Below are 72,089 nucleotides of genomic sequence, written 5' to 3' on the forward strand. Positions count from 1 at the left end.
GTTATTCTACTTTAAAACACAACGACGTCGACAACTTATTTAATAACATAAAATGGCGGCAACTGTAGTACTTCGTTAACACTTCATAAACACACTCAAATCATGTCAAAATGATGAATTAAGACTATGGAATATTAGTCCACATATTAAGAAATATATACATACAAGATAAGCCTAAATTCATGACTTTAGCATGGTGAAAACAACATGAAAACGGAGCAGCCCCTAATCAGAATTTCAGCAACATATTGCACAACAATTTCACCCAAAACCAATCTTAAATCCATAATTAACCTTATCCATTAACATACATACTCTAAAAACATAATAGGTCATGATAGGAACAAGATTAGGCATAAAAATTAGGCATAAAAATTTGGCAATACGTCTCTTAAATTTAATCAATTCACAGGGTTCACAAACTGACATGATGGCAGCAGTACCTTTGCTTGGTTTTAGGCATATAAACAAATCAAAATTTACCCAAAAACATAATAATTTAATTTAGGAGTAAACCTAACATGGTGCTACACCATTTTAGGCACAAAAATAAACCAAATAAAGGGAAGTAAAGGCTGGAAACAAACTGCACAATGACAGGAATTACATCTGCAGTTTTGTGAGCATTAGTGTTCATATCATTCTTAAAAACCACCCAAAAAAATAACAATCTATGGAACCAAACCGTAGTATATTTACAACTTCTAGGCAAGATTATCTAGCATAGAAACCAGAAATAAACATGAATAAGAGACCCTTATTTCTCACGCACAAAGCAGCAAACAAACATGAAATTCTAGCACCCTAAATTACTACAAATTCTAATATAACCAACTCTAATTTGCACCTAGCCTTAACCTATCCTATCCATGATTACTAAAGCTTGGAATAGTGCTAGTTACCTCTTAAATGAAGGCCATAAAATTCAGATTAAATTGCAGAAAGGGTTGCCCACCAAAACGCCCCAAACGAAGCTTCATTCACCCCTTTGTCTTGATGTTCTTGAGTACAATTGAGTGATCGAATTTGAGAGGAAAAGCAGCAGCAAATTAACCAAAAAAATCCCCATGTTTGAGCCTTGAGATCACACCAAAATTTTGAGGGAAAGAAGGAGAGAAACAGATGAGATGCAGGCAGCGAAAAGAACGCTCAATCATCTTCTTTTGTACGTTCAAAAGAGAGGAAGAAGAAGGGTCTTGGACAGCCACTTAAAGAGGAGTAAAGGGGGTTTAATTACATGAGTAATTAGGGAGTTTAGGCTTTTAAAAACTGATCAATAATCAGCCTTAAGGCTGCCGTGAGAGAGAGGAGAGAAATTGGGCTTCAAATGAGCATCATATAAACCCTAACTTAGGCTACACTTATGGGCTTGATTAAATGATTAATTTCGGCTTAAGAATGAGGTTAGGGAATCTAATAAACAAGTCTATCTTAATCTATTTAGTCATGAGAGCTTTGAGGAAAAACCCCACTATAGATAAATGCTAGTTGGCCCAAAACTAGACTAGGAAAGGAATATAACAGGAGGCGTTTTAAAACGCGTTCAAAAATAATAATATAGATTGTATTATTGATATCTCAATAATAATATCAATAATAATAATGAAAATAATAATTTAAATTACAATACAAAATTATACATAAAGTTCATATGTACCGAAAAGCGATATAAAAGACGAAAAGCGAAACCAGTAATATTATTCATTTATAATGACCTAATTAATAAAAGGACATTACAATGAGTTTTATAAATAAAAGAATTAAAGAAAACATCATAGACAATACCAATTTGATAAACGAGTTGACGGAATCACCCAATACAACTTTATTTATCGATATTGATACGATAGCACGAAAAACGTTTTTAAAACTCCAAAAATCATTTTTATACCTATTAGATTGGTATTTCAGTCAAGGAATCACCCATGATGACCTGTATCAATCGCAATAGGTTAAATATCAAAATTATATATAATTTAGTAACACTTACTGAATTAATGTTTAAGCTTAAGGATTCACCCTTTAAGGCTAATATCAATTCAGACAAGTCAAAATACAGTTGAAATGGTTAAAACTTAAACATAAAACCTTTTAAATAACTTTCTATCGTTTTGTTAAAACATTTTAATAAGGATTTCAAAATCTTGGGATGACCCTTAAATCAAATAACGATTTTAATAATTAAATTAACATTTCAATTTAGAAATTGATATTTAAATTAGAAATTAGGCTTTATAGGTTGAAACACACATAAAATAATGGTTTGAATATACGGGGTGTTACAATTGATCCATGACCAAGGTAATAAATTGTTTTCATTTTGCTAGATACGAGCTAATTTTGTTCATGACATTGATATAAGTAGATCACAAAATCAAAATTAGATGATTTAAAGATAAACTTACTTACAAAAAAGTAAGGTTAGGTCACATAACCAATTTGCACATCCAAAGTAAAAATTGGATGGACTCTTATTCTAATTTGATTATGAATCATTTGAGAATTAAAAATCATGCTTGATAAGGTTAGATGACCAAGTTGCCTTTTAGTTGAAAGGGTAAAAGAGCTAATGACCTTTTGGAACTCATACATATGATGTGTGTGGACCATAAGTTCAATAATTGGCAAAGAGATTTAACTATTTCATTGCTTTTACTAACGATTTAAGTAACTATATTGATAATTACATAATTAAGTAAAGCTTGGAATCATTGTAATGTTCGAGAATTCCAAAATGAAATGTAAAATCAGTTTGACTTAAACAATTTAACACCACAATATGATTGTTGTGATAAATATTTAACTCAAAATCAATGGTCATCTAAAGGGAATTGTTGAATTAATTCACAATCCAGAAATATTACAATTAAAATGTATGTTTATAAAGAAGGAATCATACTTTGCTTGCCATTGTTCGATCCAAGATTTAATGATTTACAAATATCGTTTTGAGGATATGCATTTACAACAAACAATTGCGAATATACTAAACAGGAAACTTAACCAAAGTAGAAGAAAAGATGTCATAAGAGTTATAATTTGGAAATGTTCCAACTTTTCTAAAACAGTATTAAGGGTCATGAAATCAATGTAAAAAGTTTACAAAGATGACATAATGCACCCTAAATCAGACTAATAGTTCTTCATGGGTTACTCATGGAAACTAAGAGGCATTATTCCTATAATCGCATAAAAACAAAGTGTTTTTTGCTCGTGGATATGTCTTTATAGAAAGAAATCTCTTCCTGCAAAGCCAAGTGGGAGTAAAGTTAGATCTCGATGAGATTCGAGACAAGCAACAAATGGATGTGGATAACACTATATCAGAGACGAAGGCATAAGAAATTAGTTAAGCCATAAGTCGAAACATGCTAATTCCACTAGCGAGGCTTCTATCGTCCCACTTGAATGAAAGGCTTCAAAGAGTTGAAGAGAATAATTATATTGTTTCTCATACCTATTGTAGGTTACTTGGGATCAAAACAAACAGTTTGTTGAAATTCTAAGAAAAGGTGGATTCTAAAATTTTCCTATTGGAATGGTTGGAATCCATGCCCTACAAGCAAGCTTTAGATAAGTGCCAACTCAGGAAATGGCTTAAAGCCAAGAAATCCAGTATGGACTCCATGTCTGTAAAGATGTGTTAGTCCATGATAGTCTTACAAATAGGGTCAAACTTATTAGATGCGTAAGCCTATTCGGATTCTTCTAGTGATTTCCAAATTTCGATTATGAATTTTAGCATTGGATATCAAAATCACCTTCATGAAATGTTCTTGATGGAGGATATGTATATGATACAACCTAAGAATTTAGAAATCCAAAAATCCTAGAAAGTTTTGCAAACTTCAGAAATTCATTTAATGGATTGAAGCAAGCATCAAGGAGTTGGAACATTTGTTTTGACTAGGTAATCAAACAGTTTGATTTCCTAAAAGAGAAAAAAGGAATCTTGTAGAGACAAGGAGTTTAGTGGGAGAAATTGGTCTTCTTGGTCATGTATGTAGATGACATACAGTTCATATGAAATAACATATCAATGCATGCATAAGTCAAGCAGTGGTTAAGGAGTTGTTTCTATATGAGAGACTTAGGAGATGTTAAGTACATATTGGGAATTAAGATCCATGAAGTGAATCTTGAAGAATGATTGGAATGAATCGAGAGACTTATGTTGATAAGGATCTTGACTAGTTCATGAAGAAAGACTCTAAGAGAGAATTTTTTCCCCATGTTTCATGGTAGTACGCTCAGTAAAACTCAGTGCTTTCAAAAGCTAATAGAGTTGATTTGTATGGATAGTGTACCTCATTCTTTTGTAAAAGGGTCCATGATATGTGCCATGATATGTACATAGTAAGATGTTACATATGACGTGTGCATGTGTAACAAGTTTCAAGTAAATTCAGAACAAGCATATTGAAAGTTGCAAAGTACAAATTCTTGAGTACTTGAGAAGGACTAAAGGAATATTTCTAGCTAATGGTGTTAAAAGTAAATAAGTTGTCAAAGGTGCAAGTTTACCAAACAGGCAAGATGACTCTAGATGCATATTCATGTCTATATGAAGAAGGACAGTAAGCTTGAAGAGTTTAAAGCAGAATGTTGTCGCACACTCAATGTCTAAATATATGCATGTAACTACAATAAGAGTAGTTAAGGAGGAAGTTTGGATCAAATAATTGTCTTATGACTAAGGATACCTTTGCCAAAATAAAGGAGTCAGGGTCGCATCACAAATCCAAACAAATAGATATGAGATATCACCTCATTTATGAGATCAATGACAAGCGGGATGTCGTGATCTGCAAAGTTTTATTATGAGTGAGAAATCACTAAACCCCTTCCATAGACTAAGATATGATAGTCATATTAAAGACTTGGATTGAAGCAAGTTATGTAATTCAAGTTGTATATGTTTTGAGAAAACATGTTACATAAGGAATGCATCAATTTGCAGGATTATGTTTAAAATAGAAATTTCATTTCTCTTATTTAATTGTGGTTTTGGAAATTAAATAAAATGTCCAAAATAATTATGAATTGATGGGCTCATCAGGTTGATGACCTAGTGAATGAAACCCCACAGGTGAACAAAATTCATATATTATTTAAGTTCCTGGTTCAAAATCATTAAAGTGGACAAAAATGATTTTAATAAATGGACTAACATGTAAGATTGATTGGATATCGCAGTTTCATGGGCTATAGGGGCATAGTGATGCTCGGTTAATCACTTGGATATGCATGAATGATGCATGATCGAACTTATGACCTACTTCATTCAATGGTATATTAGTAGATTCCTTTGACATGAGTGGAACATTGATTTCATTCAATGGATGTTGTGACTGTGGTACACTCAAACGTCTTCCCGTAAATGGAAATTATATAGTGTGTTTCCCGTTTATTTCAAAAATTGAGTGGGAGCCTTGTTGCCACAAGATTGGATTGAGTCTACCTATTAAATTAGGAAATGTGTCATGGCCGCTTAAAGAGGGAGAACTAAGAAAATATGTGGTCGTGTTCAAATGCATTACTCAGTAATCATTTGGTTTTGTAATTCTAACTCAGATTTCAAGAAACGATTTGTAGATTAATATGATCTCGACATGTGATGCAATCATATTATCAAATTGACACATATTGATTTAAGGAATTAGAATATTGCACACTTGTCTCAGACAAGTGGGAGATTGAAGGATTTATGTCTTCGTCGTGTGCAATTACTAGATATATCAATGGATTAAATTATAGAGATAATTAAGTTCGGACATTTGGGTCGTCGTTTTATCATAGCTAGAGGTAATAACGATCTTTGGGCTAGTAAAATAGCCCAAAACCCAATTGGACAGATCCTATAAGGTCACACAAAGGGTCTAGATCGGGCACGAGAGGATAAGGCCCATGATGGGCCTCATCCTCTAGTATGGCCGGCCATATGGAGTGAATTTGAGGGTTTTGGGCTTCCTAACCCTAGTCTAGTTATAATGTGATTGTATATAGACTAGGTGCCTAGGGTTGAATGTAAGTTGATTTCAGTGATCAGTTTTATCGAACCCGAATTAGCAACCACGAGACCAACCCCTCTCATGCATACTCATCTCTCTCACAGCTCTCTCTTCTCCCTCGGCGCCATTATGTTGGTTTGTGGTGGTGGTGGTTCGTGGTGGCCGGCTTATTCCATTAAAGGTGGTGATCGCGGTTTTCCTCAATCATTCGACCAATATAGTATTGGTGGACGGCTCGTTCGAAACTCGTGGAATAAGTAGAGGGGCAACGCTTGGGGCTCTATTCTCTCCCTGATTTGTCAATTAAATTGCTACGTGGAATTCAAGCTTCAAAGGTATGATTATGTGTCTTGTGTGTTTTGCATGTGATCTTGGGATTAGGTACTTGATTGAATATGATTCATGATTTTTCGCTACGTAGTACCTATAAACTCCTACACCCCTATGTGCACCCCGATCATCCACTAGCTCTCGCTTTACCTGAGCAATATTTCCCTTGGCCCCTTGGCAACAAGATAAATTTAGGGGCCACTATGGTTGGCCACCCGGTTACACCAGGGGATGGGATCCATGTGGTCCCCCATCCGGGTTTTCCAATGATAGGGATGACAATGATAATGTCGGGCGGAGTGGTAGTTAGTTCCCCTACTTTGTGCATTTTTCCTCCATCCCTTATTTTATATGTTGTTTTCTTTGTATTGATGGGATGTTGAGATGTATTCATGATTAGCTTAGGGGAACTTTATATTCTTAGGGGTTTGTTTCGGTGGCCAATATTGTTGTTGGAAATTGCCTTGTCTACTTCTTGCCTCGAAGATTGATTGTTACATGCCTTGGTCTCTTCTTGATGGTGTTTGGTAGTTGTTTCTATGAGCTTTCCATGTCTATTATTTCTCTCTTGATGATGTTGTTGTTGTGTTGATTTCTTTGATGATGATGAATATTGTTTGCTACCATGAATCCAAAGCCCTAAAATCCATAACTCTTGAATCCAAATCCCTTCAATCCAAATCATGTAGTCTAGATGTTTAGTTTCTAGTTTAGTGTATAGTTCCTTTAGCATTCTTTGCTTATTCTTACTTTCTTTTTGGTAGTTTCATTTGATTTTTGCTTTGTAGTTTCTTTTTGTTAAGTTTTGCTTTCTTTTACTTTGTTTTAAAGTTACTAACCATTTTCTTTGTTTATAGCTCTATTTTCTATTTTTCTTCTCACTTGGATTTGATGATGATGCTATTGATTCTTGGAGCTTAATGAAAGTGGTAGATTTTTTGCCTTATTTCTATTAGCATTGCTTGGAAGCCCGGTGAGATCCTTCTTCTTTTATTTCTTTACTTTTCTTGATGCATAAATTTGGATTAGTATAAGGAGAAGTTGAATTGTTCGAGGATGTATGATTGTAACACCTTATAGTGTTTGGAGTCATTGACGTTGTTGTCAAATGACCACTTGTTTGACGATTGGAATTTATGTGTTATACTTGCATCATTGTTTATTTCTTTATTTTCCTACTATTCCTTTATCTTTGCTTTCCTATTTTCTTTATTTTTTACTTTATTTTTCATTACTTTTCCTTTCTTTTCTTTTCTTTTTGCTCTTGATTTGAATAAAGTTTTTGAGGCTTTACTTTTCTTTTTGTTATCTTTCTTGTAAATTGGACTATATACCAACGGACTTTTGCTTTTGAATGAACATCTTCCTAATTAGTAGTGGTATGCACGGTTTGAAAATATGTTTGGTTGATTTTGGGATGGCGTATTGTAGACACCCAAATATGTCTCCCCAAAACCAAACCCAGTGATGAATACCTTTCATGTCATTTGTTATCGAACAAAGCGAAAGTGTGAAAAGTTTAATGTTGCGGTTAGTTTTTATTAAAAATCTTTCTTTCTGTTTTCGAATTTTGCTCTATTTTATGAAAATAGCCAGTTCAGTTTGGTCCATGACAAGGGTCCAATAATGGTGTAGTTGGATGGGGCTCAAAAAGACCTTTCCAACGATATATTATAAGCCCAATTTCGATGAATAATGATGAAATTATGGCCAAAATACTAAACTGGGCCTGATTTAGTTCTTATATGCGGCCCAATGATCTAGAGGAGGGCTTATTATTAATTATCATTCCTAAAGCTATTAGGATTGATTATTGTCTTCTAGAATCTTCTAGAAGGTTCTCTTAAATCCTAATATGATTAGGATTGATAATTATGTTTTATGAGTTTTACTTGGAATAAAAGAAGTGTTTTATATGAAAATACAATTTTACCCTTAACACGGATTTTACGATTCAATTTTATCAAAAAGTAGATTCCGCGTTGAAAACCTTCTACATCGCCAAACGACAGGTTCGTCGCCTGGCGACGAGTCCTGTCGTTAGGGCTGAGCAAAACTTCCCAAATAACCAAAACCCGAAAAATCGATCTGTAACCGTTTCGAAAATTAGGGTACCCGATCCGATAACCATAATGGTTCGAGTACCAGTTCCGATAATATGTTATCGGGTATGGTTATGGGTATCCTTTTAAAATTACCTGTTACCCGATCCGATTCAATAAGCATTTTTTTTGCTTTTTTTCCCTACTTAAATCTATTAATATAAATCTAAACTTTTACTTTACTTCATAATCACTTTATAATATCAATGATTAGTAATATTATTAATTATTTGGTCAAGATCATATGGTATTGTTGTTAATTAGTTGTAAATTATATCATAATAACTACATAATTAAGTTTAATTATCATTATTGGATATTTTATTGGGTACCCGATAACCGATCAGAAAATTCGGGTACCCGAAGTCCGGGTACCCAAACTTATCGGTTCCGGTTATGGGTATCACTTTTAGTGATTTTGGTTATCGGGTACTCGAACCGTTAGTGCTAACGGTACGGGTACCCGTCCCATGCTCAACCCCTACCTGTCGTTGGTGACTGAGGGTAGTTTTATTTGTTTTCGAGCTCTGATTCTTTTCTATCGTTTTCGGACTATTTTCTTATAAATAGGGTCCTTGGACCTCCGTTTTTCAATAACCAGAATTCTCTAATTCTTTTCTCTCTTTAAGCTAAAGCTTATTCTCTCTTCCTCTTTCTAGCCTAACCTTTTACAAACACAATTCCTCATACATTAGCACTAGAAGCCAAGTTCAAAGTCGCCTTTGCCCTAGACGTGAAAGGTTTGATATTTCTGAGGGTTTGGTCCCTAATCTCTATTTTAATTATTTAATTTAATAGTATTGTTTTAATATTTTCCTTGAAGTTACTAACGTATGTATTTTGTTATTAGAAAGAGGTTCGAGGCATCGAAGTAAGTAATTTAATTGTTTAATTGATATTATGATATAGAAATCATGCTTAGATTATTAAAATAATTCCTAGTATCATGTTAGGATGTTTTATTGCTTCCTAGTATCATGTTTAGGGTAATAATTAAGTTTCTTATATCAATTATGATTTATAAGATGCTTAATATTTCTTTCCTAATATCATGTTAGTATCATGTTAGGGCTAAAGCTTTGCTTTTTATATGTTTAGTGACATGCTAGGGTTTGTTATTAATCTTGTTAGTATCATGCCTAGGATCTTGCTATTAATATTATGCTTTAACATGATTATAATTGTTATTATGATTATTGTCATGATTTATGATTATTGTTATTGTTATTATGTTGCTTGATGTATATTTATTGTTATTGCTTGATCACGCATTTATGCATGTTTAAAAACTTGTAATCACGCTTAATAAGATCATTAATAATCTTATTTAGGGTTAATTTGATTATAATTCAAGTGGTCACCAATAATAGATTTATTTATGCATTAATATTCAACCAACATAAATTAAACAGGTTTAGGGGTAACCTATTGATTGCATGTTAGTCAGAAAGCGCACATGAATACGAGTAGAATAAATCAGAGGCCTATTTTATAGGGCGAGTTTTTTCTCTTTTAGATTGGATTCGTACCCTCATCCCCGAACTTCCAGTCTTGGTTCCAGACCTATTGGAGCTAACAATCTCCTGGATCGTTAAGGGGCGTAACCTTCACCCTGTGAACGGTTTACAAGTTCCTAAAACTTGTTGGCGACTCTTTTGCTCTACCTTCCTTCCCTTTTAAAGCCACCATGCTTAAGTGTATGATCACAGTGGGGCTCAAGTTTGGGATAATGATTGAAATATTCCCCACACGTATGCTAAGGTAGCATGTCTAAGAACTAGGGGGATCATGAAACCCGATTCTACTTGTTTGTGGCATGCTTGGTAGTTGCTTCCTATGGTCGATTTGACACCTATAGTGAGTTTTTGCTACATCCATTTGAGGTTTACGATTTTTCTAGCCTTCTACAATTACTTGCATGACCGGCATGGATCCTTGACTATTGCGGACCTAATCTTGAATCTTGACTCATAATTCTCAAACACGAGACCGAACCATCTAGAGAGGACAAAGGCATTTTTTTTGGGGTGATAATTTTTCTTTTCTAGGATAATATTCTTTATTTTTAGTTCTTGGGTTTACATTTGCCTACTTGCTAACCATTTGAGCCTTTTCCCTTATTTTCAAGCCACATCTTTAGAACTTTGAGCCTTTTGTTTATTTTTGTTCCATTTTTGGTTTTTGTGAAGAAAATGATCATGTTATTGGAGATTGTGGTATATGAGTTTGGATGTTGGTTCTTATTTGTATGAAAACTAGTGATTTGTATTTCTTATGAATAATGCCTTGTGAATAAATGAAAAAGCCATCTAAAGTTAAAAACAAAGCAAGGACATTCAAATGCAAAGTTGAAAGAGTCGTCCATAGTTAAAAGAGGCGAGGACAATGAATAAAGTGAAAACATGAAAAAATGAGAAAAAGCAAAGCTCATTCAAAAGCTTTGGCAAAAATTGAAAAAAAAATGAAAAAAAATGAGAAATTCCAAAAATATTTTGATGTGATTCTTTTCTCCTTTCAAGCATTGAGGACAACGCTTCCTTTAAGCTTGGGGGAGAAGTGTTTACGCTTTTTGTATATATGATTGTGGATATAGCTTTGAATAAGCTTGGGGTGTTAGTTTGTTATTGTTTGGTGATTACTTGGTTATGAGGAGAAGGTTTGATCACCCTTTTACTTCACTAATTAGGAATACCACCAAATTCTAAATTTTAAGCCTACCCTCACCTTTTTGCCCTTACGTTACAACCATTGGGAAAGACCTTTTGACCTAGAGGTTGAGTCACATATCGGGGGAGGGCATTATGGGTTAAAGCCTAAGGAGAAGGGATGCAAAGTCAAGACGTTGAGTAGCCTAAAATATTTTATTTTCCGTCTCTTTCAAGGAGCTATTGAGATACTCACTAGAGGAAGATTTGAGACTATAGGGAGAATGCGGTAAGATCGAATGGGATGAAGGTGGATTGTGATAACTAGTTCTCTACGCTTAGCATATTCTATGTTTCAATCAACCTCGGATATCTTGGAATGTGCATACCCCTATTTGCTTAAGAAAGTTATTTATTCATTTGAAGAGTAGTCATTTTGTAAAGTTTATTTCGTAAAGGTTTGATTTTACTTTTCTTTTGATTTCTTTTACTTTTGTGATTTACCTCATGTTGTTTGTTGAGAGTTATGGGTTAATCTCTTAGGAAACTCTTACGAGAGCATCACTCGTCCTCTAAAGCGATTTAGAGGTTCAAATGGCTTGTCTTTAGTTGCTAAAATTGACAGTGATTCCTGCGAAAGTGAGTCTTAGTGTATATTCTCTTCTTATGTCTTTATTTTTCATTTTTGAACAAGTCTTTCATCCTTTTTCTTACTTGTTTGGTTTTTCTCGAGGATGAGCAGAAGTTTAGCTTGGGGGAATTTGATGAGTGTCATTTATGACACTCATTTGTTCTCTTTTAGGGTGATTTTAGATTGCTTTTATAGCACTTTTCTTTCCTTTTTCCTTAGTTTTGCTCTTTATTTCTTTAGTTTGCACTTTATTTAGTTGATTTTCCATTTTCGTGCATTTCTTGGTTTTTCTTGTCTTTTTCCCTTTTATTTGTTTGTTTTCATTCATTTTTCAGGTTAAGATCGTTGTCCAAGGATTTCCGAGGTTTTTTCCCGAGACTTGCATTGATTAGGATGCCTAGTGTTCTCCATTTGAAGCTCAAGATCGGAGATGTGCAAATTCCAATCGACCTAATTAAACCGTGCATTCAAGCCGTGGGGGCAAAAATTCTCGTTTGACCCCACAATCAAGGTGATTTTGGGTCTACAATGCTCCGTGTTCATCCAGCACAACAAGTGGAGCGCACGAGGAGCATCAAAATGAGAGGGAAGGAGGCTGCACTGTTCCTAGGCGCGGCCGCGCATCCTGCTCCCCCTGTTCCGTACCCATTTTTGCGCTGCCGCGCACCTTCTTGAAGAAGGTGGCGCCTGTACGGGTCTATTTTGGACAATCTAACTAACTTCTCTTTGTTAGTTTTACTATATATAGTTTTTTCTTCTATTTTTAGAAGGAGAATCAATTGGTAGAAATTTAGATTTTGATTTTCTTAGAGAGAGAAATACTTGTTCTTAGATTTTTAGAGAGAGAAATTCATGGTTGATGATTGATGATTCTTAGCACAATTTCCTTTGATTTCACCAATATTTGTAAGGATTTCTTTTACTTTAATGCAATCTTTAGTTTTTGATCTCAATTGTTTGTTGATTGTTCAAATTTGTTGATTAGTTGATTGAATTTGGTTTGATTGAAATGATGATGATGAATGTGTTGATTAGCTTAGTTTTGATTTTGATTTCTTCCATGGATAATGAGTAGTTTAATTGCTAGGGATGTGGTGAAGCATGTTTAAGTGATGGATCATAGCTAATTGGGAGTTTTTGATTGATTTTGCTTTGTGATTAAATTGGTTGATTGATTTTGTGCATGTGTGTGATTAGTTAAAGAGTAGCTAACTTTAATTGTCATGCTAGATTGCATTGTGTGCCTACATTGATACAAACCATTGATCTGTAGCTCACATTTATCGATTGAGCTTGGTTTGTGACGATCCTAGCAGAGTCTTCTGTAGTTTGCCCTTCATGGCCTTAGGCACCCTTTCACTGCAGTAGAGGTAGCTCCATGGATGGCCTAGAAGCATTGTCAGTGACAAGGATTCAGTTTTTCTAAGTCAATTCTAGAAGGGTTTATTTACTCTACAAAGGATAGAATTTCTTCTTTCTTTTGCTTACCACCTAGAAACCTGATGGCCAAACTAAGGTGGTCAATAGGTGCCTTGAGACTTATTTAAGGTGCACGACTAGTTATAGGCCTAAGGATTGGTGTAAGTACCTCCCTATGGCTGAGTGGTGGTATAACACTCACTTGCACTTTGCAGCAGGGATGTCACCCTACGAAGTTGTGTACTGTTAGGAACCTCCTATGCACCTTCCTTATTTGCCTGGAGAGTCAAGTAATGTTGTGGTGGATCATTGAATGCAGTAGAGGGTATTGGTGTTGAAGATACTCAAGGATAACATGATCAAGGCATAAAATCAAATAAAAATGCAAGCTGATAAGAGAAGGTCAGAAAGGCAATTTGTTGTAAATGATTGGGTTTGGCTAAAACTACAAAATTATAGGCATCATTTTGTCTCTTATAGATTAATAAGTTGGCATCCAAGTATTTTGGGCCCTTCAAGGTTACTGCAGTCATTGGAAAGGTGGCCTATAAGTTGCAGCTACCAAGTTCTGCAAAGATACATAATGTTTTTTATGTATCTCAATTGAAATCCTTCACTAGGGAGTTGCTTGCTACTTTAGTGTTTCCACCTAATACGCCTCAAGATGTTCAGACTCCTTTCTTTCCTGCTGCCATCCTTCACACCAGAACTATCTCGTTGGCTAGCGTAACTTAGGATCAAGTCTTGGTCCAATGGCAGAATAAACTTGCTGATGAAGCTTCTTGGTTGGAGAAGAGTGATTTTGAAGCTCGTTTTCCCAATTTCTATTCCATTTTGCCTTGAGGACAAGCCTTTTTAAAGGGGGAGGGTATTATACAAGATATAATTCATACCCGAGTTTTGGCAAGAAATTAAAGTTTGTTAGACAATTTGTTATTTCATTTTTGTCTTTTGTGCTTAGTTTATTATAGCTGGATCAAGGATTCTTTTTGTTAAGTAAGCATGGTTTATTAATGCACATTTGGTTGTAATCGGGGTTATGCAATGAATTACAACATATCTCTCTAATCTTCTCTCTCTTCTCTTTCTCTCTCTATTCTGTTATCTTCTCTGTTCTTCTTCTTCTTCTATCACCTTTGTTTGGAATTTTTGGAGCTAAATTCTTAGCTCAGTCAGTCGAATAAGGTTTATACCTTATCAAATACACAAAACTAAGTTGATCTTGTAAGACTGAGAAATCACGAAGTGATTGGAAACCTTAAAATGGAGAGTTGTGAAATTTGAAATTAATATAAAAGAGGTTTAAAATTAAAAAAAAAAAAAGAGAAAGAAGATGGATGCGTTTGGTTAAGTGGTATCACTCGTTTGTTAGTGGTGTGATTGTGACACAAGTTTAAGGAAATGTCAGATTTCATTTTTTTTTTGGTGTTCCACCTGATTCAACCTTTAGGCCAATCCGGATTTGGGGATCAGTTTTGGGTGGTTAGATTTCAGTCCCCTCCCAATTGTTATTACAAGGGATCGAACACGGGTTCTCCCTACCAAGTGTAATCTCAATCACCACTACTATAACAATAATTATCAATAAGTAACAATTTTAACAATTGAATATAACAATTGTTTTCATTTGTATGAGTGATTGTTGATTTATAGGTTTTTTTAAAAAAAAAAAATAGATTGGGCTTAAAAAACGGTTTGGACAATACATATAATGTAGGTTTACAACTTGGCACAAGAACATGTTTTTTGCTCGTATACTTTTACATGCAATTAGTGCCTCGAGGCATTGGAGTCCGAACTTGATCAAGATGGGCTTGATTTGATTTTAGGCGAGCTTTGGACCTAAAAAATATGCCAAAATTATTTTACTATTGGACAGTCATGGACAAACATTTTTAACATCCGTAATTATTTTTTTTGCTCGACTCGAAATGTCGGAAATGCCCACTAGACCCTAAGCCTAATTGTACGGGTTTAGCAATTAGCAATGTCGGAAATGCCTACTAGAAATAGGTGCACCTGGCCCAATCCGTGCCTAATAGGGGGAGCCCAGACAAAATAAGGCCACGAATTTTTATTTTTTTATTTTTTTTAAGAATATTAATTCCTCTTCTCTCCAACTGTCATATCAATTTAAGTTCAATATTTTTTTTTGTCATATCTATTTTTATTTCATTTTTAAAATTTTCTCTCTCCTCTCATAAACCTTTCTCAATTAATTCTTTTATAATTTCTCTCTCCTTTCACCATTTTTCTTTCTCTAAAAACTGCAATCTACTTATCTACCATAACAAAAGACAAAAAAAAAACACACACAAAAACACCTTTAAAAAGGTAAACATCATTTAAACTTTTTTTATTTTCCTACATTTATGTTAAATATTCTAATATAATTCAACAAATTGTAAAATTAAAACTATATTCTACTATATAATTGTCTTTTTGACTTTTTAATTTTTTTTTTTATTTTGGTAGAAAATCAAAATTATCTGCTTCTATTGAAGAGGATGAAGATGTCTAAGTAATTTATTGTTTAAATTCGCAATTTGATTTTAAATTGTTAATTTTTAGAATTGAATACTAACTTAAACCCTAAAATATTTTAACAGTACAATTAGTCAAATGTTCAACGTCAGAACACCAAAAAAGAAGAAATTAGATGATGTATCTTAGAAAAAAAAACAATTGTTAAAAACTTCTGAACCCCAATTACAAACCACTGAACACTTACAAAAACCTCTAATCCTGGTACAAAACTTTTAAACCCCAACCACAAACCACTAAACACCCTTCAAAAACTTCTAAACCCCTACAAAAACCTCTGAATCTCAATCATAAACTACTGAACACCTTAGAAAAATCTCTAAACCCCCTACAAAAACTTTTGAGCCCCAACCACAAACCACTGAACACCCTTCAAAAACCTCTGAACCCCTTATAAAAACTTCTGAACTCCGACCATAAACTACTGAACATCTTACAAATACCTCTGAACTCCCTACAAAAACTTCTGAAACACAACCACAAATCGCTGAACACCCTACAAAAACCTCTGAACCCCCTACAAAAACTTCTGAACCCCAACCACAAACCACTGAACACCCTTCAAAAACCTCTTAACCCCTTACAAAAACTTTTGAACCCCAACAACAAACCACTAAACACTCTTCAAAAACCTCTTAACCCCCTACCAAAACCACTGAACCCCAACCAGAAACCATTGAACACCCTTCAAAAGCCTCTAAATCCCTCCCCCCCCCCCACCCAAAAAAAAAACTTTTGAACCCCAACCACAAACCACTAAACACCCTTCAAAATACTCTAAATCCCTCCCCCCCCCCCCACCCAAAAAAAAAACTTTTGAGCCCCAACCACAAACCACTAAACACCCTTCAAAAGCTTCTAAATCCCTCCCCCCCCCCCAAAAAAAAAAAAAAAATTTGAACCCCAACCACAAACCACTAAACACCCTTCAAAAGCTTCTAAATCCCTCCCCCCCCCCCCCAAAAAAAAAAAAAAATTTGAACCCCAACCACTAAACATCCTACAAAAACCTCTAAACCCCCTATGTATAAAACTTCTGAACCCCAACCACAAACCACTGAACACCCTTAAAAAACTTCTAAACCCTTACAAAAAATTTTGAACCCAACCATAAACCACTAAACACCCTACAAAAACCTCTGAACTTCATACAAAAACTTCTGAACCCCAATCACAAACCACTGAACACCCTAAAATAATCTCTGAACCCCGTACGAAAACTTCTAAACACCGACCACAAACCACTAAACACCGTAGAATAATCTCTGACCCCCCTACAAAAACTTTTGAACCCAACCACAAACCACTGAACACCCTTCAAAAACTTCTACACTTTCCAAATGTTCAGATTTATAAATCATAAAGTAGAGAATGCCAATTTTTTAATAAAATTAAAAATACATAATCGAAAACAAAAATAAGTTTATAAGTAATGTATCGCATGTTCATAATTATAAAAAAGATGTTCGTAATTTCAAAAATACATGTTATGTATTTACAAAAAAACGTATCATACGTTCATATTTTTAACTTAAAATGTTCAAAATGCTAAAACATAATCAAATACAGAACTGTTCATAACAAAAATACACAATTATCACTAAAAAAATCATAAGAATATGAAAGCTACATATTTTGAAACTAAAACCTAGCCATGGTGATTTAGATAATAAAATCTCGTCGGAAAATAAACACACCATCATCTTAACCACCTTCTATTCGACGACGCCGCCATTTTTAGCTTCACTATTTCATTGTAAAAATTCCATTAACAAAGCTTCAAATTGAAGGTTGAAGAAAACAAAATTTGAATTTAATCTATTGTTATGAAGGAATTATTACACCTATGATGATCAACAATATGAAAGAATTCAATTAAAAGGATGATGAACGAATTCAAGAAAAAGAAAAAATAAAGGGTTTTTCTCATTTGTACCCATGTGGTTTTACGTTTTCTCACCTGTACCCAAGTTTTTTGAAATTTCTCATTTGTACCCATGAGGTTATAACAATTTATCACACATAACCAATTTCATTAACTAAAATGATAATCCTCTATTAAGTGATCAATTAAAAATAAAACCATTGTTTTAAAGGATATAAAAAATAAAACAGAAAATAACCCCACCACCAGCCACCTTCCCCAGCCCCCGCACCACCCCAGCCACCTCCCCCACTCCCCGGTAACTTCCCCCCACCCCCAACCAGCCCCACCATGACAATCTCCCCCCACCCCTTGCCGCAACCTCCCCAACCACCAAAACCCCCTACGAATCTAAACCCTAACCCTAACCACCACACCAAACACCCTATTCGACCTTCCCAAACCAACCTGACCCCTCCCCAAACCTCCCCACCGTCCGCCGACCACAAAACCGACAACCCCTGACCCTCCCCGACCCGTTTCCACCCTTCCCCACCCTAAACTCGACCCAAATTATCCCCCTTCCACCCAAATCCGACAACCCCCGCCCCTTCTCGGCCACTCCCCGTCCCCTGGCGACCAATCCCCAACCCTCCCCGCCCAACCCGATCCCCACCTCCACCAGTTGCAACTTTTTTTTTATTAATTAATTTTATTTTTTTTATTATATTAACCATGGTAATTAACCATAGTTAGTTATATTTTATTTTTAATTGCTCACTTAATAGAGGATTATCATTTTAGTTAATGAAATTGGTTATGTGCGATAAATTGTTGTAACCTCATGAGTATGAATGATAAATATCAAAAAACTTGGGTACAAATGAGAAAACATCAAACCACATGGGTACAAATGAGAAAAACCCAAAAATAAAATAGAGAGAAAAATAGAGGGGAGAGAAAATAGAGGAAAGAGAAAATAAAAGAGAGAGAAATTAGAAATTAGGAAAGTAGAGGAGAAAAGAGAAGAGAGAGAATATTTTAATTAGTAGTTCACATAGATTTATATGCAACATGATGCATCTTATAATTTGCCTGGGTTTAGGTAAAGTATTTTGGCCCAAGTTTTGACATGGCATGACTTAATGGGCTGATTTTTTAAGCATTGATCGACACAATTTATGATTACCACTACCGACCCTCGGCACTCAGCTGGCTCGTTATAAAAAAAAAAAAAAAAAAAAAAAAAAAAAAAACATTTGAATCTAGAAGAGTAGACAATCTTTTGAGTCAAAACATAACTCTTGCCAAAACCTTGAGTTGTGATTGGTCGAAGCACGTCATTTTTCTCATATTTCCACAACATTTGAATTTTCTTTTATTACATACATTCTTTCTTCGTAGTATCGTTACACTTCACTGAAATCAAATCAAATCACATTCAATTTTTCGCATTTAATCAAATCAATGTGCGTTTACAATTAAAACACCCAAACCCCTTTACTGTTTTTCCATTGTTTTCAACGCTGGATTCCTCTCAATCAACCATTTGAATGGTCAATTTTTCCCCTCAAATTTCACAAATTGTTGCTTCAATTCATCGCTCAAATTGCTCAAATTCGCCTAAAATCGCAAGTCTAAGGTATTGATTTTGTTAAGTTTCGCAATATTTCAAAATTTGTAGCTGAATTTACTTGTTTAGTGAATTTTTTACTGGGTTATAATTTTTTTTTTTGGAAAGTGTGAAGCAAAAATTGGGGTTTTAATGGATGGGAAGAAGAAGAGTGAGGGTGGAATCAGATGGCGATGGGTGACAATGGTAGCTTTAATGGCGATTATTCTTGCAATGAGTACAAAATCTAGTTGGAAATCCAATCGTTGCAAACAGGTTTATATTCTTTCTTTCTTTTTATTAATTTTTGCAATGATATGTTGAATTCTGCTTTAAATGCATGTTATTATTGATGGGTTTTGCTTAAATTGAATTGGGGTTTGTTTGTTAGAGATTGAAGAATGATGATAATGATATTTGTGGGTATTAGAGATGTGGAATGACTGAATGATCAATTTTATACGATTGATCAGTGGTGTTTTGTTGGAATTGTTAGTAATCGTTTATACCTGAAATAAGATCATTGTGGTGCTCGGTAGGTTGCTCAGGATATTTAAGAAATCTTGACAAAGAGTGGTTTCTCTTTTTATAATGCAAGAAAATTCCAAACAATGTTGTGAGGCCTGTGACTATTGGAGTTGATTTAAATGAATTTGGACGAGTCGTGTTATTGAGTGGTAATGGATTTTTATGAAGAAAAACACACATTGGGGAGGGATTTCTTTTACCATGGTAATATACAAAAATATCATTGCCATTCCATGATGTATAGCTTCTTACTAAACGGGCCGTTGGGTTTCTTAAAATGTTGTTGATTGTAGTTATTACCTCTGCCAAAAAGAGGGATGGGGGGAGGAGGGGTTTGAGAAACAATGTTCTGTAAGTGTTTTTAGGATATTAGGATTGAATGAATTGGATTATAGTGCTAATACTTTTCAGTACTTGAAGGAAAGAAACTATTTTTAGTCTTCTGTTGTCATTTCTTTTTATAAATTTGCTCATTCATTAACTGCTGTTTGCTAATAATATGAAACATTTAGGATAAAGCCGCATTTTAATTATGTGTGAGTATTCTCCATGTCTCCTTGATTAGGACTTTAGTAGTGAGCCGTTTCTCACAGCCCATAGGCCTTATAGAGTAGCTGTATTAGTTTTGAGAATTTAGTTGATGTATGTATCTAAGTTATTCCAAATCCAATCCTCGGCAGAAATTATAGGGAAATACTGCTGAATTTTTTTTATATTGAATCCTTGAAATTTGAAAAACTATATACACCTTAAAAATTAAAGGATAGTTCCTTTGTTGATCGTCCAAATCTTGTAGAATTAATCATAGTTTGTCACTGTGCTTTTTCATTTTGGTTTTCAGTTTATGTTAAAGGGATCATTCATAAATATCATTAGAAAAATGGTATTGACATCTGATTGTCTTTAAGCAGGAGTCATGTAAATTTACGGGAATGGTGGAGGATTGTTGTTGTGATTACGAGACAGTAAGTGTTCTAAATGAAGAAGTTTTGCATCCTTTGCTGCAAGAGCTCGTTACTACACCTTTTTTCAGATACTTCAAGGTATAATTCATTTTTTATGGCTAAAATATAGAGCGCTATTGCTCATAGTTAGTCTTGACAAGTTCACATCTTAAGTCCCTGAGGGAGGACAAGGGAACCTCACTTCATTGCAATTCTGCAATTTCTAGTTTTAGTAGTTAATCTTGACCTTTTCCTTAGAGGCTCATATTAAACAAATCTGTTAACTTTAAACCATTTTTGATTTTGATAGGCTAAATTATGGTGCAATTGTCCATTCTGGCCTGATGATGGGATGTGCCAATTACGTGATTGCAGTGTCTGTGAATGTCCTGAAAATGAATTCCCAGAAACTTTTAGAAAGCCATCAAATGTCCTCAGGAAAGAAGATTTGATGTGCCAAGAGGGGAAACCCCAAGCTATAGTTGACCGAACACTAGACAAAAAGGTGTTCAGAGGCTGGGCAGAGGTTGATAATCCGTGGACAAGTGATGATGAGACTGATAACAGTAAGTTCCCTCTCTTTGTTGGTTGGCATGGTTTCATTAAGGTGTAAAAATTCCACATTGCTTATTTTCTTCCCTCTTCCTATGTTAATCTTCTAGAGGGCTAGATAAATTAATGTTGAAGCACTTTTATTCTGAGAGATAATTTTGTTAAGGAGTTGACTGTGCACTGTAATTGTTTTGGATTCTTCTTTTGATCATAATAAGATTAACTAATTGTGTTGTTATCTTTGACTGAAATTTTCATGTTGAAATTCATATGTCATGTGAAAGTTACTGTGATATCCTTTCTTTGATTTTTAAGTAACCAATTGTTTCTTGGTTTCAGGTGAAATGACCTATGTAAACCTACTGCTCAACCCAGAACGTTATACGGGCTATACAGGTCCTTCAGCCAGGAGAATATGGGATGCGATATATTCAGAAAATTGCCCAAGATGTAAGTGATAATTTCATTTATTCATAAGTTTCTAGCATTAAATGTATATGAAATGACTATTCTTAGTTGGAACTTGGGCTTAATTTTCTTTAAAATAGGCTACTTTTAATTTGAAATAGACTGGTGTGCATGAGAAAACTGAGTAGTCTTGTTTTATTTACTTCCATTCAATATTTTAGTCTTACTAGGATACAATGATCCTAGCATGATCAACATTTGATCTTCAGTTTCACTTAAAAAGATCTTTTGGGTCTTATCATTTCGTAAAGTTCCAATTATGATTTTTTTTTTTTTTGTTTTTTTTGTTTTTTTTTTTTTTTTAATTGGTATTTATTTATAAACTCATAATTTGCACAATTCTAGGTATCTTTTGAGTTAGGATAACTATGTACATACTCCCTCCGTTTTTAAATACTTGCTCCACTCTCCTTTTTCGGCCGTTTTTAAATACTTGCTCCATTTCCTTATTTGGAAAGCTTTTACAATATTTAACTAATTTCTCTCACCTAGTAGACCCACCACATATTCTCTCTCCTCCAATCCTCTCCACTACTTTTGCTTTTTACAATTTATTATTCTTCCATCTACCCCACTACCTCCATATATTATTAATTTCTCCAATTTCTCTTAAAACTCCGCGCACGGAGAAATGGAGCAAGTATTTAAAAACGGAGGGAGTACTACTTATCAACTATATTTGTATATTTTTTTTTTTCAAATTTGTCGAGCGCTTGTTGTCAGAATGTCAGACTACTCAATTATCTATTGCTGATTAGGGGCATATTATTAGATAACCAGTAACATACGCTGATGGGGAGAGCTCACTTGAAATATTAAGTTAAAGACCTTGGTGTTTTGTGAAGATTGTGGATTAGGATCCACAACTAGATGTTATCCGCTTGTGAATTTGAATGTTTGATTGTTACTGTAGCAGCTCCTCAATTTCAGTTCTTCCCCCTCTCATGTCTACAACAGAAACAGCAGTGATACATTCAATAGTATCTTGTGGCCCTTATAATGATAAGATAGAATATGGTGGTAGGTAGTAATGAAGTAAGGTGCTCCCAAGGAAGGAGTCAAAATCAAAATTTTCTATTTTTCTTTCTTTTGTATTTTTTGTTAATCTTGTTTTGGTATACCATTATCTATGTTATTTCAACTCCTCATTTTAACCCAAGTCTCATAATTTACATGTGGTATCACTGGCTCTTAAGTCTTAATGAATCCCAGACATCATTTGAGTTTGGTTGTACATATCAACTAAAATTGTAATTTTTTTTCTTCTAGGTTATTAAGTGCTTATTGTCAGGCTACTTATTGTAATTTTTCCAGTTTATGTACATGTCAACCAAAACTGGAAAAGACTCAATTTGAATTCTAGCCTTTCCATGTTGGGATTGTATCTTAGAAAGTAAGATTTTTACCTTGTTTGCTGCTGTAGAAAACTTCTTATTCATTGAACTGATTCAATTAATCTAGTGTGCCCTTTCCTTGTCAAGTATTTCTAGTGTTGGGATTTATACTAATACAAGATTTATACATATTGCATTTTATATCTCTATTTTGTTTCACAATTAAAGAACATGGAAATTTGTGGCATGTTTGAAATTTCTTATAGTGCAAGACACACATCATGCGTAATTTTATCAACATTGTTACATAGGAAGATATGAAAAGGAGATCAGATTTTTATTGACATGGTTGTACAGTTTTGGTAGATGCATTCAGAATTATCTTAGGTAGTATCTGTTGGTTATAGAAGGATCCTTGATGGAATTTAATCCTACTTGGCTTTGCATGTCACTACTATTTATGCTAATTAAGCTGATGCATTTCCCTATTGTCCTGGAAGTCTGCTCTTTGGCGTTTATTGTTCATCTGGAATAGATCATTGATCCTAATTTTTGGCGTTTAGGGTTCATGCGGAATTCCATCTCTGTATCTTAGAGTAGTAGCCATGTATATTTCTTGTGTTAGGACCAATGACCTATTGTGTACAGACACTTTACAATCTGTTGGGTAAGTTTGAATTCTGCCAGACACCATAGTTTTTTTTTTTTCCCCCTTTTGGGTGGGGGGGATTCCCTAACTTTTTGTGTGATTGGGGAAGAGAGTAAATAACAGCAGACACTGGAAAATGCCTTTGATCACAACTTACCGGTTATTATTAATATACATTCTAGATTAATGCTTTATTCAGCCAATTGTGTCTGAAATCTATGAACTGAACTGAACTGAATATTGTATGAGAGAGGGAAATTAGGAGCTGAATTGAACTGAACTGCACTTATTAGAGCTAAACTGAACTAAAAATAATCTGATGAGAACAGGGCCTAATCCTATGTTTGAATAGTTGGATAGAGAGAAATGGAGGTACAAGAAGAGAAAAGAAAAGGATGCATCATCCTTTGTTTGGATATCTAATGCAAGGAGGGAAGGGGAGGGAATTGGAAGGATCCATTTTCCTTCCCCTTTTGATGAACTAAATCCCTCCTTTATTAGAGAGATATGAAGGGAAAATGGAAGTTAATCTTCTCCCTCCCCTCCCCTCCCTTTCCCTTCTCTCTTTTTTCTCTCCTTCCCTTTTCCTACTGTATTGTTATCCAACAGTTTCCTATGTGTATTTTTCTGTGGTGTGTGTGTGTGTATATATATATATGCTCTAATCGATAGTTTAATGAGGGATGAGCATATTCCTTTTGTGTGCAGATGCATCGGGAGAGATGTGCCAAGAGAAGAAGGTTCTTTACAAATTGATTTCTGGTCTGCATGCATCTATTTCAGTTCACATTGCTGCAGATTATCTCCTTGATGAAGCCACCAACACGGTATCATAATTTCTTCCAACCTGAAATTTAATTTTTTTCTATTAAATGATATTATAGGAGGAGAAAAACATCATAATTTATGCCAATCTAAACATCCCCAGCCTTTGTTATTCATTGAACCCACAGTGAATTTTCACTTGACCTAGTTGGATTTTTAATACATGCTCCTTCCTTTCCATATTACCTGTCCACTCGGAAATTTTCTCATCTGTTGTTCTCAGTCACTACAAATTACCAATTTGATGATAGTTTTTGTCACTACAAAGTACTGATGAAATTCTAGTCAGTTTTGAATGTCAATACAATAACTAACAAATAATTGACCTCAGAAAACATTTACTCTGTGTTAAAGCATCGAATGAGTATTACATAAAAGGTATGTCAAATATGGCCATAAGGACCTATATAGCTGTTGGGATTCTTCTTTAATTAATATTGGCTACTATTGCAGTAATGTGTTATCTTGAAATCTTTTGTTTTTTGTTTATTTTTTTCAGTGGGGACAGAATTTTGACATAATGCATGATCGAGTTTTGAGACATCCAGAACGTGTTCGAAATTTATATTTTGCTTTCCTTTTTGTGCTCAGAGCTGTAACAAAGGTATGTTTGATTAGAGAACGTAGTTTTGTAGAGAATAATTGAAGTGCAGATCAGCATTCTAAAGCTTCACCTATCTGAATGGTATAGGCATCAGACTATTTGGAGCAAGCTGAGTATGACACTGGTAATCATGAAGATGACTTAAAAACTCAGTCCTTACTGAAACAATTGCTTTATAATCAGAAGCTTCGTGCTGCATGTCCACTTCCATTTGACGAAGCTAAGCTGTGGCAAGGGCAAAGTGGGCCTGAATTGAAGCAGCAGCTTCAAATGCAGTTTAGAAATATAAGGCATGTCACATTATTAATCTCTTTTTAAATTGTTCTACTTTGACTTTTATGTTTGCCAATGCAGAATATTGACCATAATATTTGGGACCGAGTTTTTTGGTCCGCCATATTCTTGTTTTAACAATTCATAATTAAATTAGCTGATTCGAGATTGTTAATGAAATTCGACTGACACGCAAACATTTAGAAAGGGAGTATGTAGTTATGTACTATCTCATTAACTAAAAATATTAAGTCTGGAGGGAGTAAATAGTTATGTACTGTCTCAGCATTTTCATGTCCGTCTCTTTATGCTAGTTAATGAAACTTGACTGACACGCAAACATTTTGCAGTGCATTGATGGATTGTGTGGGGTGTGAAAAGTGTAGATTATGGGGTAAACTACAAGTTCTTGGTCTTGGCACAGCGCTGAAGATCCTACTTTCAGTCGAGGGTGACAACCATTTAAATCAATCTGTGAGTGACTATCATAGGTTTTTATTTAGTTGACTATGTATAATGGATTCCTTTTCCCTTATTTGAATATTGATTTGGAATGGGAAGGGAAGGAAATCATAAGTACTCAACTTCCTTTCCCTTTATAAACCGAAGTACTTCCAAAGTTTTAAGGATTTGGAGGGATGACACGTTACCTTCCCCTCTCTTTCTAATTTTTCCCTTTCCCCGAGTTTCCCTCCATTGCTGTCTGATCATACTGTGAATTCTTTCAGAAAAGCACTGATTGGTAATTGTTTGTACTTGTGCTTCTTTATTGTGCAGCTGCAATTGCAAAGGAATGAAGTGATTGCACTGGTAAACCTGCTTAACCGGCTTTCGGAATCAGTCAAACTGGTGCATGAAATGGCACCTTCTGCTAACAAGATAGTTGGCCAAGTTTTAGAACTTCCCTCTCATGAAGTCAGCACACTACAGAGAATATGGCAGTCAGTGAACAATCTAAGGTGATTGTCTTACAGGAATTGTCCAATTGGAGGCTTGTTTACGCAATTTATATATACTCAGACGAGGTTTCTTATGCATGCTAAGTTTACTAACACTAGAGAAATGATTTACAGGTCAAAGAAATCTTCATGATGTGATAAAATCTTCAGCGGCAATTTTGTTTTGTCCATCATTAAGCTGAGTAGAGTTTGTAGTTATAAGAATATACATGTTGTAAAGAATTTTCCAAAATTTGTACATTAACATAATAATAATAATAATAATAATAATAATAATAATAATAATAATAATAATAATAATAATAATAATAATAATATTAGTGAACATTAGTTGAATGTTCATTATCTCTTGATTTGACATGTAAAATTAAGTAAAAGTTGTTAGAGTAGCCATTAATACTTCGTACTTGAGAGGGTCTAAACTAAAATCCAAAGCGACATGATTATGAACCACAACCTCCAACTAAAAATGTAATGGACTAAACTATTGTAGTGAGTCTTTAGTATATTTTGTACACTAATTTATTTACTTTGGACTTCATTATTCAAGCGAATCTGCTAACGTGAAACTATTCAGGAGGGGGAAAAAACTTGCCCAATTATGGTTCATGCATTTACAAGAGGTCTATGTAATATAAGGGGACATTGGAATGAATTTGGAATTAGGAATGAAGTTAAGGTGGTATCGAGTAGGAACTTGATACTTAATACCATGTGTTTGCTTCAATTTTGGAATGAGATCTCTCGCTATTCCCTCCTTTTATCGATACCTAAGAGAATGGAATAGGCTAAATTCACCTTCCTCCAAAGGTTTCAATACCCCATACCTTATAGGTTTAAAATTGATACTTTTGACAACCAAACATATGGTACAGGTTAGACCTGGCAATCGTGACTTGATCTGAATGACCCGACCCGTGAACCAAAATTTGACCCGAAATCATTAATCCGAACCCGAACGAACCCGATTCGACCCAAATCCGACTTGAATTGGAGTTAACTCGAATAAGGCCCGATTCCTGAAATGATCCGACCCGAAATTGACCCGGAACCCGAAATTGATCCGAACCGAAGTGGCCCGACCCGATTTAGACACGAATTGATTGACCCGAATCGACCTGATCCGAAGTGATCCGACTTGAATTGACCCATCACGAAGTGACCCGATTCCTGAATTGAATAGGGTGAAATGGTGAATTACTTATTTTAGGGCTTCTTTCTTTCCTAAGTCATAGGTACTCACAATTTTTTATTTTCTTTACGATTTTATTTTATTTTTCCAACTATTTTTCTAAGTGAATATATTTTGGTGACCCGACCCAAACTTGATCCAATCTGAATTGACCCAACCCGAATTGACCCGACCCAAATTACCTCGACCCGAAATTGACCCAACCAGAAATTAACCCGAAATTGGTCCTAAAAATTGACCCAACCTAAATTGACTCGACTCGAACTTGACCAACCCGAACTTAACCCGAAGTGCTGACCCAAATTTGACACAAAACTTAAATTGACCCGACCCGAATATTTACTACCTTGAAATTGACTCGACCCGAATGACCCGTTTGTCAAGTTTAGTATGGGTTTTAGTCATTTTTAACCCATACCTCATACTTATATTTCGCGAATCAAACACCCCCTAAGAGGTGTCTATCATTCTATGTAATAAAATGGTCTCTATGTAACTTTCACACTAAAAAAACAAAACCATGTGGATGGAGCCAACGTGAACAATGAAATTTCACATGGGTTACCATTTAGGATGTTTTTTTTTTTAACGGCATTTACGATGGTTATTAGGAGAGAGAGTAGTGTAAATATATTACAAACAATTATAGAGAGAAAAAGGAGCAGTGACAAGAGTGAGGGATAACTCAAGTGGTTAGACCTTTTCTCCCGATTTCAGGAGATTCTGGGATCGATTCTCACCCCGCCCTTTTGGCTCTCTAACCACCAAAAAATAAATAAATAAATAATAGCCTAGTTTAAGTTATAATGGGTTATTGTAAAATGGTTATTAAATAAAATATTATTCCCACTTTTGTAAGACTTCCCGTCCATTTAATAGTTATTGACATGGCAATGTAAGGTATTGGCACACATTATAATGATCAATGGTCACGATGCATTTATAATGTATAACTATTAGGCAACTATTGAAATACATGAGTTATAAAATGATTACTCCGTAATAAAAGTTGTTGCAAATAAAGTTGAAGAGAAAGAAAATAATAAAACAAATGATAACCACAATGGTTATGGACTTATGGTTAACCATTGGTTATGCTCTAGTATGAAAATTATATGGACACCTTTTTTTATTTACATAGGCACCTTTTGTAAATGCATAGCCAACCATAATTGGGCATGTTTTGCCCCCACCTGTTCAGGGTCTAAGTCAGTGTAGCCGGACTCACCTGCTTATGGTGTGTTGATTTTTATCTAACTTGACTTTTTATTATAAGTCTCGATATTGAGTGTTGTGTCGTCCTTGATAAGCACTAAAAACGGATAAAATAAGTTGAAAAAACACGCCTTTAATTTTCATGCCAACCCATGTACATAAATAGGTTGAAAACTTAAATTAAACCGCTAATTGTCATGTAGATTATTTGCCGATTTTACCGTAACACCGAATAAGGAGTTGTAGGATTGTTATCTGATGCTTACAATTTTCTTGATTTAGCTTGACCCATAAAGCTTTAGGCTTGCTTGACCTTGCTTGTTCCGTGTCAAGCTCCAGTTCAAGTTGAAAAGTTATATTCAATTTATGTTAGTATATGAGCTATATTGTTTGCGACAAGCAACGAATTATGGTAAGACTTTTCAAAATGATTTTATGGGGTATCATTTAATAATATACTTCCTCTGCCCACTATTATCTGCAATAAAGGAGATTTTTGCAGATTCCTAGGCAAAATTTTTAGTGTACTTTAATTAAGTTTTAGTGGGGTTAAATAAGTGGGAAAAAGGAGGGAAAGAAGTGGTCCCCTTTTTTTGGGAGGGAATGGGGGTGGGTTTAATTAAGTGGGAAAAAGGAGGGAGATTAGTGGTCCATTTTTTTCATTTTGTTGAACAGCATAGCCAAAAGGAGAGGGAATGTCCTTTTTTCCTCTTAATATTTGGTGATTTTTTTTGAAATTTTATATTTTCAACTAAACTTTGAATTTTTTTTTGCAATTTCACTACAAATTTTTCCCTCAAAGGGATAATTCCAACCAAAATCAGCCACATATAAAAAGGCATTCAGCATTTATTGTTCATATTCAAGAGATGCCGACCCACCATGGACATTAAATACACATCTAAGTTTGTTCAAAAGAAACCCATTAATTACATCCATAAATAGTCAAAATATTAACTGCCTAATATGAAATTAGTCCTAAACTAAGGACAACATTAGGGTTCCGCTTCATCACCACTTCACAAAAACTTGAGCAGCCAAAAAATTTCATCACCATCCTTTAAATCTGCAAAAAAAAAAAAAAAAAGGAAAGAAAGGACACCAAACACATGGAAGATGTCTTTGATCAAGATTTTTTTGGTATAGAGCAGTTACTAAATGAGGGACCAGTTTAGTACAGCAATGATGATAGTAGCAATGATGATGAAGATAATGGAGATAACAATGAAGGAAAAGAACAAGAAGTACCACATGTGACAAGTAGCTAGGAAGCAGTTAACTATGCAGCAAAAACGACAAATGGTTGATGACATACTGTTAAACATGCAGGGTAGGGAATTAAAAAGAGGCTTTCTGTCACAAATGGCACTCAAATATGGCATTCACGGAAGTACATCACTTAAGGTATGGAAATTTAATTTCTTAAGAAAAGTATAGCACAAGGAATGTCACTGGTGTCATGAGCTACAAACTTGGAAAAACTGGTCCCAAGCCAAGAGATATTTCTAATGAGTGGTTGCAGTCAATGCCATTATATAAAAGGACAACATAATGGAGTTTATGTAGCTGCTCTTAAAGTGTCACATAGATTCCTCCATAACTTAAAGAAAAGGGGCATATTAAGAACACATACAAGCACCAACCATTGAACTTTGACATCAAATCACAAAGTGGCAAGATTGAAGTGGGCATTAGGGCATATTCACCCAATTCCAACAGTTGGGAATCTAACTTTCATGGACATGCAAGAGTAATACACATAGATGGAAAATGGTTCTATATAAACCCTAAAACAAGGAGGTTTTACCTCTTATCAAAGGAAGAAAACCCCAACAGATGTCAACAATCCAAGAGATATATAAAATAAAAGCTATGTTTATGGGAATGATTGATAAGCCGTTGTATGACATCAATGGAAATATGCTGCATGATGGTAAGTATGAAATTTTTTCATTTACATACCAACAAAGGGCTAAGAAGAAAAACAAGAATATAGATGCAGAGGTCCTTGAGACTAAGGCAGTACAAAGTATGACTAAACAAGAAATCAGGAAAATGCTCATGAACAACATCATTCCAATAATTCACAGGCAATGGCATCCTAGTATTTCTAGAGACATATTCATCCAATGGGATAATGCAATGCCACATCAGATTCCAAGGGATGAGGAATTCATTGTAGCATGTACTACTAATGGTTTAAACATTCAAATAGTGTTTCAACCAGCTCAATCTCTAGATTAATGTCCAAGATCTTGGGCTGTTCAAGGTCATGCAATCTTTGCAATACCATTCCTTCCCCACTACAATAGATGAACTAATAGAGAAAGTATATGTACCATATAAGTGGTTTGATCCAATATTGAACAAGTACACATGGATCACTTTACAAGGAGTAATGAAAAAAGATTCTGGAGAAATAAAAGGGCAACAACTTCAATACACCTCATATGGGCAAGAAAAGGTTGGAATACCCAGGTCTGCTATCTGAGCTGTTGGAAGTTAAAAAGGGACTCATTCAACAGGGAATTGACCACCTCAGCACACTTTTTATTCCAACGAATCAGAACAATGCAAACAATGCAGACAACAGTCAGATGGAGGTGGATGCAGACTAGGTACAACTCTTGAACATCATTCAATTAGAACATGACTTCCACACATAACCAAACAAGGGATCACAACATGTTTTTGTCTTAAGTAAGCTTTTTTTTTTGTTAATGCTTATTATGGTTTGGTTATGTGTAATTTGATGGATAAACTTTCTTATTTTTAGGCAGTCATGTAATGAATGGCTAGATAAGCCTCGTGCGATGCACGACATAAAAAAGTTCTTTGAAATAAATATTTATTTTACATATGTCCCTCGTGTGAGATAGATTATAAAAATATAACCATTAATAACAATGTTATTTAGATCTAACTAATTTTGAAGTAGAGTATAAATTTAAGTAAATTATGCAATACGAAGTACTCTTTGACTGGGAGTAGTATTTATATTTTGAAGCCAAATAGTAACTCTTAACTTCATCATAATATAATATATAGAATATAATATAATACATTATTTCAAAAAAAAAAAACAAAAAAAAAACTATTGTAATAATTTAAGGTAAAAAAAATTAAAATTAAAATATGATGTCAGCAATTAATTTAGGCGGGAAAAATTTTAACCACAACTTGACATGTGTACAATTTGAAAAAGTGATGATGTCAGTGGTTGTTGTTTTAGTTTATTTATTGATTAGGTAAAGGGACCCTTAATTGTAACTTTTTGATTTGAAATGAATGATTATGGAATTGCAGCTTCAACATGAATTCCATCAGGTAGGTTACTTTTGTTTCAGTGAGATGTTGTTTGTTGTTACCTCAACAACAAGTTTAAAAGGCACTTGTTGGAGCAAAATTAACTAACACATCCAACTCAAAGTGAGTCCCTTCATCATTTGGAATTTTGACACACACATAACCCTTTATTAGGGACTCATCCACAAAGGCACATGCACTAACTTGCAACAACTATTAGGCAACAAATGGGACTGTATAGGCTACATGGAATAGCTCATCAATCATCAATCTTGCGTTCCTTGGCCAATAACTAAAATGACTAAGAAAAGGCACACAAATAATTCAACACAATCTAGCCTTCTACACAAACAACCATCCAACATAATCCAGCATGAAACACAATCATACATAAACGCACTCCAGCAGGCTACTTAAAGTACCAAAAACCACAATCCACCAGCCTAATTAAAGGCAATCCAACACAAACAACAACATAAACAACTAACCAGCAAAATTAAGCGGCATAATCAACCATAAAACAGTATTAGGAACTCAGATTTGGCATGCTTTTCAACAATGATGGATAACAATAATGACATAGTAACCAAATCAAAATAAATTCAAACCAACCAAAGCAAAATTTAATCACAATAAACAATTAGGGTTTAGCAATAGTTACGCTACAAGATCAGTTAGTGGGAGGGAAGTCATGAGGGTATTTGTTCCTCAAATAGGCAAGGTATGCAGGATCCCAGTCGCTATAGTCCTCCGTAAAGCTATAGTCCTTGGTGAACACAGATTTGACCCGTTTCTTCCCACTTGAGGATCCAGCGGTGGGGGAAGCCTTAAGGGACTCAAGGAATACTACATTTAGCACCTCGATCAAGGGAGTCAGGAACCTCCACCACTGCATTGGCTACCTTAGAGCCACCTTGCTCCACTAGGTCTGACTTCCCAAAAGGGTTCTTCTCAACAACCAAATCTGTAATACCTCGTATTTTTAAAACGTATTTCTAATTAATTAATTAATTAGTATTATCTTAAAAAGGGTATTTTAGTAATTTATTTTACTATTTGAATTTTGGATCCAAAATGATATTTGAATTTTGGCGCTAAAAATATTTGAAAAACTCAATTATTATTTTTGGATAAGATTTATTATCCATTTATTTTATTTTAAAAACCGGAATATTTATATATATTTCGAATATTTTAACTAATAAAAAATTATATTTTATTTATTTAATTAGGAGGTCCAAATTTCCTAAATAATAAGCTATGATTTTCGGTTTTCTAAGACTAGAAAATCTTATTTTCTTAGTGAATTTATTTAGTGAATAATTGGTATTTTCTTAATTAATTATTTTATACAATATTTTATTTACACAATTATTTTTAATTCCTTAAAACTGGCAAATTATTTCCCTAAATATCTAAAGGGAGGTCCGAAAATATGAGCTTAGGAAAGCTCTAAGCTCATATTTTCGGCCACCATGATGGATTTTTGGGTGATTTATTTAAGTAAATTGTATTTTTAATTATCTCCTTAAAATCTCTTATTTTCCTTAATTTTATTTTTTCATCTCACAAAGATTTGATCATCTTATTTTCCTACCTTATTTCATCTTTGATTATTCCCCAAGTAATCTCTTTTTCCATATTATTTTCATGACAAACACATTTTCCTTAATTCAATTATTCTTAATCACCTTAATATTAAACTTTCCACAATTCTTTAACTCTCTTCTCCAAGTAATTTACTTAATTCTTTTTCCCATAATTCTTCCTACATTCTCCTACCATAATTCTCTCATTCATGATCCTATAAATACCCACTTCAAACCCAATGATGCACGGGTACGCCAATGGAGAGCCGCTTCCCGTACCCGAAATGTATCGGGGACGGGTACGCCTAAGATACGTCCCCAAACCGTCCCCTTCAAAAGTGGTATGCCAGGGCAATTTGGGGACGTTTAGCATCTTCATCGGAAACGTATCGGGTACAAAAAAGGCCAAATTCTGACGTTTCCTATCAATATACCTGATTGTTGATTTCCCCCAATTCTCAAAAACCCTACAACTTTCGAATATCTGAAACACCTGTGAAATTGCTTGAATTCGTGAGTCAAACACCATTGTTGTTGCAGTTGTAGCTTGCTGCAATTGAATTATTAAAAGACAGAGAAAGAAAGGGGTAGAATGATAGGGGAGTGGGGTAGGTGAGGGTAAAGATGGTAGTGTGTGATAGTTAGCAAATACTTGGTGATTCTTTTACATTTTTACAGAATTTTTTTTTACTGTTGACCAATTGACCCATACTTTCTCTCTTTTCCTTTGGACTGGTACTATAGTAATCATGTGATAGCTTATGTTTTTTATTTTATTTTTTTTTAATTCTCACCTACTTCTTTTTATGTTTTAGAAGATACGACGTACTTTTAATTTTCTCACTGATTAAAATCTTCATTTGCTACTTTCCTAGAGTAAGTGATTTTAATTTCTTTACTATAATTACAATTTTTATGTTGTTGTATGAAAATATTATGCTATTGTATGAAAAAAAATTTATGAATTATATATTTTGCTGATTTTTCTTGTTGTATCCGAGTCGTACCCTTTTTTTGAAATTTTGATTTTGCCGTATCCCATACCCGTATCGGTACCCGTTTTTTCCCCGTATCCGTATCAGTGCAACCTATTTCATACCTCTCATATTCTTCACACTAAAACTCAATTCTCTTCTTCTCTCTTATTCTTCTTTTCCCTAAACCTTTTCATACTTTTCTTTTCCTCTTTTCATACAAATATTATCCCGTATACCTTTGAATCCAGTTTTTGGGCACTTATGGTCAGATTTTGGGGTATTAATGTTTCCCAGAAGATTGTTTCTCTAAAAAATCCTTGAGGTTAGGCTCAAGAATCACCCAATTTGGAGTTATATTGAAGGATTTATGGCCTCTGCAAATTCTGCCTATTCTTTCCAACAAAAATTCATTTCTCTTTAATCTATTCTTTTATCTTCTTCATGGTTAGTTTTCTAAAATACAAATACCTATTTCAAAGCTATAATTTTATATTAAAGTATTATTTTAAAAGAGTTTTATAGTCCATGCACATTAGATTTGAGTTTATGTTGTGATAACCTTATGGTTATGTTATTTGCAAGGTGTATTCATGATTGAACTTTGAAAGTGCGAAGTGTTGATTAATATTCGGAATCAAGGTACGTTTAGGTGGGTAGTGTAAGGAGGGAGTTCCTATCGTAGGGGATCCTTCCTTAGATGCCGATGGCCCTTCAAAAGCCTAGGACTTTACACTTGTTAGGGTGTATTAGGATTTGAATTTCTGACTGTTTCGGGGACCTTGAATTAGAATTGATTCTATCATTACGCCTTTTTTTAAGAAACAAGTAGGAGTCGCCAATGAGTTTTGGGAAAACTCATAAACCTTGTTCATGCCTTTCTCCCATGTGGAGTTCATGGGATAATTAGCACAAATCTTAAGTTTACCCAGCCCAAATTGGCCTACATAAACGAGAAATGAGTTCGGGAGCGAGGGTACTAAAATAATGTTCCCTTTAAAGGAGAATCGCTATTCTAGCCCTAGTGCGGCCTCTATTAGCTCTTCCTTTTTCATAATTTCATCACCAAACAATATATGCAACGCGATACCTAAAAATAAGTTAGTTAATTTTATTAACATGTATCAATCACGTAGGAATTACATTGCAAAGTCGTTATTATTTATTTAATGGGAAATTCTCAATAGTAGCCTCATGTTTTTGCTTTTTCTCAATGGTAGCCAACATTTTTTTTGGTTCTCAATGGTAGCCCTCAACTTTTTAAAAGTTGCAACCGTAACCTTATTAACTTAAAAAGGTTAAGTAACTGTTAAATGTAACTAGAGTTAGAGCATTTAACCATGTTTTCTTAAAATAAAAAACAAAAATTAAAAAAAAATCATTTAACTATGCTCAATTTTTTTCTCTCTCCTTCACTTCATGGCTGTCACGATCTTTCCCCCAAATACCCACCATCCCAGCCACCCTCTCCCCCTCCTTCTCACTGTATCTCCTTTGAGGAGATGGTCATGGCAGCCACATGCCACACCCACACAATTCTCTTCCTCCAAACCCCTTTCTACCATTGGAAACTCACCAACAGACCCATTTCCATCCCTTCAACTTCGAGGTCTGCAACCCCATTTCTAAGGTTAGCTATACACCGCCGCTACCTCGCCACAAAATCTCCGGCAACTTCAAGATCAATAAACCCGTTTCTCGCTCTCTCTCCTTCCCTTCATGGCTGCCAGCCTGCCACCCTTCATTTCCCCAAACTATGAGCCTCGAAGGCCCGACCCCCTTCCCCTTCACCCACCACAAGTCGCGCACTCATTAATTTGGAAATCTTAATACTAATTTCGAAATTGAAAAAGGATTGTAAATTCAAATTAAGACGTTCAATTTCTCGAATCTGAAGCTCTCTCCCTAGTTTTTGATCAAGTTTGGGAGAAATGGGAGAGACAGTTAAGGTTTTGGGGAAAGGGGTGGAACCGTGGAAGGGATGGGTGGGGTCTCGGGGTGGTGGTTGTTGTGGTGTTGGGACAGAATTTCCGGTGAGGGTTGGACGGCCGCTAGCGGGCTAGGTTTGGCCAGGCACCAGCATACGGTAAGGGAGGGGGAGACGGTGGTGTGAGGAGGCCGGGGTGGTTTTTTTTTATTATATATTTTTTTTTAAAAGTTAACCTTCGTTTTTTTTATATAATAAAAATAAAGTTAACCTTGGTTTATATTTATAATAAAAATAAATATAAAAAAATATTTATAATAAAGTTAGTTTTAACAGAAATTTAACGGAAAACCATGATTAAGGTTACGGTTGCAGCTTTTAAATAGTTGGAGGCTACCATTGAGAATCCAAAAAAATGTTGGCTACCATTGAGAAAAAGAAAAAACATGAGGCTACCATTGAGAATTTCCCTTATTTAATTCAAATTCGTGAAGGAAGCAAAAAAATAAACAAGATTCGCCTTGTCTTAAGTGATCAATCAATCAATTAATTATTCAATACTAATCTTATTTAATGCAAGATACTATGTGGAATTAATTAATTAAATATCCTTTTAAAGTGGTCAAACAACACTATTTTATTGATTAAGGTTCTTTTAAACAAGAAAAGTAAATGTGATTTATCCAAGTGCTCGGGAATTTACCACTTCTCTTTGCTAGATCTCCGTTTAGAACACTTATGGACTCCTTCTTGTTCGGGAATCTCCACCGTAGTAACAAAGATTAAGAGGGGTGAGTGTTTAGGACAAGAGGGTTTGTTAGCACAAGTTCACAAGATTTTTGCCAGAGTTTTAGGTTAATATCTGTGTGTTTAAGCCTCGTATTAAGCCCCTATTTATAGGGAATGGGTGCAATTAGGGTTTTAAACATTCTGCCGCAGCAGCTGTGATGTGTCTATTTCATATAGTATTTTACCCCCGTCCCTTGGTCATAATTAGTAGTGTTTTTGGATCTTTAGAGCCACTTTTATTACTAATTGGTGTTTACTAGTGTTTTCGTAGATTTGGTTGACTTTTGCAGGGATTTGCACTTTTGGAGTATTTTTCCGAGATATTTTGGAGCAATCACGAGCATTGGAGAGGCACGACCAATTTTTATAGACCAGGGCCGGTTAGAGCCATCGAACCGGTGATTAAGGGCTCGGTATAGGTGATACCGGGGTATTTGGACCGAGTATTCAAGACCCGAAGAGGAAACCCAGATTGGCCCGAAGAATTGGAGCCCAATAGTAGTCCAGATAGTGGCCCAAGAGAGCCGCCCGACCAAAAAGGCTGGCGCCCGGCCGGGCGAGAGAAGCAAAGGTCGGCGCCCGGTGACGCGCCCGGCCGGGCGCGAGAAGCGTACTGATGAGAAAAAAGGCGCGCCCGATCGGGCGGTGCCTTGCTCAATCGGGCGCGTGTAATTATTAGGGGTTAATTTCGTCGTTTAAGTTTGTTTTAGTTTAGGATTCGTACGGAGTATAAATAGTTCTGCGTAAAACGATTTTAGGAACTTCTTACTCTCTCTTCTTTACTCTCTTAATTATTTTCTTAGATTTTCTCTCTCTACTTAGCTTTTAGATTAGTTTCTTTCTCTTATACTTTTGTTCTTAATCTATTCTTCATTCCATATTTATTTTGGTAACGATTTCTCTTCTCTTAATCTTAATCTTAGTTATTTATTTTATTCCTTTGATCATGTCTTGTTTTATTGCTTTGATTAGTTTAGTTTTTATTATGTGTGAGTAGTTTTATTTCTAGGGTTTATGGGGATCCATAAATAATATGAAGGGGTAATTTATTGTTGTTGATTGTCAATTCTAGATTAGTTTCCTATTGATTGAGTTAATGCTCTGTGACTAGATTAGGCCTGATCTTTTATGCATGAGTTTGACAATATTAATTCGAGATTCGACAGATGAGAATTGATGTTTAGGTCTAGTTTCAATAGGCAGGTTAATTTATGAATGGTTAAGTCGAGATTCGAAAGATGAGATTTAATACCGGTAAATTAATTGTGTGATTATAATACGTAGCGAAAGCCCTTTATGATCTGATTAATGTATGCATTGATGATTGATTATTATGTTTTACCCTGAAATATTATTTATTGGTGAACCTATGCCCTAGATCCTTTTATTCATGGTTTCCTCCCTACTCTTAATCTTCGTAGTTTAGTTTCATATTCAAATATATATATTGGTTACCTCATAATCTAGATTATATTAGTTAATTAGGAATAGAAAGACTCGTTTCTCTGTGGATTCGATCCTACTTCCTTATCTACATTAGTTAGAGGATTTAGGTATTACTTTTGATTTGGGGATACGACTTTACCCTGTCAAAATTTGACGTCGTTGCCGGGGAAACTGTTTTATTTTTATTTCTGATTATTTTTGTAGTCTAGGTTATTTCTTTTTGTCTCAGAGAACGTTAGTTCTCTGAGGCAAATCTCATGTTTGCTTTTAGTTTTTTTGTTTATGCCCACGTGTTCCAGATCAGGGTACATCCCATTCGATCCTTAGATCGAACGATCCTTTCATAGACAGAAGAACCTTTACAAGCAAATTATGGCGGACTCTGGTGATAATAATAATCACCGCGATCCTCTAACTGGTTCTAGCGATTCAGAGGTATCATCAGATCTAGAATCAGAGATGATGGCTCCAAAGAAGCTTAGTGATTACTCACAACCAAAGCTTACAGATTTTCCACATCTCACTCCCACTCCGGCTCTTGATAGGGTACAATTTGAAATTAAACCCCAATTTATAACGATGATAAAGAGGAAGCAATTTAGTGGAGCTAAGGGTGAAGACCCAAATCTTCACATTGCCGACTATAGTCAATATTGTAATACCCTCAGGAAAGCCGGGGTCACACAAGACCAAATCAGGGAGATTCTCTTTCCTTTCTCTTTAACTGGAAAAGCTAAATTGTGGTTTAATGGCTTAAATAGAACTGCACTTGGTATAACTGACTGGGAAACTCTTGTTTTGAATTTTTATAACAAGTATTATCCTGTAGAGAGAACAACCATACTACGGAGTACAATTCAGAACTTTGCCCTAGAAGCCGATGAAACTTTATATGAGGCTTGGGAGAGGTTCAAGGACTTACAAAGATAATACCCCCACCATAATTTGGCACAATGGCAGTTAATCCAAGCCTTCTACAATGGCATTGGAAATTCATCTAGAATAATTTTAGATTCTGACGCTAGTGGGAGATTTATGAATCTTAATGTTGATGATGCAGGTCAGGTTATTGAAGATATGGCGATACATAATTCCCAATATGGGAATCCTAGAGGATTTGCTAACAAGGGGAAGCATAGTGTTGACTCTGTATCCTTCTTGCAAGATCAATTGACCTTTATCTGCCAAAAATTAGATAATCTTAGCACTGCTAATGTATCTAATGTTTCTGCAATTAATAATAATGCTAATGAGGCTTTCTGTGAAAATTGTGGAATTATAGGTCATTGGGAACAAGATTGCAGGAGTTTCGTGGAGCAAGTTAATGCTTTTCAAGCTTACAGGCAGAATAACCCATACTCCAACACCTACAATCCTGGGTATCGGAATCACCCGTACCTTTCCTACCGGAGTACTAATGTTCAAAATACACCACCACAAGAACCACAGGCGCCACAACAACAGCAGTAGAAATATTACCATCCCAATGCTGGCCAGAAGAACCAACCACAACAACCCTCCTCATCTTCCGACCCTACTTTGGTGGAAATTAGAGCGATGCTAGTTTATATGCAGAAGCACATGGAGAGTAGAGATGCCCAAATTGATTCAATTCTAGCACATAATAAAATTGTAGATAATCAGATTGCGCAACATTCCACTACTCTACAAGCCCGCCAACAGGGAGCTCTGCCAGCACAGCTGACCAAGCCTACGGATCAAGCCTATGCATTTACTCTAAGGAGTGGTTCAAACTATTAAGGGCCCCCTATGCCCAGAGTTGATGAACCTATTTTATTAAATAATGCTAATCTTGATTCCATTAAACCTGACAATGTAGCTAATAGCCCTGCAGGGCTAAAGCATAATACTAATATATCTACTTCTACATTGCAGGGTACGACTCCAGAGAAGGTGGCCACTCCAGATAAGAGCAATAATGCTCCAAAGCCAATTATCAAACTTCCATTCCCCAATCGTCACTTGAAGACAAACTTGGATAAGCAGTTTGGTAAGTTCCTGGAGATGGTAAAAGATTTGAAGGTAACAGTTCCCTTCACCGAATTAATCACACAAATTCCTTCATATGCAAAATTTATGAAAGAAATATTGACAAGAAAAAGGTCTATTAGTGAGGTAGAGACAGTAGCTTTCATTGCAGAGTATAGTGTCGTACTTCAAAATAAATCTCCACCTAAATTAGAAGATCCGGGTAGCTTTTCTATCCCTTTTCATATTGGCAATCTAATGATTGATAATGCATTGTGTGATTTGGGTGTTAGCGTTAGTGTTATGCCATTATTTGTGTGTTCCAAATTGAATATGGGTAAATTAAAAGCTACTAATATTACTCTACAAATGGCCGACCGTTCTTTCAAATACCCCTTAGGTGTTTTAGAGGATGTCCCCGTTAGAGTAGGTAAAATTTATATACCCATTGATTTTGTTGTTCTTGATATGGCTGAGGATATGCAAACCCCGATTATTTTGGGTAGACCATTCCTTAACACTGCAGGAGCAATTATAGATGTGAGAAGTGGTAAATTAACACTATCAGTAGGGGACGATAATTTATTTTTTAATCTTAATAATACCCCTAAAAGCCCCATGACAGAGGAGAAATGCTTTAGTGTTAATGTGGTTCATAATTATTCTAACAAGCCCCAAGCTCTTGAAAAAGATCCCTTGGAGGCGGTATCTTGTGTTGCATCCCTTTCAGATGAGATAGACAAATGGCAGAAGGAAGTTGATGCAATAGAAAGAGCCCTCTACACTGTCGGTCTTGGTTTTGAGGATGAAAAGGTGGAATCAATCAAGCAAGTTGTGCAATTTGAGCCTACGGTAAGTGTTCCGCCGGATCTAGTTGCAAGTGTAAATGCAATGACAATTTGAAGCAACCCTTGATCAAAGAAGGATCTTTAGTGCGTAGCATTGAAGAACTCCCAATCCAAGTCAAGGAGGATCCACCAGACAAAGTGAATTGGCGTTCCACAGGGCATGTCAGGAAGCCGCGTCGCAGCCAAAACACCGCTAGACCGGGTGAGAAACCGCTCGATCAAGCGTTAGGCCAAGGGTCCTAGTTATTGTACTTGGTAAGAAGGTCGTGCGGGACCTAGATAAACCAGCGCTTTGCGGGAGGCAACCCGTATTTTTAATGCTTTTTAGACTAGTTTTTCTTTCTTTTTCTTATGAGAGAAGAGATGAGGGAATTTAATGAGTTTTATGAGTTTTTGTATAGTTTTGAAGGAAAAGAGTTAGCCAAAAATTGAAGAAAAGAAGGAAGCAAAAAAAATCGTCCAATTAGCCTCGAGCCCGATCGGGCGAATGCCGCCCGACCGGGCACGAGAGAAAGGGTGGAAAAAGCTCAATTTTTGCCCGACCGGGCGAAGGCCGCCCGACCGGGTGCGAGACTTGACGTTTACGGACATCTTTTTTCGCCCGATTGGGCGAATACCGCCCGACCGGGCGCGAGAGATAATCAAATTTAGGGCGTAAGATCGCCCGACCGGGCGCGAGAGTTGAAGGAAATTCGGGTAACAGATCGCCAGACCGGGCGGTATGGCGCCCGACCGGGCGCGAGAACGAGATATCTTAAACAGCCCAGATCGCCCGACCGGGCGAGGATCCGCCCAACCTGGCGCGCCTATATTCCGGGTCTTATTCTTCGTCTTCCTTCATTCTTCCTCATTTTTTTCTCCTTTTCCTCCATACTTTCTCTCTCTAAAACTCAAATTTCCTCTAACTTCTCTCTAAGTTTTCTCCTTCATTCCTCAACCAAATTCAAAACTTTTTACATATTTTTAATCCCCTCTTCATCCTCTACATTTCTATATCAAAATTTTCGAATTCCATTCAAATATATTTACATACCCATTTTTACTATGGCTTCAAAGAGGGCTCGATCTATTTTCGGTAGGAGTTCTAGTTCGAGGGAGGAGTATGACCCGGATTTGCAACTCCCGTACTGGCCGACGATCCGTATTGCTAGCCAGGAGCAAAAGGAGCGGCTAGAACACCTAGTCGGGCGCGAGGTAATTCCTTCACGGTGGTTACACTGCCCTACTTTAGAATCGTATGGTTTGTATGATTTTCTGAAACGATTTTTTAATGACATAGGCATGAGAAAATTTGTTGATATGCACTATCCTACATACCGTGAATTAACTTGTGAATTCTTGTCTTCTTTAAAAGTTGTAAATAGTAGAAATGGGCCGAATTTAATTTTTAGGTTGAACAATAGAAATATTAGTTTAACATTTGTGGAATTTTGTAAATTGTTTGAATTGAATTCTGAATTACCATTCCAATGGCATGCTAATTACAAAATGGGTGACATTTATCATGCTCTGACTGGTTTGCCTACTCCCGACCCCCAACATGCTAGTACCAAACCTATTCATCACCCTGTCCCAAAAATCTGGCAAAGATTTGCGGGTTTGTGTTTTTTAGGTAGGAACGAGCCCCATAACGCCCAAACTAACGAACTAGCTGTTATAGGTCACTATGTGTCTGGGTTTGGGAAATTGAACATAGGTAGGTACATTATTCACCATTTGAGCAGACATGCCACGGCCAGTACCCAATCTCGCACCCCCAATCGTATAGGAGGCCTTATCACTAGGATAGCTGTGAAAAAGGCCGGTTTTGTTTAGGATGGACCCCATCAAATGACTAACTGTGGACCAGATACCTATATGACTGCTAAGTATTTTGAGGAGTTGGGGTGGGTACGACCGGATACTGAGCAGACACCCCACTAGTGTATTAGGACTGGGACCGAGCAGCCTTTGCCCATCTTTCCCCTACCTAGTCTTGACTTGACCGCCTTTCCCCCAGGGCAACCATCTTACACATATGACCTTTTAGTTGCCAACGCTAGGGGGCAAGCACCACCAGTACCTTCACCAGTTCCACCACCCCAGCCTCAGCCTCAGCCTCAGCCCGAGGTGGCATTTTCTCCACCTCGCATGTCTCACTCCATCCCCCATGTTGACTCTGTCCCAGTTTGGGACCTTCAGAGTATAGGTCAGACCTTAGGACGTATCGAGCATTCTCACACTAACCTTAGGAGGATGGTAGGCTGTGTAGACCAGAGGTTAGGGTACCTGGAGAGGAACCATGGTAGAGCTCTATGTACGATGATTATGTTCGTCGGGGCAACATTCCCGACGATGATATTTACCCTGACTGGTTCCAGCCTCCACCCGAGGGATACGATAGGGATCCCACTGCCCATGGTATTTACACTGACTATTCTGCCTTCCATGGGTACGGCCAGGACATTCCTTTCGGGGGACCGGCGGGGGGGAATTTTCATGCTGATTATTTTGGTGGTAGCTCAGGTGGTGCAGGTGGCAGTGGCGGTGCAGGTTTTGGCCACATGGATGAGGATGATCAGGACTAGCTATGTTGGGCTAGTTCCCGAGCCAATGAGGACATTGTCTGATTCTGGCTTGGGGGAGATTTTGGATTTGGTATCTTTCTTTTTCTCTTTTCTTTTATTTTTGGTGTGTTTTCTTAGTTTAGATTTATTTCTTTCTAGGTTAGTTTAGTTCAGCTTCAATCATTTCAGTTTAGTTCAGCTCCTAATTTTCCTCTCTAATAAAATATTCATTTCAGCTTTGTTCAGCTCCTAATTTTCCTCTCTAATAAAATATTCATTTCAGCTTAGTTCAATTCAGTTCATTTTAGCTCCAATCATTTCAGTAAATGAGAACAGACTCTAACTGAATTGATGATATTTGTAAGTGTCAAACCTAGATGATATGTTTAGTTGGCCGGATGACATGGTTAATTGTGTGAATGATATGAAAAATTAGATTCATATATTGTATTTTTTGTGAATTTTTGAGCTTAACATTTTAGACTTTTAGTTAATTTTCTTGGCGAATTTCATTTATGTTCTTCTATATATATTTATGAACGCAAAATTTTCATATTAAATATGGGATAATCTAATTTCATATAATTTATATAAATTTTCATATAAAAAAAAAAAAGGGTCCATCATGTCCAAATTCGTACAGAACCGAACCGGATGGTTTTGGTTTGGTCTCCGATTTGCAGAAATAGGTGAATTTAATTCCGATCCCGTCCAATTTTGGACTAGCTTATAGCCTTATTCCAACAGAAGGCCAAATGTAGGTGTTCACGCCATCATAAACTAGAGAGAAGCCCAATAGTAAGTGGATTAATATAAACCATCTGACTTTTTAAGATGAAAAAGTTGACCTACCGTTGTTGATCACTCCTTTAGTTAAGCAGAATGATAGATTGATAGTGTCAAATGACTTTGAAATATAGATTAGGAAAAAAGAAACCAAAAAAAAAAAATAAAAAATTGTACTTTCTATTAGAAAAGGACCAATATTCGACGAAGGCCAAGCCCACGGAAATCCGAATTCTGAGAACAATGTTTAAGTAAAGCATATATACTCATAACATGAAAAAACATGCAAGAAATTAAAGAAAAGGTGTTGTAAGTAATTGGTTACAATTTAAAACCAAGTTAAATTAGAACCAACCTTAAATTTATTTTCCCAACAATGTTGTTTATGCATGACTATGGTTTACAAGTAAAATTATACGGGTTTTATTTTGCCTATAATCGATTAAAGACAATAGGAGCGTCAAATTGTGGTCTAAGACCTCCTATGGTCGATGGAGCATGAACATAGGATGGTGAAAGCTCGAAAGAGAATCGTTGTAGAATCAAGGCTAATGTCATTTTGGCTTCGGTCATGGCGAAATTCGATCCAATGCATATTCTTGGGCCCCAACCAAATGAGAAAAATGACATATTCCCTTTTGTTGCCTTGGAGATCCCTTCACTAAACCTTAATGGGTTAAATTCTTTAGCATCATCACCCCATAGTTTCTCATCTTGTTGGATGAGGGCAATTGGAAGATTGACTAACACTCCCGCCGGTAAGAACACATCTCCTACTCTAATATCTTCTGTAACTGTACGACTTATTTCTAAAACCGGGGGATATAATCGAAGAACCTCTTGGAGTATCATGTTTACCTTAAAAGATAAGACAAGAAATAAGTCATAAGAACATGTTGATTTCAAAACTATGGTTTATAAAAAAAATGTCACCTTTATTTTTTCGAATTAATATATTTCGTATAACCTTAACACTTACAGTTTTTAGATGATTTAATCCTTGAAAATCCGGGATGCAATTCCCAAATGTGTTTAATATCTCTTCTCGTGCTCGAGCCTGCCATTCTTGATACTTTCCTAGCATAATAATTGTCCATACAAGTAGCGATGAAGTGGTACCTTGGCCAGCTAAGTAGAACAACTTACTTTCATTAATCACCTCTTCAATGCTCAACTCAATGTGTTTTTTGTTATTTAGTCCATTGTCTTTAAACTTCGATTCCAATAACAATCCCAACAAGTCATCCTTTGGTTTTTCTCCTCCTTTTATTGCTTTCTTTCTCTTATCAATAACACCTTTTAGTAGAGTGCGACATTCCTTGTCAATTTCCACAATTCTTCTATTTGCCTTGGTTGGGATAAACCTAAACCACAAAATTTAAAATTCCAATTAAATACTCTTTGTAGTATTGACAAGATCTTGGTTATAAAATATTAACTTATTATAGATTAATAAATTTCAACATAATTAAGCAAGTATCATAATTCATAAAAAATAAAAGCTTTACATAGATAAAATAAAGTTTCAAAAACATGATAAAAATAATCTCAACTTTCACGTATTTGCTTTAAATAATTTCAAGTTTAATTAGTTTATTCTAACAATACCCTCACACGCACACATTCAATAAAACATGCAAGTACGAAGTAGTAGTTTTGAATTACCTCCAACCGGGGATATAAACTGCATTAAAAACTGGAATTGCAATTTGTATTTGTTCGATTAATAGCTCGAATATTCGCTTCCCTTCTTCGTAACTACTTCCAAATGCAGCTCTAGAAATAAGATCTGCAGATAATTTACGAAAATATGTCCACACTTCTATTTCACATGAACCTGTCTTCGATGCCATTTCTTCCCACTCTTTAACCATAGCATTGGAGCTTTCCCATAATGCTGGAAGCATAAACTGCAAAACATACCAAAACAAAGAATAGTTTTTAGTATGTATATACAGTACAAAAGAATACATTTCTTGTGACAATATTTACTTAAGGTTTATTCACATTTAATGAATTGAACTGAATTGATTGGAACTATATTGAACTGAATATTTAATAAGGAAGGAAATTAAGAGTTGAAATGAACTAAATTGAGCTGAACTAAAATTAAGCTAGAGTAAACAAGCTCTTAAGCATTGTTAAATTAATACTCTCTCCATCTCATAATACTTGACAAGTAGTTCAAAAAACTACAAGTGAGTCGATTTAAAACATTTGTGGACATCTCCTATTCGGAGTATTTGATGGTCATAAATATTATTTAGTTCTTATTGATGATTTCACTCACTTTGTGTGGACCATTCCTCTTAAATATAAATCTCAAGCCTTCCCTACTTTTGTTAATTTCCGAACTTATGTGCAAACACAATTTGAAACCCATTAAAGCCTTTCAAAGCGATCATGGCCGAGAATTTGACAATGACCCTTTCAAAAAGCAATGCTTAGATATTGGAATGGTTTTTAGGTTCTCATGCCCACATACTTCATCTCAAAATGGAAAGGCTGAGCATATGATCCGCACCATTAATAATGTCAAACGTACACTTCTCTTTCATGCCTCGTTGCCCCCCAACTTTTGGATTTATGCTCTTGAGACCGCTACATATTTATTAAATATATTACCCACAAAAGCTCTCAAAAACATAACCCCCACTCATGCCTTATTTTGAAAACAACCCTCATATGATCATTTGCGAGTATTTGGGTGTCTTTGTTTTCCTAACCTTTCGGCCATTGCTCTGCACAAGTTAGCTCATCGTTCCACCCCATGTGTGTTCCTAGGGTACCCTCCGAACCATCGAGGTTATAGATGTCTCGACCTCACATCAAACAAAATTATTTTTTCAAGGCATGTCACGTTTGATGAAAGCATTTATCCTTACACAAACTTGAGCAAATTTAGTTTAGAAGACTATAACTTTTTGGGTCATGATGACTCCTCACCATTACTCACCCATTTCTTGATGAGGTACAACAGGCCCACTATTCCACAAGCCCACCAAAATTCTCCATTAACTCCAAACCCAAATCAAACTCATTCACCTTTTCACGCCATTACACAGTATACTCCGCAGGTTCCCCGCGGAGATACTTCCCCTGCCGCGACCCCACCGCGGACCCTACTGCCACCCACCACTCCAGCCACGTCCCCTCCCACATACACCCCACCACCACAGCGTGGTGTACCACCCATCCGCCCCACTCGGCCCCCACCTCCTTCACCTCGCATAACTCGTAGTCAACGAGGCATATTCAAGCCAAACCCGAAATATTGCAACCTAACCATTCAAAACTCGGGTCCTACTCCTCATAAATCACCCCTTCCAAAATCATATAAACAAGCCTTAAATGACCCTAATTGGAATGCGGCGATGAATGATGAGTTTGGTGCTTTAATTAAAACGGGGACATGGGAGTTGGTGCCTAGGCCTACGGGGGTGAATATTGTTAATTGTATGTGGCTTTTTAAGCATAAATACAAGTCTAATGGTGACCCTGAAAGGCACAAAGCTCGTCTTGTATGTGATGGCAGGTCGCAAGAAGTCGGTGTGGACTGTGATGAGACTTTTAGTCCGGTAGTAAAACCGGCCACCATTCGCATTGTTCTCAGTTTAGCCTTGGCTAAAAAGTGGTCGATTCATCAATTAGATGTCAAAAATGTCTTTTTACATGGTGACTTGCAGGAAACTGTTTATATGCATCAACCACCGGGATTTATTGATCGTAGAGCTCCCACTCACGTTTGTCGGCTTCAAAAGGCTCTATATGGTTTGAAACAAGCTCCTAGAGCTTGGTACCAGCGTTTTGCAAATTTTCTGATCAAATAGGGATTTGTCATTGCTAAGAGTGACAACTCTCTTTTTACTTTCCGGCAGGGTGATGATATGGCATATTTGCTTCTATATGTTGATGATATTATTTTAGCTACCTCATCTGACAGGTTGCGTACAGGGATTATCTCTCAGTTGCAAACTAATTTCCTATGTCTGACTTGGGGCCTCTGAGTTATTTTTTAGGGATTGCAGTGACCCGTACACCTTCTTATTTGCTACTTTCGCAGGAAAAGTATGCACAGGAGATTTTAGAGCGTGCAGGTATGGCCTCTTGTAAACCTGCAGCCACTCCAGTTGACACTAAGTCCAAACTTAGTGCAGATGCAGGACCACCTTTTCGGGATCCTACTTTGTATCGCAGTTTAGCAGGTGCTCTTCAGTATCTCACTTTTACCAGGCCAGATATTTCTTATGCGGTACAACAGGTGTGTCTGTTTATGCATGATCCCCGGGAACCTCATTATGAGGCATTGAAACGCATTCTGCGTTATATTTAGGGTACCATTGATCATGGCTTACATTTATATCCGACTGTTTCTAATCGATTGATTACTTACACTGACGCAGACTGGGGAGGTTGTCCCGATACCCGACGTTCCACATCGGGCTATTGTTGTTTCCTTGGGGACAATCTCGTTTCTTGGTCATCTAAGCGTCAACATACTTTGTCTAAATCGAGTGCAGAAGCAGAATATCGAGGCGTCGCAAATGTTGTCTCTGAGGCGTGTTGGCTCCGTAATCTTTTACTTGAGTTACATTGTCCTCTACGGCAGGCTACCATTGTTTATTGTGATAATGTCAGTGCTATCTATCTTTCTGAAAACCCGGTACAACACCAATGCACCAAACATGTGGAGATGTATATTCATTTTGTTCGAGAAAAGGTTGCTTTGGGACAAGTTCGGGTTCTACATGTTCCTTCTAGATATCAGTTTGCAGACATTTTCACTAAAGGCCTGCCACGAGAATTATTTCTGGAATTTAGGTCCAGTCTTAGCGTACGTCCTCCTACCGCTACAACTGCGGGGGTGTGATAGATATTATAGGATTACGATAATATTTGTCGCAGAGCTAGGATATATTGTATATATTTTTGATATAGTTTGTATACTTATCATACTAGGTTTCCTAACAAGATTAGGACTAGGATTGTAACAATATATATTATGATCAATGGCACACACTCCAATCTGAGGAGTTTTCCCGAAATCTAACAGTATTTTTATTTTATAAGAAAACAAAATTAAAGTGGGGGAGTTGGCGGTAGTGAGGAGAGATAAAATGTAGGAGTTAATTGAGTTTTGGGGTTTGTGGTTCCAAAGAAAGTATAGGAAAATATTTTTTTTATTAGTGATCTTATTCCATACTCGTATTTAGTAATTAACATGTCAACTGTTTTAGGACGGACGAAAATGGTTACTACGTAAAGTATTATAAAATGGAGCGAGAGAGTATGCAACAAGATAAAAAATGTACCATCAATAAAATAGAATAAATAAATGAATAATGAAATAAGAAACTATTGTGTTACACTTACTTATGTGTAAATGTGTAATCAATGCTTAAGCACCACATATTTGATATTTCTATGAGAAGTCAACAATTCTTTATAAATATTATGGATCACAAGCGATAGGTGCATAAAGGTATTATATTTTTTTTTTTTTAATTGACATCTTTTTATTACTCCCTCGGTTTCATAATGTTAGTCCCAAATATAAAATCAATCACATAAATAAGAAAGCAAATATATTTGGAATCTAACATTAAAGTACAACATATATGTATAATTTATAATTGGTTTACCTTATTTAACTTTTTTGATTTTTTTATTAGGAAAGCACAAGTCATAATTGTATAATTTAAGGTAAAAATTTCCTTACTTAGAGTCATATCATTAATCCACAATCAATTAATTCCAAAAACAATCTAGTTATAAATAAAATATATTCAATATGGGTACATCCTTTTTGAAACGCCTAAAATGTATATGGGACTAACATTATGAAACGGAGGGAGTATTATGTTTGTCAACGTATGTTTTTAACGTTTAATAACTCTTACTATAAACATTGTAAAATTATAAAAAGTAGATATTAATAAATTATACATTGAGACAATTCAAATAAGACCGATTATATTTTATCGTATCTATAAATCACAAACGCAAGTTAATTATAGTATGTGAATAATGTAAAAATAAAATGGTGTCACCTAATAAAAACAAAGGAAGTTTATATTATCATAACATATATTCGTAAAGGATGTGCTTTTTTCTTAAAGTGAACCTTATCCTACACTAGTCGAGAAAGCAAAGTGCCAACTTTGATTTAACGTCATATACGATGACAACAATAACCAGCCATAACCATAAAATTGGATTGATTCTATTAAATTCACTTCTATCTATTGATACATACCCCTTTAAACTCGTATTCTTAAATTATAACTTACACAATTTTTAAATTTCTAAACCCCAATTACTCTTTTCTTACTTACAAGGCCATATTCTAGATGGTATAGTATTCCACATGTTCAAAGTTGCCCAATTGATATTTAACCTATATGATAGATTGATAGTATATATTAAACTAATTATGGATTAAAATCATAAATTTAAATTTTTAATTATCATTAAATATGAAATCAATACTAACATGACTCAAAGGTCAGTAGATCACGGGTTTATTAAATCTAAAAGTAAGAAAATACTTAAAAAATGACTGTGTTAGGAAGTATTGATTTTAAAAAATTATAGATCGAATATTAAGTAACAGTTGGCTTTATAAGAGTATAAAGAAGAAGTGAATAATGTAAGAAGTATGGAGTATAACCTCTAGCTTGTCCATGTGAAAAGCCGGAGTAAGAAGCTTCCTCCTTGTAGCCCAAAATCGGCCCTCTAACATAACTAAGCCAGAGGCAACCTTCTCTAAAAGAGGGTTAGTCCTTGGCTTTTGAAACTCGTGGAACTTCATGAACACTTCTCTTATCAACTCTGGTTCCGCAATCGTGACCAATGGCACTGGTCCATTCCATACAAAACATTTTTTACCTGTAAAATTTACATATGGAGTGATGTTTTATAAGATATAAATAACATTAAAAAAAATGTACAATTGTTGTTTATTTGGTTTAATCAGTCACGCAAATGAGCAAATTGGTTATGTTCTTATAACTAGACAAGTTAGATCATTGAGTACAACTCTACTAATTTTTATATGCAAAATGAACAATATTCATTTGCTCATTTGGTTTAAGCAAACATGATAAAATTATAAGAATTTAACAATTAATTAAATTGATACTATTTTGAGAGCAAACATACCATATTTGTTCAGAGTTTGAAGGAAAAACGGGAGGACACGTGGAAGATAATCATTGGACGAATTAGGCAAAGGGGGGCATGCTCTGGCTTCCATAGTCATAGTAGCTCTATCCTTAGTGTCTCCATGCAATAGCCTATAAGAATTACCTTTAAACCCTTGATTTCTAAGGCATCTTTCTAATCTTTTTGGCCTAAACCATACCCAATTCAACACACACCATGACACACTCACTAATACAATACATGCCAAAGAAATTGCTATAGACATGCTTGTCACTTCCATATATGCTACACACTTTTCGCAAAGTATGGTCGAATTGAGTATTTAAATAAGACTGTCCTAACTTTTGTATATTTTTCTTATACGAAAAAAAAAAAATTTGTTTCTACACAGGAGAAAAATGAAGGGATAAAAAGAGAGTATAAGATATGACAAAAAAGATATAGTATGTGGAGTAGAATAATGAGTAATATTATTTATAACTTATAAGGTTTGCATATTCAAATGGAGCAGTCTTCAAAAACAAAAAAAAAATCAAATGGACCATGCAACTTTAACTAGCTTAGGCTTCAAGACAAATGCAACCGCCTATGATGTTTCCTACGTTACTTGTTACGGAGTATAATCCAACGGAGTATTTTAATGAAATATGATTTGTTAATTACTCCTTTCGTCTCCAATTGATAGTCACTTTTGTCATTTTTGATGACTCAAAATGTTAGTGATATTTGCTTTTTTTCAACTATTATTAATGTTATTTTTTTATCAAAATTCTTTAACATTTACAAAAATATTTGTGTAAATTTAACTTTTCCATGTAGTTTAATTACTTTTTCTCTCTACTTTTTTGCATACCCAATATATATTTACTTTTACAATATACTTTCTTTAATTCTTTTTAATTCCCGTGACTTTTCTTTATAAGTGAATATCAATCAGGAACAGAGAGAGTAACTTATAATAGGCATTCTTGTAGTTGTCGGACTAATTACGTATTCATAGTAAGGAAAAGTCTTAAAGCAGAATATTAACAGTATTTAGACATTGACTTATTGACTCCAAACATCACAATTAAAGGCATCGGGATCTCCAATGGCAAATCTATTACGTCACTAGTGACGTTTGTGCTCTTCTCGACAACTCTAGTGTGAGAAATTCATTTAGAAGTAAATGACGGTGCAATAGATTAGATTATTAATGCCAGTCACTGGTCATTTGTTGTTGCAAATCATACATTTTTCATATGATCTATTAAATTATTGTGTTTTACGAAGTATAATTTCTTTTTGACGAGGGGACTATCAATCTTTATAGTTGTGGAAAAAAAATTATAATTTATGCATCTGATTATAATCGAAAGTTTCATCTTCTCAAATATCACAAAAATATTTAACCATAAAACAACTTTACAACAATATAACACAAAAAGACAGTACAAATTCTCCAATCCCTCCAAAAGTGATGAAAAATCCTGCATTTTTGTAGGAGAAAAATCTTTTTAAGAAGACTAAAAAAACTCTTTCTTTCAAATGATGAGAAATGTTCCTCTAAGAATTATTATAAAACTAAAAATGAAGAAAAAAGACGTACAAGAAATAAAGATTGAACAAGAAATAAAGATTTGACCCTTTCACTTATAAAAATGGATAAAATTTTCTAGGTTAAGGTTTTAGGGATAGGAGATATGAGAATTATTAGTAAAAATAAATAGGTTTAATTTTATGTTGTTCCACCCGATTCACCCTTTGGCCTAATTGGATTAGGAGGTTAAGTTTCAGTCCCCTCTCAATTTTGTTGCGGGATATCGAACACAAGTCCTCCCAACTAAGTGCAATTCCAATCACCACTGCACCAACAAATAATTGGTAAAAAAATATAAGAAAAATCGACATAAATAATCTCACCTTTTAGTGGTATGCTCATATAGTCATGTTAGTCTCACCTTTAATTAAGGAAAAATTTGACATTTGCTACCAATGAAAGCACCTTGTGTCACATTTGTTACCCATTTAATTTTGTATTTTACTTTACTACCAGCCAAATCCCCTAACTACATATTTCACTACTAGATAATGGTACACTTTCTGTCAATGTTGCCGTTAATTGAGGCCCAATTTATCCATCAACACACCAATTTATTAACCTACACCCCACTAACCACTCACCAACACTCCCTTGCTTAGAACTCCTCATGCAAACACCTCACTAACCCTTGCCCAACCACGCCTTCAATATCAGCACCATTCACACCATCATTGACATCACATCGAACCGTCACAACTGCCACCAGCGCACCCACAGCACCGAACCCCCACAACTCCCTTGCTCTCTCCAACATCACCAAGTTTATCCTACACTTCAACCCCTACCGCAAAATTGCAACGAGCACCGCCTAAACCAACATTGCCGCCTGCCGCACCACCGCAGGAAGCGCGCTCCACGAGCAGCCCTGCACCACCATCAACAAAAGCCAACAGCCCAATAAAACAAATAGAAGCCCGCAAGAAGCTCTAATTCAACACGCAATTTCAGTATTTGGAGCCCCACAATTGGCAATTTACGCCCCAATTAAACCAAAGAATCAGAGACTCTAGTGCAAAAATTAATGAAATTGGGCGGCTGAGATGCATTGAATCGAATCAATGGCTGTGATTTGATGATGATTGAAGGTGAAGTGTTTGAAGCCATTGATTTCAGTTGATGGTGGATGATGTAGAAGCGAATCAGAGCAGCCAAAGAAAACAAACAGGGGAGGGGGTTGATGATGTAGCGGTGGTAGTCGTCAACAGGGAGAGGCTTCGTGCCGGCGATGGGAAGGGGGTGGTCAGTCGCCGGTGAGGGGAGAGGTGGCAATGAGGTTTCGGGGTAGAGTTGATTGGGAAATCGAGGTTGGACGGTGGTAGTGAGGTGGCTTGGTTGGCAGTGAGGTGGTTGAACAGTGGTTAGGCCCCAGTAATGGAAACCGTAGCATCATAAGGCAACTGGTATGATATCTATAATTTTGGGATTTGGGTGGTATTTAAGTAAAATAAAAAAATTAAACGGGTAGCAAATGTGACACGATCCTTTCGTTGGTAGCATATATCAAATTTTCTTTTAATTAACTCATAATAATCACAACTTCAAGGCCTATCAGTTTTAATTAGACCCTCTTCACTTATGATTTGCTACACCCGGTTATTCAATACGAAAACCGATATATATATATATATTGGCACCATTGATTGTCTCCATTACTGAATATTGGTACGGCTACGGGGCAGCGTCTAGACAGCTGGAGGTGGGTAGGGTTAGAGCACCAGCATCAAGGCCGTTTACAATCCTTTCCGTGGCTTTTTCATGTCCTTTCCCAATCCTAATGGATGCTATTACTTGGGAAAGATAACTGTTAGGGAAAGGATATTGTAGTATCCTTTCTCTGGAAAGGAAATCTCGCCTCGGCCCAAGTGCCATGTTAATTCAACAATCACAAACAAAAGCATACAACGACTATATTGGAAATCATCCAACGCTCAACTTGTTGACACTTGTCAACATCTTGTTTCTTTATTTTTTTTTGCTCCAAAATATTATAACGGCTATAATTTGCAAACGGTAACTTATTTTTGAAATCCGAAAACACCAATGGTCATAAAACATTTTTGTCTATAAAATGAGTATAAATTTGCTATATTTTCACAAATTTCAGTTTCACTTGTACAATACTCTTAAACACAAAATTATTCTAATCTCCATATTTTCAAGTTTATTTTTCTCCATTTCACTTCCAATTTCTTAGAGACTTCAATATGGATCGTAATAATTCTAATTACGGTCGTAACCCAATTTTCCTGACAATTCAAACTTTCAATTTAACCAATCTAATCCTCCTGTTGGCCCTAATTTGTTGAGTAATCCTCAAATTCAAGCTGCATTTTTTCAATGGTGTAGTAGTCAACCAAGACCAACAAATTTCAATAATATTCCACCAATACAACCAAATTTTCCTCATAATTCCCAATCCTATCAACAAGCTTTTGGTAATACCCCTTTTTTCCCTATATCAGAACATTTAACTCAAAATATGAATCAATCTCCAGGTGGAGTTTGTAGTAGCAATGCTACTCCAATAGAGTTAAGTGGTGAACATGTTGAAGAATTAGCGGGAGCACAACATCTTGAAGAGATTGACAATGTTGAAGTCGAAATTGTTCCAGAAGTGCAACTTAATACATCTGCACAAAGGAAAAACCAAGCATGGAGTATCGTCGAAGACAAAGCTCTTGTATCAGCCTATATAAATGCAGGAGGCGATGTGGAGAGGGAACCAAGACCAAGAGAGGCGGGTTATGGGCAGAAATTCACAACTAGTACGAAAAGGCTAGAGCTGAAAATCTCAATGAGATTAAGGTAAGAAACGTTAAATCTTTGCAAAATCGATGGGATCACATAAATGAACATGTAAGTAAATGGGTTGATGCCTACGGTTATCATTTTCGAACTAAGGGTAGTGGTGAATCTGAGCAAAATTTGGAGAGATTCGCTTACATAGATTACAAAGCAACTAACAATAAGATGTTTTGTTATTTGCATTGTTTTGCAATTCTGAGGAAATACCCCAAATGGGATCCCTCCTTGTCCAAAGTTCAGTCCGATATGTTACCGGGTGGTCAAGCATCTACAGATAGTGGGGGGAGCGGTAAAAGATCCCAACCCGATTCTCAGTGTGAGGTTGGCGGAAGGGCTAAAAGACCTCTTGGCATAAAACAGACAAAGATGAAAGGTAAAGCATCAAGTACTTCGTCAAGTGTAAATCTTGACTCTTTAAATACAAATTTTAATGACATGGGACAGAAATTGGGTCAATTGGGAGAGCGACTACTTGATCAGATGAGAGAACGAGATGAAGAACAAAAGGCCCGGGTAGAAGAAAAGAAAAGGCAGAAGGAGGAGGCTATGAAGTTCAGAATGTTAGAAAGGTTAATGCAGAAGCCCGTTCTTGATGACAAGGAATTAGCAATGTATAACAAACTGAGAGACAAATTTAGTAGTAGGTTTTCACTTTAATTTCATTTTAGTATTTGCAATGTTTGTATTTTAATTAAGTATTGTAAGGTACGCAAGTTATTTTTTTTAAAAATTGTTTGTGCTACTAATAATGTTGATGTTTATGTAGTGTTGTTATTGTTGTTTATGTATTAAATTAATATTAGTGTATTTTAATTTGTTTTTAAAAACTATGATGTCTCTTTTACCTTTTGACAACACTCATGCATGCATTGGTAAAAAAAACTGACCTTGCAAAATTCTGCATGCATTGGTCATAATTCTCACCATACAATCCTTATCTTATCCATATCTTATGTGCACCAATTATGTTTTAACAAAATCTTATATTCTGACCAACAATATCCTATTTTTGTCTATTTAAAGTACATGATTTGTATCTTCTAGTGTCACAAACAAACACACCAAAAATAAAACACCAAACACAATATGAGCTTAGATTCAATCTCTTCAAGTTCTTCAAGCTCTTCCTCCTCAAGTATAACTGATAAAATTTATGATCACATGGTCATGAATTTTATAAATGAGAGTCAACGTTTAGTTACGATGCAAAATTCAGTGCTTAATTCATTACAACCTGAAAAGCAAAAACGTCCGAGAAAACGAAGGGTAACTGTGCCTAGAAATCGTGAAGCGGCTCACGACAATCTAGTTGCAGATTACTTTAATAATCAACCGGTATACAATGATACCATATTTCGAAGGAGGTTTCGTATGAGGAGACCCCCGTTCCTTCGCATTGTGGACACATTAAGTGCAAGTAATCGCTATTTCCAACAACGTCCCGATGCTACCATGCGTCTTGGTGCTTCACCCCTTCAAAAATGAACCGCGGCTATACGTATGTTAGCTTATGGTTGTTCAGCTGATCAAGTATATGAATATCTAAAGCTTGGTGAAAGTACTGCTAGAGAATGTCTTTCACAATTTGTCGATGGAGTTATTGCTCAGTTTGCAACTGAGTACCTCTGCAAGCCAACAATGGAAGATATCCAGCGTCTTCTAAGAGAAGGGGAGGATAGAAACTTCCCCGACATGCTAGGAAGCATTGATTGCATACATTGGGTATGGAAAAATTGTCCAGCTGGATGGAAAGGAATGTATCAAGGCCGATCTAAAACGGCCACTGTTATCTGGGAAGCGGTTGCATCTAGGGATTTATGGATTTGGCACGCCTTCTTTGGGACTCTTGGGTTGTGCAACGATATTAATGTACTACAACGTTCTCCTGTGTTTGATGATATAATAAATAATCGTGCTCCACAAGTTCTGTTCACAGTTAATGGAAACACTTACACAAAAGGATACTATCTCACCGATGGGATTTATCCAAAGTGGTCGACATTTATAGATGCGGTTACTGCCCCTCAAACAGCTAAGGATACGTTATTTACTAAATGTCAAGAGAGTGCGAGAAAGGATGTTGAGCGTGCTTTTGGTGTGTTACAAGCTCGTTTCGCAATAATCAGGAAGCCTGCTTTGGCATGGAGTGTAGATCTGTTGTGGAAAATTATGATGACTTGCATCATTATCCACAACATGATTGTTGAAGACGAGCGTGATACATATTTAAATTATAAGGATCCACTCGAGTTTGCCGATGAACAGCCTGAGAATATGCCGGGGTCGTCCTCAACTAGGAATGCAACAACATTCACCGTAACTCCCGGACAGTATGATCCAGATAATTTCGGTAGATTGATAGCTTCGAGAGGGGAAATTCGTGATAGAGACGTCCATATGGCTTTGAAGAACGACTTGATCGAGCATTTATGGGCACAGTCTATGAGGTCCGATGAAAATTAAACATTTCAGTTATTTTTAAACTTATGTTTGTTATTTTCTTTGCTATTTTTATCAACGTAATTCATGTTTTTTTTATTCGTGTCGTTTAATCAATGTATTTCATGTTTTTAATCAATGAATTTTATGTTTTTGAATTCGTCTCGTTTAATTAATGTGTCGGTTAATAGAACGATCTATTATAAATTATCATTAACAACATTTTCAACAATAATAATAATTAAGTATATTATTAAATATATGTAATTTGAAAAAGGAATAAATGGTGGGGTATATGTAAGTAGGAGAGAGAAAGTGGGAAAGGATACTCATTGATGTTGGAAATTTTGAAGGGAAAGGATGAGTAAAAGGATGGAAATAGTGGGAAGTGATGTGGAGGAAAGAGAAAGTGATGTGTCAAGTGTAGGAAAGGAGAGATAAATCGAGAAAGGATATAAGTATCCCCAACACTAATGATGCTCTTAAAGGTATGCTTTCTAAAACCTTAAATTTCATGGAATTTCATGTATAATTGTAATTACTTGGTCCTTTTAGAGTGATACTACAATTTACACTTAATGTACAAGGACATATTATAAACTCCAATCTTATTGGCTTGAAGGGAATCATTTATTTGTGGGACCATAATATTTTCATTCAAATTTGAAATGAAAAATCTGAAATATTTTGAATTTAATATTCAAATTAAATCTAAATTTTCAACCACTTAATTAATTAGTGTACACTTTCCTAAAATAATTTTCACCAATATATTTTTGCCTTACTGTTTATTTTGTATACCTCCTTTCATCTTCTTCCCTTCAATTTCAGGTGGATTCATGGTTTCTATTTATTATTTCAAATTCTATTATCTTACTATTCTTATCATTTTCAAGTATATAACTTCAGTATGCTTGACTCTAAACTTTAAATTCATATACAGTCTATAATTGTAAAGGAAACAAAAAATTATCTGTTTGTCAAATACCCTTTGCCCGACGCTTTATTCAGGTAAAAGATAGTGAACATGTAAATTCTTAAGAAGATTCAAATTTAAAACCAATATCTAGGAAAGATATCCTTTTTTCCAGGTAATTATGATTTATTGAAACTTTGATGAAGATAGTTAATAGTAACATAGATGTACAGTACAATGACATTAGAGATTTAGAGGACAGATAAGGATATTAGGCTTAGACTTACACTTAGACTTATTAGACGTATTTCGTATTTGTTGAACAAACCTTTAGATTCAATCCCCCCCTTACAAGGACATAGTAAAACCTTAGAGTGTTACACAATACTAGTAGCTTAAGAATAATTTTATTTTGAAGAAAGTGTAATCACTACTATGTTTTTTTTTTTATTACTTATTATCTAATTCTATAATGTCTTTTGAGTTTGATTAGAACATAAATGAACTCCTTTTTTTTATATGATTGAATCATAAAGATTGCTTACGTATTTGTATAATGAAGCAGGTCTTTGCGTAGTTATTTGCAAAAAGTTGTATATTTATTATTATTTTGTTTTTGTAATTTTTCTTTAATCCTATTTGTAGGAGTTAGATGAAAAAATAATTAAACTTTATTTAATAACTTAAATCATAGTTTAATATTATTGTTTTTCGAGTATACATATTGTTTGAAAAATCCCCTTATTTTATCGCTAGTAAAAATCGACGTTTTTTTCAAGCGTAAAATTCTTGGTTCATAGTTCCTCATCAAGTGGCGCACGCAACGTCAAAGGTAGCGTGTGCCTATCTCGCGCAACTGATTTTGCTACGCGTGACATCCGCGCGCAACTAATCAACTAATTTAGTTGCGTGCAATACCTGTGCTACGAGTGTTTTTTTTTTAAAAAAATAAATCATAATATTACCCCACCCCTCCAAGTGTGAAGAGTTTTTCATAATGTTCGGAAAAATCTGAACACTTTGAACATTAAAGCGCATAACACTTAAAATCTTTATTTGAATGCTAAGAGACATGATTATTAATGAATGAACGAGTTTATCCGGATTTTTCATATGTAATATTTTGTAAGTCAATCAATGTTTATTAATTGGTGGATTTCATCGCCACCAATATCCATTAATCTAACAACTCCTCCTGATATAATTTCAATTATGCGGTATGGTCCTATCCAACTAGGTTTGAATTTACCACTTGGATCAGTTGGTGGAACCCTAACCTCTTTTAATATAAAATCACCTTTTTTTTAGTATTTCGAGGTCGTACCCTTTTGTTAAAGTGTCGCGCAATGTGTCGTTGGTAGACTTATACATTATGCAAAGCTTTTAATCGTCGTTCGTCGAGAAATAAAAGCTCTTCATACCTCGCTCTTACCCATTTAGCTTCCGGTTGCTTACTTTTGAGTACGATTCGTAGGGATGGTATTTCTAGTTCAACATGTTAAACTACATCCATTCCAAAAACTAAGGAGTATGGAGTTACTCCTATTGATGTTTGTATGGATGTTCTATAACCCTATAGGGCGATGTGTTAATTATTTGGCCAGTCCTTATGGATGTTTAATAACCCCATAAGGCAAAGTGTAAATTATTTGGCTAATCCGTACAATTTTCTGCCATTTTCTTAATGATGATTGTTATGTTTTTTATTCATTAATTCTACAGCTTCGTTTATTTGAGGTGTATATGGAGATGAGTGATGATGTTTTACATTATAACGAGCTAAGAGGGTCTCTACTTCCGCTTTGAATTAAGATCTCTGGTCACTAATTAGTTCGTGTGTAACTCCATATCTACAAAATATGTTTCGTTCGAGAAACTTTGCGACATGTTTAGAAGTGATGTTATCGTAAGAAGCAGCCTCAATCCAATTAGTAAAGTAATCGATGGCTACTAGTACGTACTCGTGTCCTTCGTCCTGCTCCTGTTAGAGAAACTTTACCAATTATGTCAGTTTCCCAAGTCGAGAAAGGCCAAGGGGAAGTGAGGTTATATAGTTTCAATGGTGGAAGGTGTTGTTGATTAGTGAACATTTGGCACTCTGGACATTTCTTGACATATTGAATGCAATCATGTTCCGTAGTGGACCAAAAGTACCCTTTTCGTGAGATTATTTTGACAAGTATTTTTCCATTCATGTGAGGTCCACAAACACGTTTGTGAGTATTCTCCATACGGCGTGTGGATTCGGGTTGGTCTATACACAATAGGCTTTGACCATTAGGTCCCTTTTTGCATAATTGACCATTTAATATACCATATTGGGATGCAAGTGTTCTCAAAGCTCGCTGGTCTTTCGATGAAGTATTTTCAGAATATGTGCCATGAGTAATGTATTGGAGGATATGATCATACCAAGGATTGTCTCCCTCGATGTCAATTATTTCCTCTATTGCATTGCAATAAGCTGGTTCTTCTCTTCTATCAACGTATAACGACATCATATTTAAGTGTTCTGAAATGTTAATCATTGAGGCTAATTTTGTTAGCGCATCGGAAAATTGATTCTCATCCCTTGGGAGATATTTGAAGTCAATATAATCAAAATGCTCGATGAGTTGCTCTAGGTGTGCTTGGTATGATATCACTGTGGAGTTCTTTATTTTCCATTTTTTAAGTATATTATTTATTATCAAACTAAAATCTCCATATACCTCTAGTTTTTCCACACCTATGCTAGCTGCTGCTTCTAGTCTAATAATGCACACTTCACATTCTGCGGCATTATTACTAACCTTTAAGTCTAGTTTGACAGAGATTGGAGTATGTCCTCTCTTTGTACTTATGAGTAACACTCCTACACCACATCCTTTTTGTTTGGATGCACCATCAAAGTACATTACCCACTTGTCATCTTGTGTCATGAGAATCTCTTCATCCAGAAGATGAGTAGTTTCTACATGACTTGTTTGAATAGGATGTTGAGCCAGAAAATTGGATATTACTTTCCCTTTATTGATTTATGAGGAATATATTTTAGTTTGAATTCGGCTAACATTACCAACCACTTGGATGTTCTTCTTTGTATGGGTGGTTGTTCAAACAAATACTTTATCAGATTTTGTTGTGAAATCACATGAGGGGTGTGGGGTAGCATATAATTCCGTAGTTTTTTAGTTGTCCACTCTAATGCTAGACTTGTTTTTTCCAAGGTGCTATATTTTGTTTCGTATTCGATGGATTTTTTTTTTCTTATATAGTATATTGCACGCTCGACTTTTTCTACCTCTTCTGTTAACATGGCTCCGGTGGTCGTATTTGTAACCGTGATGTATAGCCTACGAGGTAATTTGGGTACTAATGGTGCTAAAATTGGTGGACTTTTGAGATAATTTTTTATTTTCTCAAAGGCCTCTTGGCATTGATCATCCCGTTCATGTTTTTCCTCTTTTTTCAGTTTTTAAAATATTGGCTCACAAGTCATCGTAAACTTATTGATAAATCAACTAATGTACTGTATTTTACCAAGGAACCCCCTAATATTTTTTTTCTGTTTGAGTGGGAGGCAGATCAACAATTGCCTTTATTTTAGAGGGATCAATCTCAATACCATGTGTGCTTACTACGTATCTAAGTTACTTGGAAAAAGTTACTCCAAAGGCTCATTTTTGTGGATTCAATCGCATTTTATATTCTTTTATGCGAGTGAAGAATTTGCATAAAGCATTTATGTGTCCCATTCTATCTTTAGGCTTCACGATCATATCATCCACATACACTTCTATTTCTTTATGCATCATATCATGCAAGAGAGTCGTAGCCGTTCTTTCCTACGTAGCTCCTACATTTTCTAGACCAAATAGCATGACTGTGTAGCAATATGTACCCCAAAGGGGTAATAAATATAAAGCATGTCTTTTCTACGTCTTCTTTCGCCATTACAATTTGGTTGTAACCTACGTATCCATCCATAAAAGATAACATCTCATGTTCAGACGTGTTATCTACCAATATGTTAGTATGAGGTAGAGGAAAATCGTCTTTATGGCTAGCCTTAGTAAGGTCCCTAAAGTCGACACACATGTGTAGGGAATATTTCAAGCATTACCCCAAACTTGAACCCCACTGTGAACATACACTTAAGCATGGTGGCGTCCAAAGGGAAGGAAGCTAGAGCAAAAGAGTCGCCAACAAGTTTTAGGAACTTGTAAAACCGTTCACGAGGTGAAGGTTATACCCCTTAACGATCCAGGAGATCGTTAACTCCAATAGGTCTGGAACCATGACCGGTAGTTCGAGGATGAAGGTACGAATCCAACCTAAAAGAGATTGAACCTGCCCTAATAATAGGCCTCTACTTTATTCTGATCATATTCATGTGCGCTTTCTGACTAACATGCAATCAATAGGATTACCCTAAACTTGTTTATCTATGTTGGTTGAATATTAATGCAGAAATAAAACTATTATTGGCTATCACTTGAATTATAATCAAATTAACCCTAAACAAGATTATTAATCATCTTATTAAGCGTGATTACAAGTACCAATTCCCTTAAACATGCATAAAAGGTGTGATTATAATCAAGCAACATAATGATAATCATAACAATAATTATAATAACAACAATCATAATCATCATAAAATAATCATATTAAAGCATAATAATATTAGCAAGATCCTAGGCATGATACTAACAAGATTAATAACAAAACCTAGCATGTCACTTAACATCAAAGATCAAATATATAGCCCTACCATGATACTAACATGAATATTTGGAAGAAAGATACGAAACATCGCAGGAATCACAATTGTCATATTAGATATTAAATATTATAGTTATTACCCTAAACATGATACTAGGGATCATTGTTGTCATTCAAAACATAAAGCATCCTAACATGATACTAGTAATCATAATAACCTAGACATGATTTCTATATCATAATGTCAATAAAATCAATTAAAGCGCTTACTTGGATGCGTCATACCTCTTTCTAATAACAAAATATACACGTTAGTAACTTCAAGGAAAATAATAAAATCAACAATTAAATTAAAGGAAAAATTGCTCCCATTAATCTGAACTTTGCCCCATCCGCCGAAATTAATCCCAACTTTCGTTTATTATTTATCACTCCTAACTTTAGGGGGTATTAATTTCTATTGCACCCAACAGATCAGCCAACCTGATGCAGCAGGTTACCTAGACACGTGTCAACACGTGATAGGTCCAAAAAAATTTAAAAAAAAGAAAAAAATTAAAAAAAAAAAAAAACTACCAAACCCAGCCCCCTACCCTTTCCCAGAAAACACCACACCCCCACCCCACCCCACTGGGATTTCGGCCCCCTCCCCGAAAACCCCTCCCCCGCCATCGGAAACGGCCGCTTAGCCACCCTACCCCTTCCCCCACCCCAAAAACCCCTCCCTTGCATCGAACGCCACCCCAAAAACCCTATATCCGCTGCCTAGCACTCCCTCTTCCCTCGAAATTCACCCCTTTCCTTCCTCCACCCCCGAAAACCCCTCCCCCGTTGTCGGAAAACGGCGCCCATCCCTCCCTCACCCTCGAAATCCATCCCTTTCCCTTCCCCCACCCTCAATTTCACCCCTTCCCACGAAAACGACACCCTTTTTCCCCGTCAATTAGCCACAAAAACAACTATGCTAAGGTTGTTTCCAGGGTCTGGGATGGGTGGTGGAGGAAGGCCGGTGGTTTTTAGTGGAAATCGGGGGTTGTCCGACCGTTTTCTGGTGAAACTAAGGGTCGGGGTTAGGGTTTCGACGATTAAGGGTGGTGGTGGTGGTGGAGGTGGCTGTGCGTGGGGTTTTTTTTTTATTTGTTTTGTTTTTTTAAGCCTATCATGATGCGACACGTGTGCAATTAATCACAAGTCAACAGTGTTTACCTGATTAACCGGTTGCAAGTCATTTGGGTGCAATAGAAATTAATACCCCTTAAAGTTGGGAGTGATAGATATTAAACGAAAGTTGGGATTATTTTTGGCGGACGAGGCAAAGTTCAGATTAATGGGAGCAATTTTTCCTAAATTAAATAATTAAAAGAGAGATTTAAGACCAAACCCTCAGAAATTAAAACCATTCACGTCTAGGGTGAATGCAACTTCGAATTATGCTAGGTGTTTCTAGATCTTGTGAATGCGGAATTTTGTATGCAAAAGGCTAGTTAAAAAAGAGAGAGAGGGAATAAGCTTTAGCTTAAAGAGAGAAGAGAATTAGAGAGTTTTTGATTATTGATGAGAATTGATGATTGAAAACGTAGGTTTAGGAGGCTATTTATAGAGAAAATCAGCCGGATGGATAGAAAAACGAATAAGAGTTTCGAAGAGAATAAAACGACTTAGCGCTAGATGCCAGACATTAGCGCCAGGTGCTAAGGCTAGCGCCAGACGCCAAGCATTAGCGCCAGGCGCTAATCCTGTCGTCAGGCGCTAGAAGGTAGTTTCACTCGTTTTCTTGATTTTGATAAAATTTAGCCGTACAAAAGGGGAAAATTGTATTTTCCTTAAAAATACTTATTTTATTCTAATTAAAACTTTATAAAGTCAACCAAAGTCAATTTATCAATACTAATTAAATTAAGAATGAAAAGAACCTTCTAGAAGAATCTAGAAGACTAAAATCAATTCTAATTGCATTAGGAATGATAAATCAATATTAGGCCCTCCTCTAGATCATTGGGTCGCACATAAATAACAAACCGGGCCCAGTTTAGTAATTTGACCATATTTTCCTCAATATTCATCGGAATTGGGCTTATAATATATCGTTGGAAAGCTCTTTTCAACCCACATCTAACTATACCATTAATGGACCCTTTCTATGGACTAAACCAAACCGGATTGGCTGTTTTCTTAAAATAGGTTTTCAAAAACAGAGAGAAAGAAATGAATTAAAAACTAACCACAACACTAGACTTTCTACACTTTAACTTCATTCGATTATGATTCGACGTGAAAGGTACTCATCACCGTGTTTGGTTTTGGGGAGACACAAATGGGTGTCTACAACATGCGAACTCTTCCATCCTTTTTAGGGACAGGGACTATGTTGGTTACCCATTCTGGGTAATTACATACTTGAATGAAGCTTGCGTCTAATTGTTTTTGTACTTCTTCTTTTATTTTCAAAGCGACATAAGGTTTCATTCATCAAAGTTTTTGTTTTACTGGTCTAGAAGTAGGGTTCAAGGGAATGGTATGTTCCGCAATTTCCCTATCTATTCCAAGCATGTCCTTGTATGACCAAGTGAAAACGTCTTCGAATTCTTTGAGCGCTGACATATATGAGGATCAATCACTCTTTCGGATTTAAGGTTAAGCCAATTTTGACTTTTTTTTTTTAATTTTCGTTAGTTCCTATATTGATAGTTTTAGTTTCTTCAATTATAGAATTCTTTTGTTCTCGTTCATTCATTAATTTAACTAGTTTGTTAATATTATCATCTTTGTTAGATTCATTGTTGTAGCATTCAAAAGATTCAAGAGAAGGTATATACTCGGAAATAGAACTCATATTATTGACATCAAAAGAAAGTACATGAACAAAAGAATCCTTTTTGAGATCTTCATCCTTATTACTAGAAAATAAAGATTAAGTAATGGCCACAAGGCCTAAACTTTTAGCTTCCTTAAAGTCTTGACTAAACTCATCGTAAGATTCTTCAAACATCTCCCCTTCGTCTGTGATGATCTTCGCCTTGTTAATTTTATGGTAAACCCACTTGAAAGTCTTCCTCCATCCATGCTCGAATGTTTCATTAAAAATGGTGATCAACGAGGTTGGGTAAAAAGCTTCATATTGGATGGTATTCTGATTAGTCATTGTAGCAACAAGGTTTTGCTCTAGTCCATATAGCAAGTTGAATTGAATGCTTGCCTATCATAGCACCATAGAGTTGGGTGTTTTGATTGAAAGATTTTGAAATCGTCATCAAGAAGTAGCAATCATGGAATATTTCGAATCCAAGCTTCTTTAAACCTTCTAGAACTAATGGTTTTGGAAAGTCATATCATGGGTAATCTTATCCCTCCCTAATAAATTGACCATTAAGGGTTTGATTGTAGGATAGGAGTAAAGTAATTATCCCTTTCTTATTGTTTTCTCTACGTGCTGTGATCTTAGCATTGTGAGACTCGAGTTATTCTTTGCTTGGTTTATATCCCAATCCAAAAGAGAAGCTTTTCTTTGGGATAGGAAGCAAATGATATTTCTTAATTCCTATTCCCAAAAGCATCCCAAGAAAGTAACTACTCTTGAATAAGATGTTGTTTACTATTGGGGTGGAATATAGATCAAGCTTGAATGGTTCCTCAAGGCTTTCCTCCATTTATATTGTGCAAATTGCCTCCGCGGCGAATCCCCACATTTCCTCTTCTTCATAATCATGGTTTATTTTTCAGAAGTGATTAATGATTTATTGCTATTTTGAGAGGAGAAGCATGTATAGTCATAGGAAGACCTTAATAGTTCAACCTAATAATTTGATGGAGCGAGGATGGTATCTCCCCAAGTTCATGTATCCAAGGACGTCCAAGAAGATGGTTCGATGTTGGTTTACTTTCCATGACATGAAATTCAACCATCTTTTGTATTAGGTCTCTGGTAATTGGTATCTTAACGGTTCCACACACCGATCTTCTTGAATTGGCATAGGCCCTAATACTTTCTATTGTTGATTAAAAACCTTTTTTTTTATTAAGACCTAAGTATTTCGCAGTTCGTAATGGGCATACCTTTACGGCAGACCCATTGTCCACTAAAGTAACAAGGATGTTGTATCCCTTATACCCCACAGTTAAGTATAATACATTTTTATGGGTAGTGTCTTTTGAAGGCAAATCATCACTAGTGAAAGTGATTGATTTTTCGGATTTCTTGCTAGAAAGCAAGCTAACGAGATCTTGTGGAGTTGTGTCTGTATTTACGATCATAAAAGAATTCCTATGTTCTTTATAAGTGCTTAGGAGTTCCCAAATGCTAACATTCGCCTTTGATTGGCATAGTTGTTTGACTAATGGATCTTCCACCTCAAGTGGAGGTGATATTGGATTTTAAACTTGATTTTGAGTGGTCGAAGATCCATTTGGCTGTGTTTGATAAACTCGCGCAGAACGAGTTAGATGATCTATCTGGTTTTGGTTAGTTATAGGACTCATGAACCAACTTTCTTCTAGAGGCTTTGAGTGCGCCTTCATTTCAAGATTCTCCATGAGTTGTGCTTGATATAATTGTTCATCCAAGGAGAGATTTGATAAATTTTTTGGTTTCTCCAAGAAATGATCCCAATCAAGAGCTCCACTTGTTTCCTTTTGTAGACAAGGTGGAGGTGGGATGAGGGCATACTTAGAGACGTATAAGTCTTGGAAGTCGTCGTCCCATAACCCACACACTTCATTAGTTTCCCCTATGAGTGTTGTGGTTAGAGGCCTCACTTTGGGAGTGAAATAATTCAAAGGATTGAACGTTTCACTTCCCACATGATCCTCATAAATGTGAAATATCCCCAATGGAAATACATTGTTGTTGGGATTAGGCGTGGGAATTCTCCCATCGTCTACTAGACCTTGAATTTTGTGCTTTAAGATAAAGCAACGTTCAGTATCATGCCCAATACCTCTATTGTAAGCACAATAGGCATTGCCATCCCATTGAGAGTTTCTTTTTTATGAAAAAGTGGGTGGCGTTGGCCCTGTTAGTGCGAGCAATCCTTTTTCATTTAATTTTTCTAGTAACTCAATATAGTTCACAGGAAATTGCGTAAATCTTCTTTTTCTTGACCATCTTCTTCGAGGGTCATTACTATGATATTGACTTGTGCTATTATATTGCGTGGTAGTTGCAAATACATCAATAAAGGATAAAAGTGTTATTATTCCCCTTTTTATATTTGTTCTTAGGTTGATTATAATGAGGCTTATTTGCCTTTTCTTTAGCGAGATCATCTTCAATCCTAGTAGCCGCAGAATAGACCTTTTGAAAAGTGTCTAAACCAAGGTAGCGTAGATGTTTGTTGTACTTTTCATGACAATTATCAATGAACTTTTGTACCAACTCGAGTTTAAGTGGCCTTTGGGCAAGGTAGGACGCCTTTTCTCACCATCTACCATAGAAAACAAGGAAACCTTCATCGTTGCCTTGCTTAAGCATTTCAAGTTCACGCAAAGTTGATTTGAACTCTATGTTACTCTCATATTGAGTAATGAAAGCCGATACTACATATTTCCATGTCGTTTTGAACTTAGCATCTAGCTCATAGTACCACACTCTCACGGCTGGGTCTAGAGATGAAGGAAAAGTCAAAGCATAAAGCTTAGGATCAACTTCCTTTAAAGCCATGGTGCTAGTAAAACTCATTAAATGACTTTTTGGATTATTGGTCACCTTGAATATTGTTAAGTTCGTAGCTACAAACTTTTCTGGTAAAGTGAGTCCTATAGAAGGAGCAAACATCTCTGTGTCAAGGTACTTATTCCCCATTGTGAAACGAAGAACAAGCTTCTCCAAAGACTTTTCTTTGATGGATAGTACCTCCATCTTTTGTTGCAAAGCCAAAGAATCGGCATTTTTCTTTTCAGCTTTTTCAAGTTTCTTAATTCTTCTCTCCTCTGCCTCTTGAGCCTTTTCTTATCTCAAGAGAACAATCTCTTCTTGGAGTTGTTTTATAGCTGACATCGTTGTTGGAATAGAGTTAATTGTTAAGGGAAGGTGGTTTGAAAGGGGTGAATTGTTTGATGGTAAAATTAGAATGCGAGTTCCTGAGAGTCTTCCTTCCCAATCTTGGAAACCAGCACTAAAAGAAGTACAAAAGGATAAGTAAATTGATATTATTGTTTAGGAGACAAAAGAAGAAGAAAGAAAAAAAAGAAAAGACGCAAGATGCATTCAAATGGATTTCATCGCCTTTAAACAATTCATTAATTATGATATTGTTTGAACAAGTCAATTTTTCTTGAAGAATCAAAAGGACTCGTAATTTTTTTTCGAGTTTTTTAATGCTACCCATAGTACCACTCTCTCATCGACCCGGTCATTCGATTTTTTTTCGAGTAGTTTTTTTTTGTTTGTATCTCATCTTTTTTTTAGATTTTTTTAATGCTACCCTTTGAATACGACTCAAAATTACAAAGGGACAACTTTGTAATTAGGAACCTAAACCAAACTAAAAGAAAAATCTATCCTAAACATATCACACATAGTCATGTAATCATATAAGCATACAATAAGCCAAGGTTCACACAATGCCTTTCAAAGGTCACAAGCTTGGGTGTTCAAATGTACCATATCTTAAGGAACGATGCACAAATCAATCATCAACGTGTTGACGCGTGACATAGCCCTCCCAACATTTTGTTGGCGATATGGGTGGGATGATTGTTATTGATTTCTAGATAGAAGCCTAGTGTTGGCAACCCCTAGTCACTGACCCAATCCCCAAGGGTTATAGTGTACCATGATTATGCATGATGCAATGTTGCTTGTTTTGTTTTTACTTTTGAGAAAAAGGAAGATATTATGCGTTCAAGTCTCGCTCTTACTTCTGTTAATTTCCGTTACAACCCATAGGCAACCTAGTGTTGGAAATCTTGGACCGTAATTAAAATTAATCTTGTATCTTCTAAGTCCCTAGTGGAGTCGCCACTGTAAGGAGGGTGTTCCCATCGTAGGGGATCCTTCTCCTTAAATTCTCATGCCCCTTTAAAAGCCTAGGACTTTACACTTTTTAGGGTGTATTAGGATTTGAATTTTTTTATTATTTGAGGGACCTTGTGTTTAGGGTAAAAATACCCTGTGTGGACCAAAGAGAAGAGGCCATGTGTCAAGTTCAGGAAGGCCCAAGTGGCCTAATAGCCTCCTGACACATGTCCCCTTCAGATAAGCTTCTGAAATGGCGGCCTTAAAGGGCCCAAATCCGAAGAAGCACCGTAATTCGGCGCAGCCCACTAAAATCTAGGTCAAGTGACCTAGATAAGGGCACTATTACCAACGACCCTATAAATAGGGAGATATTTCCCCATTTTGGGGACACATTCAATCATTTATTACACCTGCTTTCTCTCTCATCAAAGAAATACCTGAGCTTGGAATCCAAGCAGATCCCCACCTAAATTTCCGTACTCTTTATTCTCCTTCAAGTTACTAACTTGATCTTTAGAGGCGAAGCTCCACCACCCGGAGTCTCCGTTGTTTGTGCAGGTACAGCTCAACCGGACCAATCTTTGTAATGTAACTCTCCCGAGGGACAAAAACACCCAAAA

General features: G+C 35.7%; 3 protein-coding genes across 4 annotated transcripts; 2 read left to right on the forward strand and 1 right to left on the reverse strand.

The window, feature by feature from the left end:
• The first annotated feature begins 18,813 nt into the window (after positions 1–18,813).
• LOC110694095 (endoplasmic reticulum oxidoreductin-1-like) lies at positions 18,814–26,535 on the forward strand. 2 transcript variants are annotated; one of them, XM_021871254.1, is made up of 11 exons: positions 18,814–19,188; positions 19,288–19,434; positions 20,595–20,729; positions 20,941–21,196; positions 21,522–21,632; positions 24,342–24,460; positions 24,958–25,062; positions 25,150–25,352; positions 25,686–25,809; positions 26,113–26,294; positions 26,409–26,535. In XM_021871254.1, the coding sequence occupies exons 2-11, from the start codon at positions 19,312–19,314 to the stop codon at positions 26,425–26,427; spliced, it is 1,377 nt and encodes a 458-aa protein (XP_021726946.1). In that variant the 5' UTR covers positions 18,814–19,188; positions 19,288–19,311; the 3' UTR covers positions 26,428–26,535. The 2 variants fall into 2 exon arrangements, with proteins under 2 accessions (XP_021726946.1, XP_021726947.1); XM_021871255.1 differs by having other exon boundaries at positions 18,817–19,188; positions 20,598–20,729.
• Positions 26,536–45,061: 18,526 nt separating this feature from the next.
• On the reverse strand, positions 45,062–52,665 carry LOC110694096 (cytochrome P450 CYP72A219-like). Its single transcript, XM_021871256.1, has 5 exons — positions 52,063–52,665; positions 51,572–51,789; positions 46,567–46,811; positions 45,881–46,265; positions 45,062–45,759 (listed from the first exon to the last, which is right to left on the reverse strand). The coding sequence occupies exons 1-5, from the start codon at positions 52,343–52,345 to the stop codon at positions 45,334–45,336; spliced, it is 1,557 nt and encodes a 518-aa protein (XP_021726948.1). The 5' UTR covers positions 52,346–52,665; the 3' UTR covers positions 45,062–45,333.
• A 5,287-nt stretch (positions 52,666–57,952) lies between these two features.
• LOC110694588 lies at positions 57,953–58,915 on the forward strand. The gene has a single exon (XM_021871753.1). It carries the CDS (start codon positions 57,953–57,955, stop codon positions 58,913–58,915), a length of 963 nt encoding a protein of 320 aa, XP_021727445.1.
• Positions 58,916–72,089: the final 13,174 nt, after the last annotated feature.

The sequence above is a fragment of the Chenopodium quinoa genome, unplaced genomic scaffold (assembly GCF_001683475.1).
Source record: "Chenopodium quinoa cultivar QQ74 unplaced genomic scaffold, ASM168347v1, whole genome shotgun sequence".
Classification (NCBI taxonomy): Eukaryota; Viridiplantae; Streptophyta; class Magnoliopsida; order Caryophyllales; family Amaranthaceae; genus Chenopodium; species Chenopodium quinoa.

Coding starts and splice junctions, on each gene's coding strand:
- LOC110694095 (XM_021871254.1), top strand. CDS start 19,312: ATGGATGGGAAGAAGAAGAGTGAGGGTGGAATCAGATGGCGATGGGTG. Junction 25,063..25,149: donor TGCTCAGAGCTGTAACAAAG/GTATGTTTGATT, acceptor TGAATGGTATAG/GCATCAGACTATTTGGAGCA. Junction 25,353..25,685: donor ATGCAGTTTAGAAATATAAG/GCATGTCACATT, acceptor AACATTTTGCAG/TGCATTGATGGATTGTGTGG.
- LOC110694096 (XM_021871256.1), bottom strand. CDS start 52,345: ATGGAAGTGACAAGCATGTCTATAGCAATTTCTTTGGCATGTATTGTA. Junction 51,790..52,062: donor TCAAACTCTGAACAAATATG/GTATGTTTGCTC, acceptor TAAATTTTACAG/GTAAAAAATGTTTTGTATGG. Junction 46,266..46,566: donor GTTTATATCCCCGGTTGGAG/GTAATTCAAAAC, acceptor TTTGTGGTTTAG/GTTTATCCCAACCAAGGCAA.
- LOC110694588 (XM_021871753.1), top strand. CDS start 57,953: ATGTTAGCTTATGGTTGTTCAGCTGATCAAGTATATGAATATCTAAAG.